At 39.1% G+C, this 72,089-nt stretch overlaps 2 protein-coding genes across 2 annotated transcripts; one reads left to right on the plus strand and one right to left on the minus strand.

The window, feature by feature from the left end:
* Positions 1-13,304: 13,304 nt before the first annotated feature.
* On the plus strand, positions 13,305-14,164 carry LOC100714427 (heterogeneous nuclear ribonucleoprotein D-like). Its single transcript, XM_063260503.1, is given in 2 exon segments — positions 13,305-13,626; positions 13,629-14,164. Coding segments are annotated over 2 exon segments (852 nt in total). The 5' UTR covers positions 13,305-13,310.
* Positions 14,165-19,925: 5,761 nt separating this feature from the next.
* On the minus strand, positions 19,926-25,567 carry LOC101788123 (uncharacterized). The gene is given in 2 exon segments (XM_063260838.1): positions 19,926-24,517; positions 24,602-25,567. Coding segments are annotated over 2 exon segments (5,064 nt in total). The 5' UTR covers positions 25,108-25,567; the 3' UTR covers positions 19,926-19,959.
* Between the last annotated feature and the right edge of the window lie 46,522 nt (positions 25,568-72,089).

Raw genomic sequence — 72,089 nt, forward strand, 5'->3', positions numbered from 1 at the left:
GTATAACTGCATGTAAATTTAAGTGTATAAGATAGACAATGATATTACTGAGTTTTGTTGGATCATTGAACAGAACTGTTTGCAGTCTCGCTGTTTGAATGTCCACCGTATATGCTTTAATCTTGTAACTTGACAAATATTTCTAAGATGACAATATGTAATCCATTAACTAGTGATTTTCTACTGTTTTTTTTTTCTGAAATTCTGTATAACTTGTACCCTTTTTCTTGTAATAATGTCATTCTCTTGAATGGTTTTGTAGTGTCTTGATATGTTTGGTGCTACAGTATATGAAGTTATACTCAAAGATTTCAAGGAAAGAGACACTATGGTAACTATTTTAATGTCAGGATATCTGGTGGTGAAACACTATTTTGCTCAAATGGTTATGTTTTGACCTGCACTGTTCTGTTGTTATGCCCACTTTTATCTCAATCCCCTTTTTTTTAATTATTTACTTTTTTCTTTTTATTTTTTTAATTAAGGGAAAAATAAATTAAAAATAGCAGGATACATTATAGTAACCTACTTTGATTTCCTATTAACTTGATTTGAAATCCTGTATTGCCCTCACCATCTTGTTTTGACTGATTTTCCTCTATTCTGCTTTGCTTGATAGTACCAAGTTCAAAAGTATAGGCATAACTGTGAAGACAATAAGATTCAATATGACGCCCATTCTGGTTGACTATTTTTTTCTTTTAAAATTCTGTAATGTCTCTAATGCTTTGGTTTTATTCTTTACTGTTTAGTTCAATTTTATTATAACTGCCAATTCTTCTTAAAATACCAAGAGGCAGTATGGTAACCATTGTTGATCACCTCATATTTTGTTTTTACATTATCTATTATGTCCATCCTTTTGATTTGACTGACTCTGTTCTGATATGTCACATTTGGTTTTACTCTCTTCAAAAAAAGTAATAAGAACTGTGGAAGTAATAAAACCCAAAATGTATAATTGTCATTGTACAAAAGAAAAGAAAATGCTCTAAATGTTATAACTGCATATATGTTTAAGTGTGTAAGATAGATAACCATAATACTGAGTGTTTTTTGGATCATTGAACAAAACTGTTTGCACTCTCACTGTTTGAATGTCCACTTTATATGCTTCAATTTTGTGACTTGAACAACTATTTGTAAGATGAGAATATGTAATCTATTAACTAGTGATTTCTTACTGTTTTTAAATTTTGTATTACTTGTACCTTTTTCTGTTTTTTTCCTTTTTCTCCTTAAATAAAAAAAAAGAAATTGCCTTGACTGCATATAAAATATGTACTCTAGTTAATGTATATAAGAAGCAAAACTTTCTTTTTAAAATATTTCTTCCTATAACTCAGATATGTATGTGCAACTCTGGGGCCATACACCTGAGTGGCCAACCAACGCATCTAGGCTTTTATTTCTTCTTTTCTAATTTATAACCATTTTATTTTTCTTGCCTTATTGCATTAACCAGGACTCCAAACATGATGTTTAATAAAAGAAGTGAGGGCAGACCTCCTGAATAATGAAAGTGTAATAACGTTGGTTTCTGTTAATGCTCTTTATGAATTTGAAGAAGTTTCTCTTGCTTTCCTAGCTGACTAAGACTTATATCATCAATGTCTGTTGAATTCTGCCAAATGCTTTTTCTGATATGAACATGTAATTTTGACCTTAGTCTGTGGATCTGGTGTGTTGCCATAGTTGAGTTTTTTTTTATTTTATTTAAAAGGAAAAAGAGAAAAAACAAAATGAGACAGTGTAAGGGTACAAGTAATACAGAACTACAAAAAAAACAGTAAGAAATCACCAGTTAATAAGAGTCCACATTATCATCTTAGAGATAGTTTCTCAAGTCACAGGATCAAAGCATACAAAGTGGACATTCAAACAGTGAGACTGCAAACAGTTGTGTTCAATGATCCAACCAAAAACATTAATATTGTCATCTGTCTTAACACACCTAAACACACTTGCAGTTGTACCATTTAGAGCACTTTTTTTCCTCTCTTTTTTACAACAAAATTTACACATTTTGGGTTTTATTACTCTCATAGTTCTTAAAACTTTTTTTGGAAGAGAATAAAACCAAATATGACAAAACAAAGCTGTCAGTCAAAACCAAGGATAAACATAGCACATGATGTAAAAACAGAGTACAAGGTTATCAACAATGGTTACCATAATGCCTCTTGCTTCCTTAAAAAGAATTGCCTACATCATTATGTATTATAATGTTGAACAAAACAGTACTGAACAAGACCAATAAAACCTAAACATTGGGGACTGGGGATTTCCTCAGTGGCATAAGCGCCTGCCTTGCAAGCCTGTGGTCGTGAGTTTTATCCCTGGTACCAGTAAAAATACAAAATACAAAAAAAAAAATAGAGGCAACACCCTTCACATTAGCAACCAAAAAAATGAAAAATTTAGGAATTACTCTCACAAAAGAAGTAAAAGACCTATACAGGGAAAATTATAATACACTGAAAAATGAAATTGAAGATGATCTCAGAAAATGGAAAAACATCCCTTGCTCATGGATAGGAAGAATAAATATCATGAAAATGGCCATTCTCCCAAAACTTTTATACAGATTCAATGCAATCCTGATAAAAATACCATCAACATACCTCATAGAACTTGAGAAATCACTCCTAAAATTCATCTGGAGCGAGAAAAGACCTAGAATAGCAAGGACAGTTCTAAGCAGCAAAGGCAAGGCAAGAGGCATCACAATCCCTGACTCGAAGTTATACTACAAGGCAACTGTAGTAAAATCAACATGGTACTAGAATCAAAAAAGAGCCGAAGATCAGTGGAATAGATTAGAAGATACAACCACAACTACAAACACACTCAACCACCTTATCTTTGATAAAGGGGCCAAACATGTTCACTGGGAGAATGACAGTCTCTTTAATAAATGGTGTTGGAAAAACTGGCTCTTCATATGCCAAAAACTAAAACTATACCCATGCCTATCACCATGTACTAAAATAAAATCTAAATGGATCAAAGATCTTAATATTAAAACAGAAACACTAAATCTATTCGAAGACAAATTGGGTAAAACCCTTGAAGACATAGGAGTAGGTAAAGAATTCATAAACAGGACTCAAACCACATGGGAAATACTTCCCAGCGTCAATAACTGGGATCGCCTCTTATTAAAAAGTTTCTTCAAGTCAAAAGAAATCTCCAACATAGTGAAAAGAAAACCCACAAACTGGGAAAAAAATCTTAGTGAACTGCCCCTCAGACAAAGGACTTCTGTCTAAAACATATAAAGAATTTAAAAAAATCAGACCCCCAAAATTAAAAGGCCCAATCCAAAAATGGGCATCTGAGATGAATAAAAAATTTTCAGATGAAGAAATTCAAACGGCAAATAAATACATGAAAAAATGTTCACCATCACTGGTCATTAGAGAAATGCAAATTAAAACCACACTGAGATTTCGTCTCACTCCTGCAAGAATGGCCAAGATCAAGAAAACTACCAACAACAAATGCTGGAGAGGCTGTTGGGAAAAAGGAACTCTCCTACACTGTTGGTGGGAGTGTAGCATAGTACAATCATTGTGGAGGTCAGTCTGGAGATTTCTCAAAAAGCTGGGACTGGAAGCCCCATTTGACCCAGCTATTCCACTTCTAGGCATATTCCCAGAAGGACTGAAAGCATCATACCACAGTGATATATGTGCATCCATGTTTATAGCAGCACAGTTTGTAATAGCCAGATCTTGGAAACAACCTAAGTGTCCATCAACTGAGGAATGGATAAAAAAGTTGTGGTATTTTTATACAATGGAGTACTACTCAGCTATAAAGAATGATCACATTGAGATATTTATAAATAAATGGACGCAGCTTGAGACCATACTCATAAGTGAAATAAATCAAACTCACATGTATAAGTATTGAATAGTTTCCCTAGTGTAAGAAATGATAAGAATACATAAAATTTTATAGTAAACATGATTCCCAATCATATTGGTTTTAATCCATATAATGTTATCACTCATTAATTGCAATGGTTTTAACCTGGATTGTTCGATTTTAGTATCAGTAATAGTACGAATAGCTATTCTGAAGAAAACAACACATCATAAAAGCTAGTGCTGATTTAATATCATCTTGTTTTGAAATCCCATCAAGCTGTTGTACATCTGTTTCCACTGGTTTTAACATGTGGTATCTTACTATATTTTGCTATATGCGATAGTATAAACAAAATTTTTTATAGGCAGAGAAATAATATAGAAACCATTGCTCATTTTCTGTTAACTGGCTCTAAATACCCTGTAATTTCTTCATTCTCCTGAATAGCTTCAGACTGACTTGATATGCTTGATGCTATAGTATATGAAGTTATACTCCAATAATTCAAGGAAGGAGGCACTATGGGGACTACTATTATGTTAGATTATCTGGGGATGAAACACAATGATGCTTAAATAGTTCAGTTCTGACCTGTGTTGTTCTATTACAATGTCCTTTTTTACCTCAATCCCATCCTTTTTTTAAAGTTAATCTATTTTTTTCTTACATTTTGTTTTCAATTAAGGGAAGACTAAATTTAAAAATAGCAGGACATATTATAGTAACTTTTTTGTTTTCCTATTAACCTGATTTGAACCCCAGTATTGCTCTCCCCATCTTGTTCTGTCTGATTATTCTATATTCTGTTTTGTTTGATAGTATCAAGTTTGCGGGTATAGGCAACCACTTTGAAGGCAATAAGATATACTATGACGCCCATTATGGTTTGACTATTATCTTTTTTTGAAGTCCTGTAAGGTCTCCAGTGTAGGTTTTATTGGTCTTGTTATGTACTGTTTTGATCAATGTTATTATACCTGATGATATAGGCAACTTTTTTAAAAAAAATAGCAAGAGTCACAATGGTAAACATTTTAGATCACCTGATATCCTATTTTTGCATCATGTACTATGCCCATCCTTTTGTTCTAACGGACTCTGTTTTGTTTAGCCACATTAGGTTTTATTCTCTCCAAAAAATAGTAAGAATTGTGGGAGTAAAAAAACCCAAAAAGTGTAATTGTTATTAAAAAGAGAGGAAAGGAAGGTGGTCTAAGGGATATAGCTGCATGTATGTTTGAGTGTGTAGGATGGAAATCCATATTACTGAACTTTTGTTGGATCATTGATCGGCACTGTGTGCAATCTCATTGTATGAATGTTCACTTTACATGCTTTAATTTTATAATTTGGACAACTATCTCAAAGATGACAATATGTAACCTATTAACTGGTGATATCTTACTGTATTTTTTTCCTTGAAATTCTGTATTATTTGTACCCTTTTACTGCTTTGTTTTTTTTAATTTCCTTTCTTTTTTTCTCTTTAAATAATAAAAAATATTAAAAAATAAAATTAAAAAAAAAAACCTAAACATTGTAAACATTACAGGACTTCAAAAGAAGATGATAGTCAAACCAGAATGGGCATCATAGTGAATCTTATTGCCTCCAAGGTAGTTGCCTATACCCTCAAACTTGATACTATCAAACAGTATGGAACAGCGTCTAATCAGTCAAAACAAGATAGTCGGAGTATTACAGGACTTCAAAACAAGTTAATAGGAAATCAAAAAAGTTACTACAATATATCCTGCTAATTTGGTTGAGTTTCAGATGTCAAACCAACTTTGTATATCTGGATAAATTCCTCTGTGGTGTGGCATATTATTTTTCACACATTGTTGGACTTGTTTATGAAATTTTCTTAAGAATTTCTATACCACAGTTCATATTATATAATAATTTCTACTTTTCTTTGGAGTGCATCTGTCCAGTTTGGTATCAGGAAAATATTACCCTCAAAAAATGAGATGGAACATGTTCCTTCTTCTTATTTTTCTATAAGATATTATGCAAAATTTGTGTTGCTTCATTAAATAATTAGTAAAATTCTAACAGCCTTATTTTTGTTAAGAGTTTTCAAGTAACAAATTCAATTTCTTTAGCTATTAAAGTTAGTAATTATTAGTTACCTGATAACATTTGCTGAGTTTTGGTAGACTGTGGTTTTTGAGGAATTGTCAATTTCCTTTAAATTGTTGAATTTGAGGATAAAATAGGAGTTCAAGTACCTCCTACCTTTTAACGGCTTTAGCATTGCTAATGATGTCAATATAGATACTGGTAACTTTTTCTCTACTTTTAATCAGTCTTACTAGAAGTTTTCAATTTCATTTTTTTTAAGAATCAGCTTTTTGCTTCACTAACTTTCTCTAATACTTTCTTATTTTAAATTCCACTGATTTCTGCTATCTTGATATCTGCTATCCACCCTTCTGCTCGCTTGAAACTTATTTTTGTCTTACCTTTCAAATTTCATAAGGTAAAATTTTCAAAAGATTCAGTTAGCATGGACTAGTTTGGCAACTGGTGTGGGTCATGGAGTTTCCAGATACCCAGTCAAACCTTATTTGTTGTGTCTCTGAGTGACGTCTGAATCCAAATCAGTCAGCTGAGGAAAGAAGATTGCCCTCCTCAGGGTGCGTGAACATCACCTAAGCCAAGAGGACTAAATGGGACAAAAAGGCAGGAACACAGAGTCTCTCTCTCTCTCTCTCTCTCTCTCTCTCTCTCTCTCTCTCTCTCTTTTTCTCTGTCTCTGTCTTCTCTCTCTGTCTTCCTCTTTCCCTCTCTCTTTTTGTATTTCTCTCTTTTTCTGTTTCTCTGTTTCTGTTTCTCTGTGTGTGTGTGTTTCTCTGTCTCTTTCTCTGTGTGTATGTTTCTCTGTCTGTTTCTCTATTTCTCTGTTTCTCTTGCTCTCTTTGTGTTTCTCTGTCTCTGTTTCTCTCTCTGTCTCTCTCTCTCTCTAACTTTCTCCCTCTCCCTCTCCCTCCTTCCCTCCCTTACTATTTGAGCAGAAGTGCCCATCTCCTATCATTGTACCAGCACTCACATTGCTGGAAATCCAGTTTCTCAGCCTTTCATATGTGAATTTCAATTTGTGTTTAAGTCTTTGGACTCAGACTCAGACTGGAACTGGCTTCCCTAGGTCCTCAGATCGGAAGTAATAGATCATGAGATTTTCAACCTCCAGAATTGCATGAGAGGGGGTACTTACAATAAACCTTTTTTTAGACACACAGAGCTAGATGGAAAGGCAGGACAGATACCAATATGGATACCACATATTGGTTCTATTTCTAGAGAACTTTAATCCAGTTAGATCATTGATTTGTCATTTTCCCTCGTCTCTGACTCAAGCATTGGAGCCCCCATCACTTCCTTCACTGTGACCCACCAATTTGGTAGGTTGTGCTTTAATGTTTGTTTAATTTTTGTTTTAATATTATGTGTTTTTGAATTTCCTTTGAGATTTCCTGTTTGACTCATGGATTATTGAAAAGCAAGTTATTTAATTTCTAAATGTTCAGAGACTTTCCAGTTGTCTTTTGTCAGTGACTTTTAGTTTCATTCCATTAGAATACCTATTTTAACATGATTTTAATTCTTCAAATTATTGTTTGTGTTATGACCTGGGATATGGTTTATCTTGGGGCATGTTCCATTGTGCTTGAAAAGAATATGTATTATGTTTGTGTGGGATAGCATTTCTGTACAGACTAATTAGATGCATTGTTTGAGGGTGTTGTTCCTCCCTAGTAACCTTCCTAATATCCTGTGTAGCAGTTCTATTAGGGGTTGAGAATATGGTGTTGACATTGCCAATCAAGTGCAATCTGAGTTTTAATCCCCCTCAGGCAATGCTGATGGGCACTAGTGTTTGAGAATCACAGGCCTAGATCAGACTAAATTAAAGTTAATTGAGTTGGATAAAATTTCAACTTTCTATAGACTGTAAATTAGAGTTACTCTATTATAAACTTGATAATATGTTCAGTAACTACAGAAAATTATTCTAAATTAGGAAGGTAAGGCTATAATGGGAGCTGTCACTTCAACTGCTTTCCTGTATGTAACTAAAGTAAACAATCATTTGGTCTACAGCTACCTCTCGTGGAGACAGATTTATTCCAAGCAACATTATACATGGGGGAATGCCTGTAGAGCTTTGGAGTTTCAACAAAAGCCACGGTTTAAATGTAAAGCCCAATTTTAAACTTCAATGGACACCCACTTGATGCCCTACTCTATTGTTTCTGAAACTGGCCCGTGTATTTACATACCTATTCAGTCAATGAATACTGATCATATCCTATGATGGTCCAAGAATTATACCAAGTACTAGAAATAGAGCAGAGGGTAAGACATATAATTCACTACACAAATAATGATAAGCATAACTGTAATAAATATAAGCTTAAAATATGGTAGAGTGCTAATACAACATGTAACAGTAGGCTTAGCCTGATTCCAGGAGATCAGGAAGGGATTTTCTGATAAATTGACAAGGAATCTGAGCCAGACCTTGGCTCAATGATAAGTGTTTGTCTAACAGGAGCACTGGGTTCAATCAACAGCAATGCAAAAAAGAAACAGAAAGAAAGAGGGTGGTGAGGGAGAAGGAAAAGAAGAGGGAGAAGGATAGAGTGAGAGGGAAGAAAGGAGAAGTGAGAGGGAGAAAAAAGTGAGGTCAGATTTGGCCTGATGATTAAGAGTACTGTCATGGTTACTTTTCTCTCCTTGCTGAGACAAAATACCTGACACCCAAAATGAAGGAAGGAAAGGTTTATTTAGCTCACAGTTTTTGTAGGTACAAAAACTGCTGGCTCCAACGTAGGGTGGCACAGCTGAAGGGCAGCCGTTCATGGCAGCCGCAAGTGGCAAGAGTGAAAAGGGCGAAAAAGGAAAAGCGTGCCACCTTCTGTCCCTTATATCGCACGCCGATTACCCACCCCTGGGTGGCTACAACACTCATACCACTAATCCCAGCCTGAGACAACACACCAACCACAAACACTACACTCTGCCACCTTCATGAATGCATGAGGCTTTGGGGGGGATGCTCAAACAACACATGACAAATGCTACAGTTTGGATCTCAAATGTCTCCCCAAAAGCTATATATGCTGAGCCTTGTTCCCCAAGTGGCACTTCGGAGAAGTAGTGGAGCTTCCAAGAAGTGAGGCCTAGTGGGAGATTTCTAATCACTGAGAGAACATCTTTGAAGGGAATTGTGAAACACCGCCACTTCCTGCTCCTCTTTCTTCCACATCCAGCCCTGAGGTGATCGAGCAGTTTCCCCCTGCTATGATGCCCTGCCCCATCAGAGGTCCAAACCAAAGGGGCCAATGGAACATTGGAAGCCCCAAAATGCTGAGCCCAGATAAAAACTTTCCTCTTTCTCAGTTGATATTTCCAGGATTTGTGACAGTAACAGGAAGCTGACCAGTACAGTGAGGTTAAACATAAGGAAACTACATCTGCCAAAAGCTACAAGAAATAGTTACCTTGTAGTGGGAGTGGGAAAAGATGCACCAACAAACACAGCCAGGGAGACGGTGGGCCCAGAAGGAGGTACTTGTTTACCTGCAGCAGTCTCTGTGGAAATCATGGCTTCTGGCCCACTCAAGAGCATCTTGCCAAGTCAGTGAGCCTCAGTACCTGTAGAGTCACAATGAGCTCCATTTACCAGAGCCAGTTCTGTTCTGGGAACAGCACCAGGAACCTTCTGAACATTCACTTCTGTAGTTTCTTGGATCTGTATCAACACAGCTTGGTTTCTACTAGAATGAAGGTCATGAGAGGCAATATACAAAATATAAACCGTAAAATGCTCCATTTCTTATAACCCCTGGGCACTGGGAGAGGAGGAGAAAGTAATTCAGAGATAGGAAAGAAAATTAGCATTTATGGAGTGCTTATTACATGCCAGGCAGTACAGTGAGAGTTTGGCGTATGTTATCTGGGTTTTTACCCTTCTAATCTTCACAATACCCCAGGAAGAGAGCATTGTTTTTCACATTTTAAAACATGGAAAGCAAGATTTGAAAAAGGCAGAGATTTTCCTCAGGGCAAAAGAAAATAAACAATACAAGTCAAGAGCTGAACATGGAATCTTGTATGGATGGAGATCTACATGAAAACCAAGCCGGGCAGATTTATAACTTCCGCTGTTTCCCTGGGATCTGTGCTTCATCCCACAGATACTGGTCTGCTTTTTTCTCTCATTCCCATTGTTTTGTTTTGTTTTTTCTTTTTACTTTTCTCCTCCTGGTCCACTCTCAGGTTCATTCTCATGGTGTCTGTCTCTAAAACTGGTTCTCCTTTTTATATCCACCAAAACTTCTGGAATATTCAAAATCCAAAGCAGGATTTTCTCTGACAAAGCCCTGAAGTCTCTTAGATACGAGTAATGCTGAGAATCACAATGCCACCCACATCCCCCAAAGACAATTCAAAGCCATTACTTTGCCTACTTCCTTTATAACAATGATACAGACGGCATCTTAGACCTGGCAGTCTAAAAGAAACATGTGCAGCTCAGCTACTGACATATTATTCTGTTTCGACATCTTATTGCTGCTGCAGTGTTATGATTTTATCTGGATTCTAATAGGACTTTGGGGGAATGTGAGATCCATAAAAACATATTTATGAAGCTGAAATAAAAGAATTGGGATGGCTATGAAGGGAACAAGGAGGAACAAAACATCAAAGAATGCTGGGAGTTACTGTGGATATTCCACTTCTGGTATCTGGGATGGAATGCAGACAAGAACAATTTCTTTATAAAAATTGAAAAGTTAAAATATAATTTTAGCTAAGGACAAGATTGTATACAGTATTTTTCTTCTTTTTTCTAGTCTAGACAGAAGACATATAAGCTCCAGAAAAAGTGTTTCTAAATTTTAGCGTACACATTTATTTTGACTTTAGATTTTAATGAACTTTAAAAACACAATCCATTATCTTTTGAAGAACAAAGTCTTAAATTTGATCCAGTCAAATATACTAATATTTTAGTTGTTTTGTTTTGTCTTTTTGAGATAGGGTTTCACTATGTAGTGCAGGCTGGCCTTCAACTAACTTTGTAGCCCAAGCTGGCCTCAAACTCACAGAGCCACCTGCTGCAGAGTCCCAAGTGCAAGAATTACAAGCATGTGCCACCATGCCCAGTTACACTTTTTTTTATTCTATGAACTAAATATTTCTCTCCCAAATTTCTAAAAATGTTAAGAACTTTAACATTTGCTCTGTTTAAAATTAAGCTTACAATAAAATAATAATATAGAGAATATATATTTATTAGAGTAATACTTATCACAAGCCTAAAACCATCATTATACTTAAAAATGAAATGTAAGAAATAAATCATGAAAGCTAAAACAAGATGGGAATGTCACTGGGTATGGCAACACACTATTGTAAACCCAGCACTCAGGAGGCTGAGGTAGGAGGATCCTTGCAAGTTCAAGACCAGCCTGGGCTACAAAATGAGCTCAAAGCCAGCCTGAACCACATAGTGAGACCCTGTCTCTAAAAGACAGGGAAAAATAAAAGATGAGAATGTCCATTATCACCATCATTATTCAATGTTTTTCCTGTACATACTGAACCAGGCAACTAAAGAAAGGAAAGATTCATGAAGCACATAAATTATAAAAACACTACAGGGTCTGTACATGATGGTATTGTATGCCAGGAATACCAAGGACAATCAAGGAAAAGGACTTTTTAAAAGGAATAATAAAATTCAGTAAAGTGAATCAATGAAATTCAAATATCTAGAAAATAGCATCTTTTATTAATAAAAACAACAAGAAGTTAGGAAGCCCACAGATTTTCCTATAGAAATACATTTTCATATGCTCAAGATCTACATAGTTAAATATTTTAACTAACATAAGACTTAAAAAATTTGAATATCCCAAAAGCCATATCATGTTCTAGATCTATGACAGAAACACTCTATTTCATAAAGATGATACACCTGCAAGTTTAAAATATTTACAACTCAAGAATTAATCCACTACATTAAAATAATATTAAAAAATACTGTGACAATTTTTAACTAGACAGGCTAATTCTAAAATTTATATGGGAAAGTAATATAGAAAAATAACCAGAATGCCAATAAACTGGAAGATTTAGGAGAAATGGGTAGATTCCTACATATATATGAATTACTAAAATTGAACAAAGTTTTTAAAGTGCTGAATAATCCAATAACAAGCAATGAAATTGAAGCAGTAATAAAAAAAAATACAGCAACTAAGAAAAACCCAAGTCCAAATTGGTTCACTGCTGAATTCGACAAAAACTTCAGGGAAGTTCTAATACCAATACTCCTCAAACTCTTTAGTGAAATCAGAAGTGAAAGAGTGCTCTCAAACTCATTCCTGAAAGCTAGCAATACCCTGATTCCAAAACCAGACAAAGATACAAAGATTCAACCAAAAAAGAGAACTTTGGCAGGGTGTGGTGGGACATGCCTATGATCCCAGAGGCTGAAGAAAGAGGATCCCTACCAGTTGAGTTGAAGCCCAGCCCCTGAACTACATAGTGCAAACCTATTGAGAGACAGAGAGAGAGAGAGAACTTTGGAACCAACTCTTTTAATGAATATAGATGCAAAAATCCTCAAGAAGATAATACAAACAGAATGCAGTGAACATTGGTCACACATCATGACCAAGCAAGCTTCATTCCAAGCAGCCCAAGGATAGAACGATGGTTCAATGCAGGTGCATCAATAAATGTAACATATCACATAAATTGAAGCAAGGAGAAAAATCACATCATCATTATCATCTCGACAGATAAGAAAAGCTTTTGGCAAAATCCAATATCCTGTCATGATTTAAAAAAAAAAACACTCAAGAAAATATGTTATAGATGGATCTCAATCTGATGAAACCCTATGACAAGCCTACCACCAACATCATATTAAATGGGAAGGAAACTGACAGCTTTCCCTCTAAAATCAGGAACAAGACAAGGATATCACCTATCTCCTCTCTTGTTCAACACAGTACTCAAAATATCGGCAAGAGCAATTAGGCAGATGACATGATCCTCTATATAGATCTCAAAAACTTCCACCAAAAGACTGCTAGAATTAATAGCCAAAGTCAGAAATATAACAGGAGACAAAATTAACCCACAAAAATCTATAGTACACCAATAATGAACTCACTGAGAAAAAATTAGTTAAATTATACCATTTGCAATAGCATTAAGAAAAAATACTTAGCAATGAATCTGATCAAGAAATGAAACAACTGTACAGCATTTAAAAATCAAAACACTACCTCTTTCACCAAATTTTTTTGTAATGGGGATTTAAATGGCTCCATACAAGTCTCTGTGGCCGCCAGCACCCCTGTGACCAGACCACGCACCTACTCATCCAGGCCAAGGGATCCGCCACCATGGAAGATACAACCAAGTTTAGCAATACAGAGGAGTTGGCAGAGGGGTCTGAGATCAACGCGAGCAAAAATAACAATAAAATATTTATTGGAGGCTTGAGCTGGGATACAAGCAAGAAAGATCTGACTGCGTATTTGTCTCAATTTGGGAGAGTTGTAGACTGCACAATTAAAACAGATCCAGTCACTGAAAGAGCAAGAGGATTTGTGCTTTTCCAAGATGCTGCTAGAGTTGATAAGGTTTTGGAACTTAAAGAACACAAACTGGATGGCAAATTAATAAATCCCTAAAGGGTCAAAGCTTTAAAGAGGAAAGAACCCCTAAAAAGGTGTTTGTGGCTGAATTGAGCCCCGATACTTTTGAAGAACAAATTAAAGAATATTTTGGAGCCTTTGGAGATATTGAAAACACTGAACTTCCCATGGATACAAAAACAAATGAAAGGAGAGGAGGATTTTGTTTCATCACATACACAGATGAAGATCCAGTCAAGAAACTTGTTAGAAAGCAGATTCCACAAATTGGTTCTGGGAAGTGTGAAATCAAAGTTTCACAACCCAAAGAAGTAAATCAGCAGCAACAGCAACCACAGGAAGGAGAAGGGCGCTGCAGCTGGGGTTCGAGGTGGACCCAAGGATGTAACAACTATTACAATCAAGGATGTGGAAATTACCATAGTGCCTATGGTGGTGATCAGAATCCTAGTGGCTATGGCAGATATGCTTGTGCGGGGTACAAATGCAGGGACTATGGATACAGACAGAGATATGCAGACCACCTTGGTCAGCAGAGCACTCACAGCAAGCTGTCTCGAGGAGGTGGCAGTCACCAAAACAGTTACCAGCCACACTAAAGAGGAAGACATTGGAGAAAACAGGGGATGCTACAGAAATGTTTCAGGACGACACTGAAGATCGGTCTTCTTTTGCTCTAATGATTATTTTGTAAAAGACTTTCCAGTGTACAAGACACAACTGTGTTCAACTTTATATAGCTGCCAATTAGTTTTTGTTTTTACTCTGTCCTTTGCCATGTGTTATGACTCTGTGGATTTGTGTTTATACAATTTCATTTGTAGGATTCCTCATGTTAAACCCCAAATAAAAGCTGCCTTATATGAAAAAATAAATAATAAAAAGACTACCTGGCAAGCGTGAGGTCATGAATCTGATTCCTGGTATCAAAAAAAAAAAAAAAAAAAAGAAAGAAAGAAAGAAAGAAAGAAAATTTTAAAAGATATACCCTCTTCTTGCATAGGCAGAACCAGTATAGTCAAAATGGCCATATTTCTAAAACTGGTGCACAGATTTAATGCTACCTCAATCAAAATACCAACAGCATACCTTACAGATCTGACTAATCCACTGATGAATTCACATATAAGTGTATTATTGGGAGAGAAGACCTGGTTGGAATAAGTAGGTCAGTGGGGTGTGGCCTACAAGGGTATGTACTTATCCCCATCCCATTTCCATCTCCTCCCCATCAGGTTTTTCTGCTCTGTTTCCTACCTACCATGAGCTGAGCAGATTTTCTTTCATTGCCTTTCTGCCATGATGTCTCTGACGTCTGCTAGTTAGCCATGTACTGAAACCTCTGAAACCATGACCCAAAATAAACCTTTTCTCCTTTAAATTGTATACATCAGTTATTTTGTCCCAGTAATGGAGAAAATAGTTAATTCAACTGAGACTGCATTGAATCTATAAATCATGTTGGGCAGAAATGATACCATATCAAGATTAAGTCTTTCAATTCATGAACATAGAATAACTTTCCACATGCTCAGTTTTTCGTTGATTCCTTTTATCATCATTTTTCAGTTTTCCTCATGGGGAATAGATAGATACATAGATAGACAGACAGACAGTTACCTAAGTTGTTCATTTTGGTGCCAATGTAAATAGTACTGTAATGTAAATCTCAATCTACTTGTTGATTGCTGGGATGTAGAAAAGTCATTGGACTTGGCATATTAACTTTGTATTATTAATGCCTTCAATTCTTCTACAATCATGGCATCTGTAAACAATTTTTATTTCTTCCTAATAAAGATATTTTTTATTTTTTTGTCTTGCTGCCTTAGATAGGACTTCCAGGATGATGTAAAAAGTTTTAGGTTCCTATATCATTGAATTCTTCAGTCCTTTAAAAAATTATTTCATGCTATAGATCATACCTGAAACAGATTTTCTTGTGCTCTTTGAAAGGTAAATTTTATTTTGTTTTTTAATATTTATTATTTCAGTTTTTCTTGCACTGAAACTTTATGCATATAGTATGTATAGTATAACATATAGTTTCAAGCTTGTATTTTTTATATAATATCCAGTTTTTACAATGCCATTTTTCACTACCAATATGAAATAATGCCTTTATTAAATAACAAATCATTGAACCTATTTGTACTTCTCTGGCACTTATTTTTTGTGCATTTATGATACCTTTTTAATTGTTTTAATGCCTTACTTTTAATTACATTTTTCCTAGTAATTGCTAGAAAAGTAGACAGAAGATCGGTAAAGATATAGGCTTGAGCAACACTATCAGTCAACTTGACCTTATTAAGATTTATGGACCATATCTCCAAAGCCCTCAGAATAGACACTCTTTAATATACATAAGAATACTCACTGAACAGACTACATGTTGGGCCATAAAACAAAAGGTAATAAATTTCAAAGGAAATTACACTGAAAACATTCTCGGGCCACAACTATATTAAATTAGAAATCATAAACAAAAAGGCATATGGAAAAGTCCTCAAATATTTGGATATTAAACAACATGCTTATAAATCAATAATGGGCCAAAGAGGAAATTAGAAAATACTTTTAAGTGAATACAAATGAAAACACAACATATAAAAATTTGTGATATGTAACATAGAGGAAGAATTACAACCTTAGATGCTCACAGTTTAGAAATAAAGCAGAAAATCCTGAAATTTGATTCTGCCTTAAGAAAAAAAAAAGAGCAAATTAAGTCCAAAGTAAGTGAAAGGAAGGACTTAATATAGGCAAAATTAGAAATTATTCAAAAGAAAAAAATGAAACAATAGCATTTACCTGGAACAAATCAACAAACATCGATAAGCTTCTAGCTAAATTAGTCAAGAAAATGAGAAAATAAAAACAATATCATAAAGTAAATATTCTATAAACATTGAACATTGAACTACTGCAAGAAACGTATGTCAACAAATTCAACTCAGATGAGGTAGAACAAATTTCCTAAATGATGCAAAGTGTCAGTGCTAAAGTAATAAAAAGGGGGAATCCATACATCAAAATTTAGAAATTTTGCAAAGAAATTTTACAGGGATTATATTCATTAAAGTAATTCGTAATTTAAGATCTTCCCACAAGGAAATCTCTAGGCCTAGATTTCTTCAATGACTAATCTTACCAAATAGTTAAGGAAAAAATAATACCAATCTTATATAAACTTTCCAAGAAATAGAAGATGAGTAAGCACTTTCAAACATATTTTATAAGGACACCATGACTCTGATTCTAAAACTAGATATAGATTTTGTAAGTAAGAAATATGTGGACCAGTATCCTTCATGACCATAGATGCAATCCTTAGCAAAATATTAGCAAATCAAATCTAGTGATTTATAAGGATAGTATATCATAATCAAAGAGAGTTGTCCTTCTGCTAGCAGATAAATTTAGCCTTTAAGATTTTACCAACATAATTTTTAAAACTTTCCAAACTAGCAATAAGTGGGAAATTCTACAAGCTAATAAAGAAGACCTATGCAAACCCATTGCTAGCATCATACATAATGGTGAAAGACAGTAATTCCTCCCTAAGATCAGAGTTCAGGTACAGGCGTCACTCTCATGGTTGTATCTTTACAAGTCAAGAAAAACAGGGAAATAAAAGGCACACAGTTAGAAAGGAAGAAGTAAAATTGCCTATCTCTAGAAAACATTATATTCATATAAAATTCTAATATTGTATTTTTAAAGCTTATAAGTGATTCTAGCAATGTCACAGTTACAAGATAAATATACAAACATAAATTGTATTTGTACATACTAGGCAAAGGACAGTTACCAAAAACTACCATTTACAATGGCACCAAGACTACGACATACTTAGGGTTAAATCTCTCAGAACACTGCTGAGAGAATTTAAAGGGTAAACAAATGCAAAGACACCGTGGTCATGTTAGGGCCAACGCCGCAGGGAAAGAGACCCCAAGGACTCAGCTCTTGGTGAGGAAAAGAAAGTTTATTTCCATGCGCATGGGGTCCCTCAGGCAAACGTGTGCGGAGGGGCCCCGAGGGGAATTTGTGTAGGGTTTTTAAAGGTACACGCAGGAGGCAAGTAAGTTTACAGAAGCAAATCGCATTGGTTAATTTTGAGCGGCGCAGGACCTGGCTAATGCTGATTTGAGGGTCTGGGGCTGAGTAACCATGGAGACCGAGGGTCTTGGGTTGACCTTAGAGTGCCAGGTGTTCCCTGGTCCTGTTTATACAGTACATTCTTTTGCTTATCTCTATCTTTACAGAGAACAGAACATCTAGTGGTTAATGACTAGCAGAGACATTCCTTTTGGCCCTGCTCTGACTATCTCCTGGGAAAGGTTTAGGGAGTGAAGCATTCTTTACTGCTCTGTTCTGATAGCTCTGGGAAGTTAGGGAGTCAACCCTTTCATTCCCTGCTCTGGGGAGTTAGAGAGTTAACCCTTTTATTCCCCGCTCTGGGGAGTTAGAGAGTTAACCCTTTCATTCCCCGCTCTGGGGAGGGGGTTGTAGCAGGGGGGGTCGACTCTCACATTCCCCCCTTTTATTTCTCCAATGACTTTTAATCCTAAAGGTCCTGTATAGGTAAGGGGTCATATTGTTGACGTAGCACCATAACTTTTACCTGAGAGATCTGGGCCCTCACAAATTGGGTTACTCGGTTAATGAGGCAAGGGGCTATAGCCATGACTATAATGAATCCGGCCAGGGGTCCCAGTAAAGGGAGAACATAGGGCAGGATTGATTCCCAGAAGGAAAACATTTTGGCTTCATTTGAAGGGGGCTCTCGAGATTTGATTCTCTCTCTCAACTTTTCCATTGCGTCCTTTACAATCCCAGTATGATCGGTGTAGAAACAACATTCTTCTCTAAGTGCGGCGCAGAGACCGCCTTCTTTTAAAAATAGTAGATCTAAGCCTCTCCTGTTCTGTAACACTACTTCAGATAGAGACGAGAGAGATTGTTGTAACGCAGTTATAGAAGTTTCTAAGGCCTGTAAATCTTGGTTTACTACTGCAAGAAGTTGTTGGCGAGATTGATGCCCAGTAATGAGGGCTGCTGTGCCAGTTCCTATTCCCCCCGCCACACCTATCCCCAATAGGACTGCTAGGGTCAGGGAGACAGGTTCTCGTTTATATCGACCTCTCATGAGGGGGAGCATGTTAGGGGGGAGATATTTAATGCGTGGCATAAGGTCTATAAGGATGCAGGAGCTATCCCCTGCCAGGAGTACGTTTGTGGAGACACAAGGGGTGAGCCCTGTAGTACATAACCAGAATGTCCCAGTAGGAGGGATGAGGTATTGGTTCCTGGGGAAGGAGCGGGTATGTGTGAGGCAACGATGGCGTAGGTTTGTAGGCCAATTATCAAGTGTCCCTATACAGGTTCCTCGGCTAGCGAGGTCAGGTAAAGGTAGGGTGTGGAACACATGATCCCAGTCGCACTGATCGGGATTAGGAGTCAGCATATAGGAGTCATTTAGAGCAGTCCCCTCATAATATGGAGGGTTAGCATTTAGACATAACCAACAAGCTTGGGCTAGGTCTGGATGGGTAAGATTGAGGGCTTTATGAGCCCCAAGTATAAGACTGAGGAGGGAGTTCACGGTTGGGGGGACGAGTCCCGACTCAGGGGGATTAGTTAAATACCCGGAGGGGATGTGAGGTGAGACTATGGGCACTTGGCTTTGGGTAGTCACAGGCATGGGGGATGAGGGCCCCCTAGCTGTTGTTGGAGAAGGTGTGGACAGCAGTGGCTCTGTCTTTAGTTTCTTTTTAATTAAAATGAGCCCTCCTGTGTCTGGTCCACTCATATAGTATCTAAATCCCCAGATTCTTCCTGTCGTCCAAGATTGGTCCTCGGGGGTGAGGACCTCGAGTTGTAAATGTCGGCAATTACCTGGTCCTCCGTCATAGGAGTGGAGGCTCCTCTTTGACAGTGGCAAAGGGCCTTTATGTTGACCTCCCCCTGTTGCTGACAAGCTAAGGTGCCGGTCCTTTATTGAGGGGTCCATGCTGTGGCCATCGTTTCACATCCCCAGTAGGCACAATAGTATTCGCCTGGGGAATTGCAATAACTCCTTCCTTCCACAGACGCGGGACATAGATATATTTCCGGGGGGTGGTCAACGTTAGGGTTAAGTGGAACAATATCACAGGAATAGAAACTAAAGGTTGGATGGCCTGAACCTGTCCACTTATCAACCTCTTTTGGGCTGTCCCATCGGCTTAATGTCCAGACCCAAGGGCGGTGGGGGTTCGCTATTGTAGGGGTGACTAACACTAACATTAACATGAGCAATTTCATTATAGCCCAGGGGGTTACAACCTGGGGTTTTTGTCGGGTTATCTCATAGTAATACATAAGGGGGGGGTGTACAGAAACAGCATTAAAGAGTCTTTCGGCTCAGCTTAAGTTTTAAGGGGTTATCAGACCGCTTGAGTTCCCAGGAGCCGTCCTCTGGCGCTGAAGCAGGCTTTAGATGTGACGCGTGTACCCAAGAGGCGACTCCGTCAACCTTTACCGCTGTAGGAGTAGTCAATAGGACCTGGTATGGTCTTTTCCAGCGAGGCTGTAGAGTCTCTTGTTGGTGGCGCCGGACGAACACAAAGTCTCCCACCTGGTACGGATGTGGCGCGGGGAACTCACTGGGAGCATAGGCCGAGGCTAGCTGCGTCCACACGTCCCTCTGTAGATTGTCAAGGGCGATGAGCCTGTCAGACAGGGAGGTTGGCAACAAGGCAGCATGCTCAGTTAGGGGAGTGAGATCTCGAATGGGGGGTGGAGTGCCAAAAAGGATTTCGAAGGGAGTAAGGTTAGGGGGTTTGGTAGACGGGGTGTTTCGCGCGCGAAAAAGGGCATACGGCAGGAGCATCGTCCAATCTTTTAAGCCAGTCTCATGAGCCAATTTAGTGAGGGTCTCCTTAATAGTTCTATTCATTCTTTCTACCTGCCCTGAACTTTGGGGTCTATAAGCACAATGCAATTTCCAATCAATCCCCAATATGTTGGCCAGTCCCTGACTTACCTTAGCCACAAACGCCGGTCCATTATCAGACCCTATTACCTTTGGCAATCCGAACCGGGGAAATATTTCTTCCATCAATTTTTTAGTTACCACGGCAGCGGTTTCCTTTTTGGTAGGAAAAGCCTCAGTCCATCCAGAAAAGGTGTCTACAAAAACTAGCAGATATTTTAGTCCACATCGGGCAGGCTTAACTTCTGTAAAGTCCACTTCCCAGTATTGTCCAGGTCTGGTGCCGCGTAGCCTTTTGCCGGGGGCCAACTTGGCAGGGTAGGCATTGGTCAATTGACATGCCTCACAATTAGCCACCACCCGATTGGCGACCTGACGTATGGCAGTGGGGGATACCCCTGGGAAGTCTTGGCGTTGGGCCAGTAGGCTTAGCTTTTTAGCTCCCAAATGAGTGAGCCGGTGGGCCTGTTGTATGTAAGCAGTCAAATCAGGTGTTTCAGGGGTTTGGTTAATCTGAGCTTTCTCCTTTTGAGGAGAATCTTTGACATCAGTCACCAACATCTGTGAGTCTCCCATGGCTGCAGATTTTGCTGCCTGATCGGCCAGGTTGTTTCCCCTTGTGACGGGATCAGTCCCTTTCTGGTGACTGTTACAGTGTATTATCGCCACCTTCTGGGGCAACATAACTGCAGCGAGCAACTGGAGGATTTCCTGTTTGTGTTTTATTTCTTTTCCTGCGGAGGTCAGAAGCCCCCGCTGGCGGTATATGGCCCCGTGGATGTGGGCCGTTGCAAAAGCATATCGGCTATCCGTGTAAATGTTCGCTCGCTTTCCTTTAGCGAGCTCCAGAGCCTTAGTCAAAGCAATCAGTTCGGCCTTTTGGGCCGAGGACCCGTCCTCTAGTCTGGCTGTCCATATAATATTGGAATAATCAGTCACAGCCGCCCCCGCATACCGCTTACCTTGAATCAAAAAGCTACTCCCGTCAGTGAAGTAGGTCACCTCTGCATTGGGTAAGGGGCAATCCAATAAGTCCGGTCGTACTCCGGCCTCTTCTGCCAAGACGTCCTGGCAGGTATGGAGGACGGGTTCCGAAGCTTCTTCCGGCAGCAGAGTCGCTGGGTTGAGAGTCACCGGGGGTCCAAAAGTTATCTTGTCCTTGTTGAGCAAGAGGCTCTGATAATGAGTAACTCTGGCATTTGAGAGCCACCTGTCTGGAGGCTGGCGGATGATGCTTTCTAGCGTGTGCGGGGCAATGATTGTTATTTTCTGTCCCAAAGTCAATTTGTCAGCGTCTTTAATGAGCAAGGCAGCTGCTGCGATGGCCTTTAGGCAGGGTGGCCACCCGCTTGCCACAGTGTCCAATCTTTTTGAGAGGTAAGCCACCGGACGCCTCCATGGCCCAAAGGCCTGGGTCAGCACTCCTCTCGCTATTCCTTTTTTTTCTTCCATGAAGAGAGTAAAGGGCTTATCCACATTAGGAAGAGCCAGGGCCGGAGCGGACAGGAGAGCCCGCTTGATGGCATCAAAGGCCTGCTGGTGATCTTTTTTCCAGATAAAGGGAGATCCCCCCTTCAGTAACGGATATAGGGGAGCTGCCAAAGTGGCGAATCCGGGGATCCATAACCGGCAAAACCCCGCAGTGCCCAGGAACTCTCGTAATTGTTTTTGACTCTTTGGAGGGGGAATCTGGACCACAGTCTGTTTTCTGGCCTCAGTGAGCCACCTTTTTCCCCCTTTTAAGGAGTAGCCCAGAAAAATTACCTCTCGCTTACAAATTTGAGCCTTTTTTGCTGATGCCCTATACCCCAGGATAGCCAACTCACGTAAAAGGTCCTGAGTTCCGCTTGTGCAGTCACCCTCAGAGTCCGCAGCCAGCAGCAAGTCATCTACATATTGAAGAAGGGTGAGGCTTGGGTGTTGAGCCCGAAAGGGGGCTAAATCCTTATGTAGGGCTTCATCAAAGATGGTTGGGCTGTTTTTGAAGCCCTGTGGGAGGCACGTCCAGGTTAGTTGTCCGGCGGACCCAGTCTCAGGGTCCGTCCATTCAAATGCAAATAAGGGCTGGCTATCTTTGTGTAAAGGCAAACAGAAAAAGGCATCCTTTAAATCTAGAACAGTATACCAAGTTCTTGACGGATTTAACTCGCTGAGGAGATTATAGGGATTGGGTACGGTGGGGTGAATGTCTTCTACCCTGCTATTGACCTCCCTTAGGTCCTGTACCGGTCTGTAGTCATTCGTCCCGGGCTTTTTGACCGGGAGTAACGGAGTATTCCATGCAGACCGACAAGGAGTTAATACCCCTTGGTCTAAAAGTCTCTGTATGTGCACCTTAATCCCTAGGTGAGCTTCTCTATTAATGGGATATTGCTTGACCCGAATAGGGGAGGCAGTGGTTTTTAAAGTAACCACTACAGGCGGTTGCTGGCTTGCCGGCCCAAGTCCAGCCGTCTCGGCCCAGGATTCTTTAAAATCAGTTAGCCAGGCTGGGGCGATAGGCTGGGGATCCTGGTGGTCGTAGAGCCTATATTCATCTTCCAGTTTTAGAGATAACACCGTAACCATAGGTTGCCCAACCTTTGGGTTACGGAATGTTACTTGAGGTCCTTGGGGCTCAAAGGAAATCTTTGCCCCCAGTTTGGTTAATAAGTCCCGTCCCAGGAGGGGAGCAGGACATTCGGGAATAACCAGAAAGGAGTGTTTTACTTTTCCCTTGCCTAAGTCAACTGTGCGCTCAGTGGTCCACGAGCGATATTTGCTCCCGTTAGCCCCTTGAACTAATGATTTCTTAGTTGAAAGGGCCCCTAAGGGGGCTTGTAAGGCCGAATAAACAGCTCCCGTATCGACCTCGAATTCCACGGGAGTCCCCTCCACTTTAAATATTACCCTGAGCTCGGGGAGGGGATCCGAGCCCCGAAGTCCCTAGTCTTCTTCATCTAGGGCGAGCATGGGGGCTCGGGATCGCTGTGAGGACTGCCTTTCTCGTTCTTCTTTGGCCCGTTTCTTTTTTAACTTTTCACAGTCTTTGATCAGGTGTCCTTTTTCCTTACAATATGCACATTGGTCAGGGTCTAATGGAGGGCGAGTGGGCTTTCCCTTTCCTGGCTCAGGTTTTCCCTGAATAACTGTGGCCAACATCTTAGTTAATTCCTTGTTTCGTCTTTTGTCCCTAGCTAATTCTTTCTCTTCCTCTGTCTCCCGCTTATAGTAGACTTTTTCAGCTTCCTTAACAAGATCCCTCAGAGTCAGGTCTTGGAGACCATCTAGCCTTTGGAGCTTACGTCTTATATCAGGGGCCGATTGTCCTATAAAGGCCATAGCTATCGAGCCTTGTCGGCCTTCCTCCTCAGGGTTAAAAGGCGTATATCGCCGGTAAGCTTCCATCAGGCGTTCTAGAAAAACTGAGGGAGTCTCAGCAGGTCCTTGGGTAACTTCTCTTACCTTGGCCAGATTAGTGGGGCGCCTTGCGGCCGCCCGGAGACCTGCCATTAGAGTCTGGCGATAGATAGAAAGATGCTGCCTACCAGCAGGTGAGTTGGGGTCCCAGTTGGGGCGCTTTAAGGGGAAGAAGTCATCGATCCGGTCTGGTCTCTGGGTGGGTCTGCCATCCTCTCCGGGAACAGCTTTCCGGGCTTCCAGGAGGATGCGGTCTCTTTCCTCGGTGGTGAACAAGACCCCTAGGAGCTGTTGACAGTCGTCCCATGTGGGTTGGTGGGAGAACATAACAGAATCCATTAGACCTGTTAGCTTAGAAGGATCATCAGAAAAAGGAGGGTTATTGTTTTTCCAGTTATAGAGATCTGAGGTAGAAAAAGGCCAGTACTGTAAAGCGGGCATCTGCCCTCCATCTGTCCCATCGTCTATCATGGGCCCATAGGGACGGAGAGGGAGGGTAATGACTGGATCCTCAGGCCGTAGCTTGCTCCGAGTGTTCTGGGCTGGGCCCGTGGGCCCCGGAGGAGTGGGCTCGGGGCAAGCCATCGCAGGGAGTGGGGGATATAGAGGGGACGTGGGTATCGGAGGAGGAGAGGAATTTAGCTCAGGTGAAGAGGGGGCTGACGGAGAAGCAGCACTCGATTCGGACGAGGAGGCTGGAGGAGAGAGTGGGTACGGAGGAGGTTGAGTCAGCTGGGAAGGGGGAGGCTGGTCATAGTCGAGTAAGGGTAGATCAGGCTGAGACTCGGGCAGGACCGGAGCCGAAGTGGGAGGTCCTTTCAGAGCTAAAAGCTTTGGTACAGATGAGTCAGAAGGGGGAAGAAAGGATTTTACCCCTAATGGGGGTTCCTCCCTGAGGTCCTGCCATACCAGGATGTAAGCGACCTGATCAGGGTGCCCCCTTTGTCCGGGGCGGAAGATGACGTCCTTAACTGCTAGAATGAGGGGCAGATGAAAAGTCCCCTCTGGTGGCCATCCCACAGAGAAAGTAGGCCACTCAGTCGAGCAGAAATCCTGCCACTTACTCTTCTTGACCTGCAAGGAGAGATCGTGAGCCCTCTTCCGCACCTCCGACCAATGGTCGAGGGTGAGGGACAATGGGGATGAGGTCGACTGTCCCATGATGTTCTATTGTCACAGGGCGGTTAACGCAAGCGCGGTACAACAAATAACCAAGCACAGCACCCACGACACACAAAACAATCAGGCCGGCCACCTCATTCACATGCATACGCATCAGTTTCACTCCAAATGAGACACCTTACAGGGTGTCTCCAGATTGGCCCGGGCGGACCACAGACTGGGAATCGAAATCCCCCAGATGAGTCACCTCAAAGGGTGTCTCCAAATTGGCCCAGACGGACCACAGATTGGGAATCGAAATTCCCCAAATCGATAGGGAGGCCCTATCGCAGACGGTGAACCACGGAAACCGTGTGGGGCGTCCCCCAGTCACCAGGGAACAGAGTACGAAACAGATAACAAAAATTGCCCCTAGATCGGAGCCGTATGGCTCGGGGCGTAAACACCGGTGGTATGAAAAGCGACCAGTCGTACTCACCCGTAGAGCCGTTGGGGTCACCTCCCGTGAGACGTGCCAATCTCGCTGGGGCCTCCACGATGTTAGGGCCAACGCCGCAGGGAAAGAGACCCCAAGGACTCAGCTCTTGGTGAGGAAAAGAAAGTTTATTTCCATGCGCATGGGGTCCCTCAGGCAAACGTGTGCGGAGGGGCCCCGAGGGGAATTTGTGTAGGGTTTTTAAAGGTACACGCAGGAGGCAAGTAAGTTTACAGAAGCAAATCGCATTGGTTAATTTTGAGCGGCGCAGGACCTGGCTAATGCTGATTTGAGGGTCTGGGGCTGAGTAACCATGGAGACCGAGGGTCTTGGGTTGACCTTAGAGTGCCAGGTGTTCCCTGGTCCTGTTTATACAGTACATTCTTTTGCTTATCTCTATCTTTACAGAGAACAGAACATCTAGTGGTTAATGACTAGCAGAGACATTCCTTTTGGCCCTGCTCTGACTATCTCCTGGGAAAGGTTTAGGGAGTGAAGCATTCTTTACTGCTCTGTTCTGATAGCTCTGGGAAGTTAGGGAGTCAACCCTTTCATTCCCTGCTCTGGGGAGTTAGAGAGTTAACCCTTTTATTCCCCGCTCTGGGGAGTTAGAGAGTTAACCCTTTCATTCCCCGCTCTGGGGAGGGGGTTGTAGCAGGGGGGGTCGACTCTCACAGTCATAGGCTGGAGGACTCAGTATTTTCTGACAGCAATCAAGAAAAACGTTGTTAGTCAGGCTAGTGGCAGAGCTCAGTACTCGAGCACATGCCCAGCATGCATGAAGCCTAGGAAGGGACAGAGGGAAGGAGGGAAGGAGGAAAGGAGCGAGAGAGAAAGCAGGGAGAGAGGGAAGGAGGGAGGAGGAAGGAAGGGAAGGGAAGGGAAGGGAAGGGAAGGGAAGGGAAGGGAAGGGAAGGGAAGGGAAGGAAGGGAAGGGAAGGAGGAAAGACAAAGAAAGGAGTAAGCAAGCTAATAAACATGCAAGTCTATGTGGACACACATTTTCCCGTAATGCTGAGTCCTTTGCTCGTACATTTATCACAATCTGTGCTTTATCTTTCTATTTTTTTCTAAAATAACTCCTTAAAGGAGGAAATTTTGGCCAGGTGTGGGCCACTGGGGCATGATGGTACATGCCTGTAATCCCAACATTCAAGAGGCTGAGGCAGAAAGATCATGTGTTTAAAGCCAGCCTGGGCTACACAAACGAATTCAAGACCAGCGTGTACTACATGCGAGATCCTGTCTGAAAAAAAAAAAAATAGGAGGGGGGAATTTTGAAATTTCTATGACATAAAATAAATCTGATTTTTTAAAATTACACTAGAATACTATAGATATATTTTTTCAGTGCTGGGACTCAAACCCAATGCCTCATGCATCTATTCTAACTCTGAATTACATGCCCAAGCTTTAGAATACTATTTTCACCAATCAGACTTACAATGAAAAAAGTTTAATAAAGCTATGTAGTTGGAGGTGTAGGAAAACAATCCTTTACAGATATTGCTTGTGAAAGTATAGATTTATAGCAATCTCTGTGGAAAGTATTTGGCAAAAGCTATTGAATTTACAAACATATATGTTTTGACCTAGTGATTTCATTTCCAAGTATTTAACTCACAAATATTACTACACATATGTTATATGACCTATGTACAGTGCTATTCATTGTGGCTTCATTTGTAAGCATAAAATACTGGAAACAATCTTAAAGTCTGTCAGTAAGAGACTGAGAAAAAATTAAGAAATACATACTAGAGCACATTGCATCATTTAAAAATAATATATTTAGAAAGATGTTCAAGGTATACTGTTACAGCAAAAAAGAAAATAAGTTGTGTGACAGTTTGCATATTGTGTATGTGTGTGTGTTTTTAAAAAAGATCTGGTTTTTAAAATATACATCAAAATTTTGAGGTTATACAAGAAAATGCTACAGAGATTATAAATCAATTGAGGTAGACCAAGCACAAAGCAGGGTTTTACTTTTCATTTTGTATCTATTTGGGAGGAAAAACTGGTTCCATTAGTTGATGGGGCTAAAACCAAGAAGCAAAAACAGAAGAGTAACTGTAATTTCTGTTCTGCTTATTCAGGTGGGTTACGAGTTGGAGCAAAAAGCACCATGCAAGAAAGACATCAGTACAGAGATACCCGTAAACGCAGGGACTTGGTTTTTGCTCTAACTGAAGACACTAAACCTAAAAGCAGCAGCAAGGGTGGTTACTAAGAACAGGGCAGATGCGGCCCTGGCTCTCTGCAGGCCTGCCAAGGACCACAGACAGAGAACTCACTTCCCCGGCAGAGTTCTCTGAGACCTGTGACAGGGCTACATTCTCCCAAACCATCAACTGTTTTAGCCTCAATGATCGCCACAGTTTGGATATTGAACGACTTCCAAAGGTCCATGTAAGAGGGCCTGGTTCCATCTCCTAGAGTGATGCTATTGGGAGATGGCACCTAGTGGGAACTCCTTGAGTCTTTGGATGCAGTCTCAAAAGAAACTGAAGGATCCTGGCCTGTTTCTCTTGCACTCTTTTGCTTACTGGCCATGAGATGTGTCATTTGCCCTGGCCTGGGCTCCATGCCATTATCGACCACCTCCTTCACTCCAATTATGGACTAAAAAGGAACTCTAAAATCTACAAGTCCAAATTAACCCTTTCTCTTTATGAGTTAATGATCTCAGGTATTTTGTTATGGTGATGGGAAACTAACACACTCATCACGCTTAAGAATTCAAACTAACAATTGTGAATTTCCACTTAAGAAAGTTTAACAAGGGATCTACTAGTTTTTTTAACCAAATCCTACCAAGGTCCTACTGTCACCTAGCAGAAGACTAAGAAGTCATTGCCAAATGCCCTGAATAGTAAGGCAGTTTCCAGCTTCCCGGTGTTTCAGAAAGTGCTTCTCTCCCACTCTTAGAACAGAACAGATAGGCTAAGAGTGAAAAGAAACTGAAAATGAGAAGTATAAAATGTCTGCACACCTCTGCTCATTTTCCTTATCGGCTTGAAAACACCATTTCCAAATATGTAGCTTCTTTGGTTTATGTTTTAACTTTTAAGTATATCTTATTTGAGACTCTACCAATCATTCAGGTTTCCCCAGGATGTTCTCCATTTAGCACTGAAAATCCTGCATCCTGGGAAACCCAAGACTCCAGTCAGAACAGCGATCATCCCGTTTGCCCCTGAATTTCATTGCACTGTAAATTCAAATCCGACTCCAAGACACTTCTGCTCCTTTCATTTTGCTTTATTTCTTTTTTTACTTTTTTTTAAATTGATACCAGGGATTAAACTCATGACCGTCTGCTTGCTTTTCACAGGTTTAGTAACCAGTTCCTGGTTACTAAACACGCATTTTTTAAAAGTCAAACTGCAAAATCAAATATAAATGGGAAATTCATACATGATCACACATAGAATGCACATCATTGCTTTTCTGTGAGTTTAAGAATATCGACAGAAGACATCAAGAAGACAACAATTCGGAATTCTCTAAAAGGAAAAAGGAACTAGGAAGGAGGAAAAGGAAAGGAAAGAAGGAAAAGAGAGAAAACGCAAGGTAGCTATACTATTAGATGGAAAGGAGAGTTCACGCTAACATCGATTGGAAAATCTATGTCCATACCTTGTACTCTGAGTAATTATTTTGAAGATGACAACATACAATGTATTGACTACTGTTATTCTCCTATTATTTTGTTATGAAGTTCTGTTTTACTTTTTTTCAATAAATTTTTTAAAGAGACCACAATATTTACAAGGTCAAAAATGGTCAGTGAGTCCCCGACTTATGGACATTTGAGTTCTGAGCTTTCCCAGATGTGAACGGTTTACAAACGGTTTACAAACGTCACTAGTGGGGAACAAACCAACCATAGACCAGCTTCACCATAGCCGGCCGCAGGGAAGCGAGAGGACCGCCAGGAGCGCGGAGCACTGCGCGCTGTTCTTGTGTCCGGCCCGGTGAGATTCACTTTGTCAGATTTAGGAACTCAGAACAGATCTGCGTTGAGTCCTGAAAATATGCTTGTGTTTACCTCTCTGGCACACTAGATGGCAGACCTGAGCGCTACATCCTTCTCTCCTGCCTTCTCAAGATTCTGAATTGAGTTAGACTTTTCTCAGTTCAAAGTCATAAATCAGAAATGTCCTTAGAGTGACCTATGGATGTAAATTACCAGAATTTATCATCTGCTGTTACATATGTGGGATCTTTCCTGATGTCCTGCCTCAGAGAGTCATTTATTAAGTGTGTTCAAAAGAACTTTTTCCTTTGAGGCCCCACAATGTGGTCACTGCAGTGGAAAACCTGTTTCCCATGCTTCACGACACACCACTCTCTGGGCAAGGGATGAAGATAAAGAACACTTTGAGAAGCAAAAGGAAAGAGCTGGGTAATGCATTCCATGTCTTAACCTGTGTAACAGCCTCTCAAATGCATATGCAAATTTAGAGGTTAAAAAAAACACATTTCAGAAGTCCCTGCCTCTCTTGATCTTCTAAGTCATCAACCCTGAGTAATACCAGTCCAGACGTATCTGTCCTGGGAACAGAGGGTTATGTCTTTCCATCTGTCCTGTGGAATCCCAGTTCCCACACTTCAGTGATACCAGAGTGAGAAAGACAAAGCGCAGACAGCGTCTTCCTTTCTAGTCTCTAAGTGATCTTGCACAACATCAGACTGCTTGTAGGTAAAAAAGAACTTTAAGTTTGCTAAGAAATACCCGGTCACTAAGTGCCGTCTTTCAAATCTCTGCCCCTACTCCCTTCTGCGATCCATGGTGGCTTCTTGAAAGGGGGTTCTTCCAGGAGATCTTGGGGTGCTCCCCAGTTCTTGCTGGCCTCAGAGATAAGAGTGTATATTCTGCACCAGGTGGGGCTCGCCCCTGGAACATCCACAGCTGGCATCCATTCTCTCCCCATCCCTTCAGGCCCTGTAGGCCTCCCTGCTGGTTTAACAACACAGGCTTTGGCTTTTAGAGCAGCTGAACCCAGTCAAAGCTTTGATTGCTGTCCAAATGGTCCACCCGGAGCCTTTAGTTTCAGGGCTACCTTTCCCTCACTGCAGGCACCTGCAGCCTTCCTCACCCTTTGGAAGTCAGGGGGACAGGACCCCCACGGTGCCTTTTACCGCATATTGGAGATAGAGGAGTCTCCGGGAACTGAAACTCAGGTCTTCTTCTGCCCCACCAAGTCACACCCTAAATTTGACCAGCATGGGCTGCAGCTGTGCCTGGAAGGCCAAATAGGTAGAAGGCAAGAACTTCTCTACACTCGGCTTTAATACTTAGTACTAATAATTAGTACTCGCACACAGGAAGAAAAACTGGAATATATATTTCCATTTTTTAAATTTTATTTTGAAGGTAGTAAAAATACAACAAAACAACACAGAACAAAGCCAATGAAGACAATGCAGTGAGATTGGCAAAGAACTCCACAGCAGGATACCGGAATAACAGTAACAGGTACTATGGTATATCTCCTGATCTTCACAATAGTTGTCCAGTCACTTAGGTATAGTGAAATCAAACCAAAAACAAAACATTATAAAACCATTTGAAAGAGAGTATTAAACAGAGCAAAACAAACATAACAAAACAGTGAAAACAACCTTTGCCTTCTAACAGAAGATAGAAGGAAATCCCCCATATTTGCTATATTGCATATGGTCATCTTCCCAAGCTGCTGGGGGAGGGAGTTTGATTCTCAGCCAGCGCACCAGTAGGTTCACAGGAACCGCAGGTTCTCCTCCTGGCCTGCGCTGGGGGTGCTTACCAAGAGGGCAGGCAAATAAGCTGCCTAAACCCCACCATGGCCAGATCTTGAGAGCGCTGGTTCTCCTCTTAGCCCACACCAGGGGCACTTACCCCATATTTCCATTTTGGTTGGACTGAATTATCGACCCAAAATATAAATAAAATCAAGTTAGTCGCCAAATCCCCTTAGATAATAAAGGACAACACAGGGGTTGAAGAATATTAAAGCAGCTACAATTGGCAGCAAACACAAAATGACTGTAAGAGAAAGTCACTGATGGCAAAATCATCACCTCCACATGGCAGAACCCACTTTGGTAGAAAGCATGAGAGAAGGTATATTGTTAATAACAGTTAATAGAAAGTTGCTTCAGCTGTAAGTTTTACAATCAAAACCTCCAAGTCGAAAAGGACTTATCATTCCTGTTTTCCCCCCATGTGACAGTTGCTATCCTTGCTCCATTAAGTAGACAGGCCAATGTGGCAATCTGCTGGGTGAGGTGGTATTAACCTCTCTGACATTATTTTTACTTACCCAGGGGCTCTTGTTTCTTCAGTTAATGTGGATTTACTCTTAATATTTCCAGGCTTCCAAAAGACATGATTATAGGTGCCATCCAACCCTTGAGTACAATTAGACTCCACTACAAAGCTCTAGAAAATCAATGTCCGTCCCAAAGATATATAAGATTAAAGTTTAAAAATAGATCTATCTGGAGGATATAAGTATAGTTTCCATCTAGGTATTACCAAAGCAATACCATTTTTAAATGATCTAAGCATTTGGGGGCCCACTTTTTCAGGGTTTCGGTTTCATAAAAGCCACTGTGGTTTAATTGTTATGACATCTTTAATCATCGCTTTACAAACCTTGAATGTCTCACAGGGCTTCTTGGAGCCACAAAGTGGAAAACAGAACAGGGAATAGCAGTGGTCGCTCATAATTCATTACACTCATGATTGTTCAAGAAGCCTGGCCAGAATGCCTTGCAAGGTAAAATAGGGGGTGCCATTCCCTACAGTCTGCGGTTTTTCAGAGGAAGATTCAAGTCTGGTTGGAACATTTCCCCTGGGCAGCCTAAGGCTCTCCTACAGTGCTTCAGAGACCTTGTCAGAACCCAGAGGGACCAGTATATGGGTAACTGGCTTACAGTGATTCTGAAAGAGGGCCTTGCTATTGCAAAAGTCTTTCTCTGAAGCCTTGAATCACAGCAGAGAGATAAACAAGCCAGTGTGAACCAACACCAACGCCGTATATTTTGAGCCCCTTAAAGATCATTTGGGCTATAAAGGCATTTAAAATAGGCTACATGTAAAATACCCTAATTGAGTTTATTTTAGACATAAGGATAATAACTAGAATACCAGAGGCACACACACACACACAAGGCAGTTCTTCTCAGGCCTGACCACACATTTGAATGAATGGGGAATTTTTAAAAAATAACTAAATAAAATCAGGGAACCCAACTCAAAAGGTTCTAATTTAATTGATCTGGAATGGGGCCCATAAATTGGTGCTTTTTAAATTTCTCTGGTGATTCTAATGTGCAGTGGAGACTGACAATCACTGTATTACAAATATGCACAAAGATCACATACAGCCAGAAGGCAGAGATGCAGAGATCCTTCCCACAGGAGCCAGTGAAGTAGAAGTTGTTTACTTGTAAAAATTAATGAAAGCCATTGTATCTCTGTGTCTACAATTATATTACCATTTGCTTTGATAGCAGTATTTCTATAAGCATTACTAGAAGGATTATTTAAACTGGAAATTCCAGGTTTTCCCATCTAGTTCTATTCAGTAAGTCTATAGGCCACCTAGGAATCTTAGGAATCCCTGAAGGCAATAAGCATGCCAGGGACTTAGAAAGTTTGGTAACCCCTACTCTAGAATCTAAATTGTTAGAGCAACCTCTTAACTCCCATTTTAGAATCTCACCCAGCTTCAGTCCACTATGTATATCATTTCTAGAACAATCTTCCAAGTTTCTTTAACCACTATTCCACTCTCTATTGGCTGGCAGGTTCTTCAGTCATTTAATTAACTGGTATCTTTTTGGTCGAATTCCCTTTTCCACTGAAAGCATGGGAACTGGGTGCAAGCATTGAGGAGGCTCAGTATGGTCTAGAGATCACAGAACATGGGGGAAATGACAATCCAGTAACAGCATGAATAGTAAGGAGATGGAGCTATATTTGGAGGCAGAAGAGAAATGCAACTAAAAAGCCTGTTTGAAGCATGCTGAGCCCCAAGGCCTATTTGTGCACCTGTTGGGAAGACGGGATAAGAACAAGAACAATGTTCGCATGCTTACATGCTAAGCCCTGTACACACATGAGCTCATTTAGTTAACCTGCATTCTCCGTGAGGTCTATTCTACAGTTGTCCTGGTTGACACAGGGAAGACATAGATATTCAGCCAATTAATAGAAAATTGTTAAGTAATACAGAGCAAAGATGCAAGCCCAGGGCCGGCAGGCTTAAAGCCACCACACAATACTGCCTCCCACTCACAGCAAACAGAAGGACAGGTTCAGGAAAGATGCTCACTCCCTCTCAAGCACACCCACTTGCAGGTGAGGCACCAGTGACCTCGAGAGACTCGAGGCAAGAGTCTAGCAGCTCAGGGATGCTTCCAGGTACCAGCTCATCCTTCCTTAACCTGTTTGTTGAGAAGTTTTGTTCTCCTGAGCTTGTTCTTTAAAATTGATAAACAAAAATATGTGATTGGATGCAGTTTACAGAAAAAATGACTTTATTCTCCAGTGTGAGATGTCTGTTAAAATCATCTTCACCAGCAAACTATAGCAAGATTATTGGTACCTAATGTAGGCTCTGTTCTGCTTTACACCGGTTTCTCACCACACTTCTGAAGAATAATGCCGTTGCACTAGGTGTGTTCAAAGGGTTGGGGAGTTAGCTCAGCAGTGCAAGCCTTACCTGGCAAGTGCAAGGTCATGAGTTCGATCCCCGGTACAAAAAAAAAAAAAAAAAAAAAAAAAAAGCGGTTCAAGGGATATAATAATAACAACAGCAGCGGCAGCAGCACCAATAATAAGGCAACCAAAAACCAAACTGGTTTCTCTATTCTTATGATGTATACAAAAGGTAGGAAATCCTTTAAGAAATAAGACTATGGAAAACGAATGGGCTTGGAGCCTGTCTTGTTGCTGAGACAAAATACCTGACACCAAACATGAAAGAAGGAAAGATTTATCTCTTACAATTTTGGAGGTTTCAGTCCATACTCAGCTGGCTCCAAGTGGCTGGGTGGCACGGCAGCTGCCATTCATGGCTAGCTGCAAATGGCAAGGCACAAACCCACAAGACGGAGAGACACACCTTCTTCCCGCCATTACATGGTATGCTGGCTCCACGCCTAGGCAGATGTAGCACTCACACCACCAATCGGAGCTCTAGACAACTAATCACTCACAAACACTAGTTTTGCTCAAGTCCATAATTCATGATGTTTGGGGGCCACTGGCATAAATGATGGGAGCCCAAAGGATGAAGGTCTTCCTCATTGTGAGCCATGTGGCCTGGATTAACTACTTCCTCTCTCTAAACGGTGAGCCTTAATCTTTAAAGTAAGAATAACATTACCTAAAACAGATCAACAAGCTATGACCACCTGCCAAATCCAGCCCTCTAGACTGTTCTTTAAAACCTACCCTTCAGAGAAGAAAATCTTTGCATTTTTTAAAGTTTATAAAAAGGAAAAAGAATATCCGGCAGATATCACATGTGGCCTGCAAAACCTAAAATAGTTATTATCTGGCTCTTTATAGAAAAAAAATTGCCAGTTCTTGACCTAACACCAAAAACTGTTTAGTTCATCATAAAAAAAAAAAAAATCCAAGATGAAATGCAGAATCTATATTTCAAAGTAGAGTCTTGGAGCCAAACTTAAGGGTACACATCTGTAGTCCCAGCCACTCAGGAGGCTAAGGCAGGAGGATCACTGAGCCTAGGAATTTAGAGCCAGCCTGACCAACATAGCGAGGTCCCATCTCTTAAAATAAAGGGACTAGGCTATCTCACTAGATCCCAAGCAAGCTCTCACCACTTGAAACTCAAGTTTGTGCTTTAGCAAAATTGCAAATGCTCAGAATATCTCTAAAATGAGAAATACTTCAAAGCAAACATTCCTGTGAAAAGCAAAGATCTACTCCATCTTGAAGCACCTGAAATACATATGATGCAGTGTAAAGGTTTTAAAACCGAGGACATGGAATTCACTGCCCTCTAAAATGTCACACAGAAGCATAAACAATAGAATAAGTGAACCCTGGCTCTGTTCTGGAGAGAAGGTGAAGGATACGATGAGAGGAGTCTTCCTTTGACCTTAGCTTTACCACTGCTGTCCTCCTGAGGAAGCAGACAGCTCTTCCCCAAGAGCTCTTGAAAGCCACAAAGAACACACATTCTCTCTCTCTCTCTCTCTCTCTCTCTCTCTCTCTCTCTCTCTGTCTCTGTGTGTGTGTAATTTCAGAATTAGAGAAAAATTATTTACAGTAATGTAAAAAGTATGAAACCAATGCCACGCTACATAAGGAGGTAACTACATTATGAAAGTTTGAAAGCCCCTTCATCATTAACCTGGAGTTAGTTAAGTGGGTCAGCCAGAATTCCAGAGCAGCCAGAATTGCTTGATCCCCCACTTCAACCCCAACCCAACCCAACCCAGCCCCTTCCCTGTTTCTGGTTAAGGAATTTGTCCCAGTCACAGGAAAATGTGACTTCCATCCAAAATCTAGGAGGAAGAAAACAAAAACAACTCTGCTATAAAACAGAAAGGAAAGTGAGTCTGACAGATTTATACCTTTCTGCATTTCCTGTCGCTGCTCTCTGGGGCTGGCTTTCAAAAGCAACACTTTGTTCCATGAGAAGAACCTCTGTAGCATAGCAGGCGCTCTCTGAGAAAGATCTGCCTGTCCCTTCTCATTTTTTGGATTTTTTTTTTCAATTCTGGAGCCAAAACAAGCTCCAGGTGTCCTTTATGTCCAACACTAATATGTAATATTTTCTTTCCTTTGTTTTTCTAGGACTTTACAAAAGAAAGAGAAGATGTTAGTTGTCAAAGTCCCAAGGATAGACACAAACTCAAGCAAAGTCCCAGGGGTTCTAGTTTTTGAAAAACTAGAACCATTCTCATTTGTGTGTCTGTTTAAAAATGTATGTTTTGTAAGTACATGTAAGTGATACCCCAAAGACAAATTTAGGAGATTGGAGATAGGCATGCCTGTGAGTGCAGACTGCAGCTAAGAATAAAATGATTCCGTGGGGGCAGAGGAGTGGACTAATGTATATTACATGTCAAAGTGTCTGCCAATTGCATATGTTCTTATAAAGAATTAATGTTTCACTCACATTCAATACAGTTGACTTGCACTAGCTGAAACAGACCTAGATAGCTATTTATTATCTGAATAGCTTTAACACAGCACTTTCCACCTTGCAGCTCAAGTTATTGAGTCTCACATGTGGTATTCATTAATAGAAACCCTGAGAATAATTGTCTAGATTTTAGGCATAAATTTTTGCATTAAAAATAAAAGATTTCGCCTCAGACTCAAATTCTACCACCAACACAATGGAAACAAAACCAGTTTTCTTTCCCTTTGGCCTAAAACATACATTTCGTTGGCTTTTAAAAGAGTAATTATATTCAGGAAAATCATAGTTTTTTGGCAGACAAATTTTCATTGATTTTAAGATATTCTCTATGGAAAATAATTTTTTACTTTAAAGAGAAAAAACAATGATACAAAATTTCAAAACAAGATAATAGGAAAGCAACAATGATTAGCACATTGCCTATTGTTATCTTCAAAGTAGATGCTCATATTACAAGATATAGGCATGAAAAAATGATCAAACAGTATAGGCACAGACCTTTCTTTCCAATGAACTAAGAGAAACTAGTAATGTAACAATCTTAACTGTCATATATATACATTTTTTTCTTTTTCCTTCCTTGTTTTCACCTTTCCCTCATTCTAGTGGAAAGTAATTTAGGGGAAAAAAATCAATCCCTCTTAAAAGAATTGGAGATAATAATTTCTATATTCAAAGATTCATCCCTTTCTACTTTCTTCCTCTTTCTCAGTTCTTTATCTTATTCTCTTATTTGAGAATTATAATTATATATACAGGAAAACTAACAATTTATAAAATGACTTGCTAAATTTCACTAATTAGAAAATAGTATTTGATCTTTTTCTATATAACTTAAAGTACAAGTTATATTCTATTTTCATTGTTTTATTCTTTAAAAGCAATGAAATTATAATATGAAGGATCTAAGAAAAATTTTGAGATACTATATTTTTGAGAATGAGATGTAGGGGACAATTTTTTTTTTTTTGCATGCTTTTATTTTGTTTGTTTGTTTTTACTAGGTTTTACCTCCAAAATGGAAAGATTTGGATTCTGAGTTTTTTAAGAGTCATCAGACATTGAATTGTTTATTTAAAATTTTACACCATCAGCTCTACAATAACCTAACAATTATGAAACATGAATACATATAAAATGAGCTGCAATTTCAAATCATGCACATTTGTGTCACTAAAATAAGTATATATATATATATATATATATATATATATATATATAATCTGTATTGACAAGCTGAAGATGTAGCTCAGTGGTGAAGTACTTGCCTCGTATACACAAGGCTCTAGGTTCAATCATCAGCACCATACAAAAATAAGAATTATAAAAATAAAGAGTACATTGCTTATCTTTCTTTCATTTTTTAAAATTTATGTACCAGTAGTTACATGCAAAAGAATGAAGTTGAACCCTTATTTCATACCATGTGCCAAGATGAACTCAAATTTTATCTAAATCCTAGGCAACTTTAGGTAAAACCTAAAGTTGCAAAGCTCTTAGAAGAAAACATAGGGAAATCGTCATGATACTAGATTTAGCAATGATTTCTTGAATATGACACCAAAAGCACAGAAAACAAAAGGAAAAATATAAAAATTGAATAATGTCAAAATTTAAAATTTCTGTGCACCAGGGACATATAATCAACGTAGTGAAAAAGCAAGCCACACAATGGGAGAGAATACTTGGAAAGCACATGTGAAATACATGATTAATATCCAGAATATATTTTTTAAAATCTTACAACTCTAGCCAGTTGAAGTGGTGCACATCTCTAACCCCAGCACACTGGGAGGCTGAGGCAAAAGGATTACAATTTTCTGTCCAGCTAAGCAATATAACAATTTAATGGGGCCCTGTCTCAATTTCAAAAAAGCTGCAGATGTAGCTCAGAGCAAAGGCTCTAGTTTCAATGCTCAGTATATACATACATAGAGAGAATACCTATTATAATAATGCATAACAGCAAGGGAAATAGCAAGTGTTAGCAAAAATATGGAGAAATTGGAACCCTCATATATTGCTGATAGGAATGTAAAATAGTACAGCAGCTTGGAAAATAGCATAGTGATTTTTCAAAAATGTAAACATAAAATTATTATACAATCCAGCAATTCTGCTTCTGCACGTGTATCCAAAAGAATAGAAAGCCTAGAGTCAGCTGCTCAAAGTAAGAATCCCAAGTGGATTTATAGAACTTTTGGATCTCACACTACTAAAGAAAATAAGTCACAGGGGATTTAATGAACCAACACAGAGTTTTTATTTTAACAGGGCCTGTGCTACAGCACCAAAAGGTCAGTACTCTGGGGGCAACTCTTCTAAACTGGCCCTAGAAGTGGCTGGAGTATTGTCTTAGCTACTTTTCACTGTCATTGCTGAGACAAAATACCCAACACCTAACATGAAAGAAGGAAAGGTTTATTTCTTACAGTTCTTGAAAGTTTCAGTCCATACTCAGTTGGCTCCAAGGCATCATGGCATGGTGGGTCAGTCATTCATGGCTGGCTGCCAATAGCAAGGTGCACACTGGCAAGAGAGATATAGGCACCTTCTTTCTGCTGATACGTCGTATGCTGGCTCCACCCCTGAGTAGGTGAAACACTGACATCACCAATCCAAGCACTAGACAAAGAACCAATCACAAATGTTAGATTTGGTCACGTCCATAATTGCATGAGGCCACTGACATAAACCATGACAAGTATGTTGCTTACATAGCAGCTGCAGGCCTGTGATTGGTCCAATATTGGTTTATGATTGGTTGCAGGGCTTCAGGACAGCCTCAGTTGTCATGGCAGTGATCCAGTGAGGAAGCAGAGTTGAAACTAGAGAATGTTCTGGAAGGTAAGCTGTGGGAATTGGGGATTTTACAAGGGACCCAGATCCCTCTCTTCCTGATCATATCCACACAGAGTGTCCCCTGTCTTCTCCAAAAAAGGTACCTGCAGCTTCTGAAGTAATTGGGGGAGAGGGACACCAAGCTGATAATCAAGTACACCCATGCTGCAGAGGAACAGAGGACAGTGGCCACTAAATAGCCAAGGAAGACACCAAAGCAAGTTGCACCAGTCAATTAGGGTACAGGGAAGCAAAGGGAAGCAGAGGTCATGATTGCCACCAACCAAACCACAATCCCTCCAACTGCCCAGGTGGTGCTGGGTGATGGGGAGAGGCAGGAGCTTCCAACCCTTCTCAAAGTGGTGCTCCAAGACTTTCAACACCATCACTGGTATGCTGTGCTACTCTTCTGTACTGGAGTCTCACACCCTAGAGGCGACTATTTCAACCTTTCTAGATGTAGCTTCTGAGGTTGTTAATTGGATGCAACAACTTGTGTGCACTATAGGGTACCCAGAGTTTAGTCAAATGTGATTTGTGTGGGTTCTTCAGGATGAGATTAACAGTGTAATTGGAAGACTGAATAAAGCAGACTTCCTGCCCTAACATGAAAGGGCTTCAGCCAGTCCATGGAAGATCTGAAGAGAACAGGCCAGCTTGGCAAGAGGGAACTGTTCTGCCTGGTTCAACCTTGGTAAGAGATCACCACCTTCGCTGACTTGATGAAGTAGGCAGCTGTACAGAAGAAGCCCATGTGGCAGAGGAAGGCGGGCTCCAGCTGACAGCCAGCAAAAAAGGTGGGGCCATAAAATCCCAAGGAAACGACTTCTGCCAATGCCTTAAATGTACCTGCAATCTGATCTTTCTCGAGTCAAGTCTCTGATGACAGCACAGCGTCATGCAGAACTTGGACTGAAGCCTTCAGAGACACTAAAGCACAGAGCTTTTGCTAAGCTTTGCCTAAGCTCCCATCACAGAGAAACCAAGGTAAAAATGTACCAGGGCTTAGGTCATTAGACATCTGGTAATGTGTTATGCAGCAGTGGGAAACAAGTATAATGGATGGTTTCCTCAATATTATTTTCCAAATTTTTTATTAAAAGTTTAAATTTGTAGGGCCTGGGAATGTGGCTCAGGAGCAGGGCACTTTCCTAGCAAGTGTGAGGCCTTAGGTGGGATCTCTAAACACTGCAAAAAGATAAACATCAAGTTTAAACTTTTATTACCCACTTAATCTCCAATCATTAAAAAAAGTCAATACTATTCAGTTCCAAGGGATGGAGGAAAGACAGAGAAAGAGTTACGAATCACAACATTGGGGAACAAATTCTGAGACAGACCACTGGACAATTTCATTGTGTGAACACCTCAAACTGTACTGTACTACTTTACACAGACCAGAGTGGCCTCAGTCTGTCACTCAGTGTAGCTTCTTGATACAATCAAGAGACCTGGTAAACATGGGAAGAATGAAACACATTTTCTTATAGTAAAAATCTTTATTAGTAAAAAGAATATACTATAAAATAACAAAAGGGGAAAAGTGTACAGTGGTAAAGTGTACAGTGACATTGTCATTTATGATCATTATCAAGTGTGATATACTATGTATCATTATCAGTGTTATACTTTTTATGACTGGCAATGTGACAGCTTTGTTCACATGAGCATCACTATGGACATCATTAATGCATTGCACACTAAAACTTTAAAACTCTATATCGAAAATTTTTTTCAGCTCTATTATAACCTTATGAGACCACTGTCATCAATATAGTCCATTACTGACCAGAATTTCATTAAGCAGACTGTGAGTATAATAAATAACCAAAAAATGACCACAGTATTTCTCTTATCCCTTATCCATACTTTTTGCGACATAATTTTATAAAATAGTTCCATGGAGATATAGAACTGTTTCCCCCACCCTTGACTCTGATCTGGTCTTCTGATCCACTTTGACTACCAGAATATGTTTTTTTTTTAAATGATGGCAAGCCAGTTAGAGACCAGGCATCAAGATAGTTTTCAAGCTTCTACTGATTTTCTTGGGATCCTATCTTTGCCTAAACACATAAGCCTGTTGTAGGATGAGACCACAAAGACCAGAGTTAAGTCAGCCTTTTGCACTAACCAGAACCCAGAAATGTGAGAAAACTCAGCCACCATCAACATCATGTACCCAACCTTGTAGATTGCTGCAGATGCTTAAGCAAAGGTGTTCTGTGGAAAGGCCACTGAGGACCAGCACATCTGCGAGCTAAATAAATGTTTGCTGTTTTAAGACACTACATTATAGGATTGTTTACTTTATACTCATAACTACATATAACATAGTTCTTCATACAAATTTTCAATCAGACCTTTTGTTACCATCCACTTTCACTCTTCCATAACATATTGCCTCTAGTTGCTGGGAATTTGTGTAGAATTAGTCATTTTTCTTCCTGTTGACTTTCATCTTTGTATGCCATTAGGTTTTGTCTTCCTGTGCTCTACTACATAAATCAGCTACAGGATCCCATCTTCCAAAGCTTCACTGCTAATTTTCATTCATTGGCACAGTCTCTGCTGCTGGTTTTTTTTTTTTTTTTTTCCTTTGACATTCTTTTTCCCTTTGTGGCCATTCTAGTGGGATTTTAGGCAAGAATGGACATAAGCATGTGTGTCATTGAGACCATAGCTTCCATAGAATACTCAGTTGCAAAAGCAAAATGTATTTCTGCTTCAAAAATAATGCCATTTTATAAAAGAAATAAGATTTATTTACTCACCTCTGTGTACCACGTTTTTTATTCATGTATTTTTGATCTGTCAATGGCAACTCACACACACACACCTCCTCACAGTGTATCACCCTTATCTTGCTATTTTATTGCATTAGTTATCAGGGTTTCTTCACTAGGGTTCCAGAAATTCCTAGGACTCTGTAATGTGTTGCTAGAAATATGCCAGAGACGTAAGTGAAAAATATAAACTTTGCTTTGTGAAGTCTGCATAGCATGTAATTCTCTCACAGTAACAGTAACAATGAGCAGGCAGCCTTGTTAGGAGCTTTGTTACAAGTCTTTCCACCCCATGTGGCAGTAGAGTATGGCCACTTCATTTGAGTTGGTTCTCGCTTAGTTTTGAAGTGAAATGTAAGAGATCACTGATCTTCACTTAACACAGAATTTCACAGAGCGGGGCTTCTTCCAAACTACACACAATAACCCCTTACACATACCAAGCAACCCAGGACCAGAAAACAAACCCCTACTAGTACCCCTACTAGTACCACAGAGAGTCAGGAGGAAATTTTCATTCTAAAGAAGGAATGTTTTGGGGCTGGGGATTTAGCTCAGCGGCATAAGCGCCTGCGTTCCAAGCAGGCAGTCGTGAGTTCAATCCCTGGTACCGATAAAAACGAAAAAGACCAAAAAAAAAAAAAGAAGGAATGTTTTCCACCATGACTCAGCTTCGCCCTTGGCAGTTTGCAGTTCTCAAGGGTGTTGAAAGGGTTGTGTGGATACAGGTCAACCATGTTGGGTGTCTCCCTGGCCTGGGCTCCTGGTTTGATTGTTGTGACCTTCTGTTTTCTATGTTATTAGTCTTTTTTTATCAACATGATTGGTGGCCAATATTGCAACTCAAGAAGATGCCTGAGAGAAGTAAAAAGAGGCTTCTAGACTTAGTCATAAGGTCGGTTCTCACCAGGCTAGCAGTAAGTATTGTCTTCTGAGTCATTTTATTGCCTGATTGCAACAAGTGAAAGATGAAAGAAAGAAAGAAAGAAAGAAAGAAAGAAAGAAAGAAAGAAAGAAAAGAAAGAAGGGGAAGGGGAGGGGAAGAAGGGAAAGAAGGGGTTGGGAGGGGAAGGGAGTAAAAGGGAAGGGAAGAAGGACACAGTGAAAAGCTAGGCAGAAATCACCTCATTTCAGCTGAAAATGAAATCTGTGTGCTTGTTTCAACATGGAACTATTTGCACAGCAAAAAAGCAAATATAATCTTCACACATTTTTTATAAGTATCACATTTAAAGGGTGTATATCATTTACCTTTGCTTTTAAAAATAATGCTTTGTGCATACATAAGCTTATGAAAGAAAAATATACATAATGATTTTATAACCACGTATGTCATAATAATTTTGTAACTATGTTTAAGCCTGATTATGTCAAGCAGTAAACAAACGTTTCTTCAAATTCTTGATTAAAACTGTCTTAGGCTTATTTAATCATATTGCTTTGGGTTGTGGTATTAGTACTCATAGTATTCAACAGCATCAATAACTTCTCGTGTTGAAAACATTAATTTAAATTAATTTACAACTTGTATTTAAATTAAATCTTCAGAGCTTACCTTTAGGAAATTAAATTCCATATCTGGCTTAAGATACTTATTTAACAGAAATTTATTATACTTGTCTCATGAGTTTTAAAAAATTATGAAAGGGAAAGAAATTTGTTTTTAACTGCCTATATTTTATAAGAAAGTTAGGCCAAAAAAATCAGTCTTTTAGATAGGGATAACTACTCTTGTGCATGTCATATTTTGTCTCATAAAAATGTATGCTAAGATATTTAGGTGATTTCAGACCAAATAATGACTTTCTATGTCATTATCACCCCTGAAATCTGTGACCATGTTACTGTATATAGCAATGGGGATTTCATAGATTGATTAAATTTAAAGTTTTGCAGCCAATAAATACATGAAAAATGTTCAGCATCGCTGGTCATTCGAGAAATGCAAATTAAAACAACTTTGAGATTTCATCTCACCCCAGAAAGAATGGCTGTCATCAAGAAATCAGCCAATAACAAATGCTGGAGAGGCCATGGGTGGAGTGTTGCAGGACTGTAATCTGGTACTATTATGGAAATTAGGATGAAAATTCCTCGAAAACTAAAAACAGGAATTCTGTTTGACCCATGATTCCCCTCCTAGGGTATCTTCCCAAAAATTGAAACATACCATAGTGATATATGCATTCCTATGTTTACAGCAGCACAATTCCTAACAGCTAGCACTTAGAAGCAGCCTCTATATTCATCAACAGATGAATGGATAAAGAAAATGTAGTATGAGTGCACAGCGGAGTATTACTTTGCCATAAAAGAAGATAAACACAAGTCATTTGTAGGAAAATGGATGCACCTTGAGACTGTATAGTATTACAGTCTGTAATACTGTATAGTATTATAGTCTGTAATACTATACAGTATTACAGTGTATAGTATTACACTGTATAGTATTACAGTGACATAATCAGACACACAGGCTTAAATATCACATGGCTTCTCTTACATGAGAAACCCAACATATAAATAAAGTGCAAAATAAAAGACAGACAATAGGAAAAAAGAAAGAGAAAAGTTACTGTAACCCAATGTAGACAATGTATCTAAAAGTATGTGTCTTGATTTAGTATAATTGTCTTATGTGTTTTATATGTTTTTTGGACTGTTAGTCGGGCTGTTACTCTGTATTTATGATAACTAATGTAATAAGGTCTTGTAAAATAAGTAAATGAATCTGACCTTTGCAAAACAAAATTTAAGAGGAGTGAAAGAAAAATAAAAAAGAATTGAGACATGTTATATACATGCACCAGTTCTCCACAATGAATGAAATCATTCTGTACTGCAAATGTACTAATACAAATAAAATGTTTTTTAAAAATAAAATAGATTTAAGGTTTTCTAGTTTGTTTGTTGTGGTACTGGAGATTGGACTCTGAGTCTTTGCATTTAATTACATCTCTAGCCACCTCCCCCTTTATTATTTTATTTTGAGACAAGGTCTTACTAAATTGCCCAGGATGGGCTCAAATTTGAAATCCCTTTGCCTCGGCCTCCCAGAGTGTTAGGATTACAGGTATGCACCACCAAGCCCAGTTTAGGGTCTTAAAGTATGGAGACTAGGTTATCTGAATGGGCCTAGTGTAATCACAAGTATCTCTATGCATGGGAAGGCTGGCAGGAGAGAGGGAAGGAGATGGTGGTTGAGCTCTGAATATGTAAAGCTGCCAGCTTTGTCTATGGAGCAAGGGGCCACTAGACGCTGGTAAAGGCAAGGAAATGAATTCATCTCTAGAACTTTCAGCAAGCATGCAGCAGTGCTCCCAGGACAATCTAAAAATAATGTGCTGTTTTAAGTTTGTGTTCACTTGATACAACAGCAATAGGAAACAATTGCATAGACCTATTTTGATAGTTAAAATATATGTGTACAATCAAATGGGTAATTTTTCTTGAAAATAGAAAAGAAAACCTAAGTTTCCTCTGCCTATAACCACTGGCTCACTTGGTGGATATACACACCTGATGGGGAGGGGAGCAAATGAAAGAAGGGGGCCAGGGTTATAACTCAGAGGCGCAAGTGCCTGCCCAGCAACTGTAAGGTCCTGAGTTCAATTCCTGATTAAAAAAAAAAAAGAAGGAGGAGGAAGAGATAATAGATTCCACAAAATAAATGGATCCCCAGGAAAACAAGATCATTCTTGGCTTTTTATATCTCCAAATTATGGACCTGTTAAAGCATCATGAGCAGGGGCTGGGGGTTTAGCTCAGCGGCATAAGCACCTGCCTTGCAAGCAGGCAGTCATGAGTTCAATCCCCGGTACCGATGAAAAAGGAAAAACACACACACACACACACACACACACACACACACACACACACACAAGCATCATGAGCAACAGAGTGGCAGTTTGATACATCATAGGTTGCAAGCATGAATGAATGAGTAATGACCATGGCTTCTCAAACAGAACTCAGGCCACCGACCTTAAGGAAAGTGTGACACAAAGCCTTGGAGTGACAGCATCTGTCTCCAGGAACAAAAGCTTGACTGCAGAGGCCACCGCCTGGGAGGCCTGCAGCTCCCAGCTCCCACAGAGGTTTTCAGCTGGCTTTATCTTAGCTCCTGCCCTGCCTTAGCACTTTGGTGCTGACTCTTTGGGTGGTGCCTTCCTTCCGTGCTGTTCCTCCATTTCACTCACTGCCTTGGTCTTTGATGATCTACCCTAGCTCAGTGCAATCTGTGGCCTCTAACTCTGCTCCAAGAGCCCAGCTTCCTTCAGTTCTGCAGTGTCCAGTTCTACAGCTCAAGCCCTCTGGTCTCTCTGTGAGAGCTGTTTTCCATTCTGAAGCTGCATTCTTGAGTTAGTGACTGTATCTGCCACAAGTCAGACCTGGATTGTGTCCCACACACCCACAACTAGAGGCTGGTCCTGTTTGATGCTATTGGGAGATGAGCAATCCTTGAAAAGGTGGGTGCTAGGGGGAAGTTTTAGATCACTGGGGGTGTACTCCTTAAGGGGTTTGGGGGACCCATATTTATTCTGCCTCTTTTCCGCATCCCAGCCGTGGAGTGAACAGTTCACTCTACCATATACTGCCTGTCATGATGGGCTGCCTTGCTACAGGCCACAGAACAATACAGCCAACCAATCAGAGGCTGAAAACTCCAAAACTGTGAACCAAAACACACTTTTCCTCTTTTCAAGTTGATTAACACAGGTATTTTGTTTTAGTAATGGAAAAGTGATGCCTTAGTCTCTTTTTTTCTCATTGCTGAGACAAAATATCCAACAATAATAAAAGAGGAAACATTTGTTGAGCTCACAGCTTGCAGAGATTTCAGTCCATAATCAGATGGCTCCAAGGCAGAGTGGCACATGGCAGAGGGGCAACAGTTCATGGCAGCAGAAGACAGCAAAAGCAACAAGGGAGAGAGACAGTGTCTTTCTGCCCATTTCATCGTATCCACGTTACTAGGATTAGGGCAGTACCAAACCAATCATGGACTGACTTAGTAATCACACAACCTTAATACTGGCATCACACTCTAGATTCAGCTACCTCTGAAAAAGCCCTATGACCACATGAAGTTTCTGGAGGATATCTAGACACAAACTATAACTGTTGACTACCGTAATCCCTCACAGGCCAAATCCAATGCACTGTCTCTTTTTGTCTATAAAGTTTTGTTGGAACTCAGCTATATTCATTTATTTACATATTAACTATGGCTGCTTCAAAATTGCAACTTCTGAAACTTTTTTTTTTTTTTTTTTTGGTACTGGGAGTCAAACTCAGGACCTTGTGCTTGCCAGGCAGGCACTGTGCTGTTGAACTATATTAATAGCCCCAAACTGCAACTTTCGAGCTGAGTAGTTATGAGGGATAGTTTGTAGGCTGCAAAATTTTAAATATTTACTATGCTTACTTTAAAGAAAAAATTTCTGCCTTTTTCTGTGTGCCTCCAAAACTGTTAGAAGAGGGTTTAAAAAAAAAAAAAATATATATATATATATATATATATATATATATATATATATATCTTCCATTGCATCTTCCCAAACAAACTGTTCCAACTGGAATCAAAAGTGAAAATTATTCTTTTTTCTAGATTTGCAATACAGAGACATTTTTTGTTTAACTGTGTTTCTTACCATTATCCAACCTAATTCATGCCTTGGGATATTACTAATTTATACAAGGCACAATAGCTTACAGATTCAAAAAAAATAAAGAAAGGAAATACTGTGCAAAGAGAAAATACTGCCTTAGTACAGAAAATGCACATTTTAAGTTGCCTAATCAGGCAACATTAATTTTATTTTTATATTAGGTAAAAGACTTCATTTGAAGAACTTCTGAACAAATTTTTTCAGAAATACTAAAATTCCAGCTGTTCTTATCATGATGTCTACTCAATAATTTCAAAGAGAATTCTGTGTCTAAAATGCATTCCTGCACTCAGTTTTAATTTTGAGGCAAGGTCTCACTGAACTTCTAAGTAATCCAGGCTGGATTCAAACTCACAATCTTCCTGCCTCAGCCTCCCATAGGGCACATACAAGTGTGTGCCACCTTGCCTGGCTAATCATTGATTCTTAAACCTATATACAATGACATTGAATCAGACAAAAATCCTAAATCTGCTCTCTTCTCTAAGAAAATTCCTTGTGCTTCAATCAGCATTATTTATTTTTGATTAATGGATTATCAATTACTTATAGATTATCCAAATTTTACAGTTCTAGTGGGATTTGTAGCCTCACATTACTTTGGCAGTTTTAAAAATTACCTAACGAATATTGCCACATAAAGAAATGTCTGAGTGTCAAGTCTAGATTCATAAAATACGAATTACCAGAGTGTATTTCTGTGCCTGGCAGAAGGTGGCACTAGAGTCATGCTGGCAAAACTACTGCCAGCTGTGGCATCCGTGTTTAATTAGCCGGCTTTCCCGCAGCTTGCTAGACTAGGAATCATAACATAGGCAGATTGTAGGCTTTAATAGATATTTATCAGAGTCAGCACATCAAACTTCTTAGAATCATCCTCCAGAACTTTCGAAATACAAATATTTACTGAAGCTCTGCTATATGCAAGGCCCTCCCTCTATATATTAGGGATACTCAGTAAATAACGCTAATATGAAAATGCTTCATCTTCTAATTTGAAAGGCAGATATTAAACAAGTCGGAGGCAGTTCCCTGCTCGGGACCTGCTGTGAGTGTCAAAACAGAGGCATCAGTGTGTATGAACTGGCATGTTAAAGAAACCCCGTCCCGGTGTGGCGGCGAGGTAAGAGGTCACCTCTGACTGGCACTTCCTAGCATGTCATTCTTTCTAGGCTCTATTTCTCTTCTACTCTTAAACACCTCAGTAATTAATTGCATTATCAAAGTCCTGTCCCACGTGCCATTCGCTCAGTGAGTGCTGTGTCACCATCTTTAAGAACTCTCCAGAGCAACAGCTCTCTCACTCTGGGCAGGACCACCCTGGCGGGCAATTTAGAACTTTGTGGAGGTGTTTTTGTGGGTTTCACAATGATTTGGAGGGTATTTCTGGTGTTAATGGAGATGGTGAAAAGCTAGGAATCCCAGCGGTCTAGCCAGGCTACACCCATCCCACCTAGGAAAAGCCACTCCTACCCTCGTCCTTCCACGTCCCACTGGCATGTCTCACACATGCAGCCTGCTTATGATCAGCTCTTGTTTTATGTGTAAACAGAGACTTTTGTGTGTTTTTTGTGCAAACTGAATCTTCTAAACATTCATCAAGTGTGTCAATAAAAAAACTGGATATTGTTTGATTTAAAATTTGACCAAAAATTGTCAATCACTTTGGAACAATTCTTTCACCCAATATTTGAGGCACAGATACGACACAATCGAACCATTCTGCTTTCACAGCTGACATATTTTCACCAGTGTTTTACAGATGGCTGAAAGCTTTGGACCATTTCATGTTCCGTTTTCGTGTAATCAAGGTGAGACATTTACATGTGGAAATACATAATATCTCACTAAAAATCACTTTCCTTGAACTTTGCCACCATAGGAAAGCCAGGGAAATTTCGTTTGAAATTATATTTGTGGGAAAGTTCTGAGAATTTAATTTCAGAGCAGTAAAACAGACATTATATAATATCTGTTTTCAAAAGGGCATTGTGATGGTGGGGAACCATCACACGGGGAGGGGGAGCAAACGAGGAGACATCAAACCTGGGTTAGCACCTGTCCTCACATATTAACAGTGTGACCCCAACCAGTTCTCAACTCCTGTCTTCAGTCTTCACCTTTGCCAGGGACACTGCAGCACTCTTCTCATGGGAAGTCCATTTTTGTGCAGGTTAACTGAGATAATGTTCAAAGATGTACAGCACAATACAATGAACACATAAGGAGTCATTAATTTTACTATTTTTCCAGTGAAAGCAGCAACTGATATGTAAATGTTTAGATATTATTAATATTTAATTATATCCCCCAACTGAATATTATATTCCCCAACTGAATTCATTGTTTTCATTCACAAGGAAAATTCCTTAGCAAGACTAGGTAATTTTTGCAAACTACTATTAACAACAGCTGATACAAGTATTATACAAGTATTATATTATATAATATTTAATTATATTAATAATATCTAATAATATTGTTAATAACATCTATTATTGTCATTAGATATTATTTTCCTGATTAGGTAAGGTATCTGTCTTCTGCATGTTCAATGCTATAGTTGAGTGTATATGATATATGTACCTGCAAAAAAGGGTTTTAAATGTTGCTTCAGTGTTTAATACTTTACAATCCAAGAGATCTGTCTTCCACTCTCTGAGCCCCATTACACACTGCCTCCTCCTCTTAGTTTACATTGTTGCTGCATTACCCTGAATCAGAGAGAATAAGAAAATATCCTCTGCAACTTAACCTGATAAACAGGAGTCAAGGTCTTATATTGGAGAAGTGAACGGTCTTGACCCCTTTTTTTCCATAACCTCCAACCACATTTGCAGAACCAGGTAGGTCATCATCCAAGTAAAAATTGTGTCCTAAACCAGGTTGAGAAGAAAATTGCTATTATCCTTGAATAAACTATTAAGCATGTTTATGATTCTGAGTTATTTATTCAACAAATATTTACTTGGCATTTACTTTGAACAAGAGAGCTAGTGTGAATAATGAACTATGGAATTATAAATTACCATTCACTGATTCATTCTTTCAACAAATATACATTATCGTGATAGGCTCTGGGCCAGATGCTAGGAACACAAATATGAATAAGACATGGTCAGTGCCACAAGACTCTGAAGCCATGTGAAATAAGCAGCAGAATTTAAAAAATAAACACCACAATTTATCTCAGGGAAAGTTTGTAAGGTGGAATGTAAGCTAATTACTGAGTGTCCACTGTAACTAGGATACTATAGTATGATCATGTCACCTATAAATAAATATCCATTTTTGTTTAATCATTATATTCCCCAACTGAATTCATTTTTTTCATTCACAAGGAAAATTCCTTAGCAAGACTAGGTAATTTTTGCAAACTACTATTAACAACAGCTGATATAAGTATTAATGCATTAAATTTCATTAATCTCCATAAAAAATCCTATTATTGCTCATATTCTATAACATGGAAACAAAGGTGAGGGAGATTAAGTAAATGTTACAGTTTCACTCAAGGAGCCCTGGGATAAGCATACTGCCCCAGCCATCTGCTCCCACAGCTGCTCTCAGCCCCTCCGGGACAGTTATCTAGGAAGGACAACCCCAGCCTGACTCAGACCTCGTGTTCTCTGTCCTTTTGCATCTGGCTTTCTCTAGCTTCTGTGCATGTCTGGTGACCATGGATGAGACTTTTGAACTTTTAATGACCCGTGATTGAAAAAGAATTACATGAGTGGAACTGGTTGGAATGGTGTGACTTAGGCAATGCTCCTGCAATGGGAAATGCTAGATATGCATCTAAGAATTGCAGAAGTAAAGTGAATTTAAGAACTAAAATCCCACACTTGGGAGAGTCTCATAGATGTGAGTGGGGGGCCTGAGCCTTTTCTTTCCTGGGGTGTTTACCAATTCTGGATGAGGCCAGAGATGGAAATTTGGGGATTGGCCAGGGAGAGACTATGTGAGGAGACAGAGATAGTATACACTGAGGCACCATGGTTTGAATGGCAAAACCAGAAACTTTGGAGCGCTCAAATATGCAAAAACGTGACTGCACAGGACTCCGTTCATTCTGAAGTTGCATGAGACAAGAATCTAAAAATCTAAGTGTAATATCTCTGAGAAACTGAGATGACTTTGTATTGGTCTCCAAGTGCTCAGGATAAAAGAACTTGTAAGCTCTAAATTACAGCCATGGAGGCCACCCTAGGCAAAGCAGCAAGCAGAGGTAGATTGAGTCTTACCAAACCATGACCCAGCAGCACCAAACTTAAACGTGGAGAAGTGAAATAAATAGGACCCCTTAATAACTTTCAGCTAAAGATTATAGCCTATACCTATAAAAATGTAGACTCCAAAAATGAACTATCTACCAAAAAAAACTGTCTTTGCTAAGCCTCCTACCTCAAGCTATAGTTCCTGAACATAAAATATGAGCAATCAGGAGTGTGCAATAAACTATCATAACAACTATTCCATTTCATAACGTTCTTTAAAATGCCAGCATTTGATGCAGGTCAGTTAGTTCTTTCTGCAGATCTGATGTTTGCTCTGTTTGAATAGGAAACAGAGACAGATCTTTCACAAATGGGAAGGGGGCCAAGAGATGAGGGGAGAGACAAGAAAGGAAGGGAAGAGAGTGTAAAAGGAATTGAGTTGTTATGTTCATGCACCAACTGCCTGTGATGAATGTAATCCTGCACTACAAACACAGACTAATAAAACTGAAATTAAAAAAGAGATTTCTGAGCATATGTGTGACATAACTTAGTGATTTACTGAAAATGCTTATTAGAGAAGGAGTCCCTTTCATTGGCTAACCCTTCGAGGCTGTATGCCTTCATTTGTTCTTAGACAATGAGTAAAAACTTAAATCTTACACCTAACAGGAACTCCACCAACTCGGAAGCTACCTTGAAGTTGAGGGCATTTCTTCCTAATTTGGAGCCAGTTAGGTTCAGACTCCAGACACAGGGAAAATGTAGCTCAGGACTATCAGTCTTCTTTGTTCAAAACAGATGACTCTGTAAGTATTTGCCTAGTTAAAAATAACAGCATTCCTTCCCCCAGCCATCAGCTGAACAGTCTAGCCTTCTTGTATTTTTTTAACCCAGTCAGGGGAATAAAGGTCAAAAGGCTATGTACTCTGAATTAAATTTTTTTCACAGTAGGTTATGCCAAAAAGAATTTGTCTACCTTTGATGTTTTTCAAAAGATTCTCCTTACTTCTTACTGGGAAAAATGTAACACATTTACCTTACATGGCTACAATCGCTATCCCTTTCAGCAGTTTTTCATTTATCAGAAATTTAAAATTCCCAATAATTTTAATAACAATCTTGCTTGAATAATTCCATCTTACAATGGCTACCTGCTAATTGCAATTTGTTGTGCTGTCTGATTTTTATAATTCTCTCCTAAAATAGAGACATCATTTGACTCAGAAACTTGTGAGATGCTCAGGCTGTTTTTAATTTTCTCATGCCTACTTTCCCTTTCATCTCAGTAATTTCAAATAAATACAATTGGCACTTAGGATAATGCATTGGCAGAATATCCCAAATTCTTCTTCCCTCTCTCCATTAATCTATGTCCCCTACCAGCACCAAGAAATGAAATAGCCCCCCAAAAAAGATTACATGAACTTATGAATGTCAAAGCTTTTCTTTGAAAATTCAAATATAATTTACTGCTTTTATAAAAGAGTTACAGTGAAAGGATAGTTAATAATATGATTTTGACTACTACAGCATGGTAGATGTGAAGGAATATTTATATTCCAGCTGAGAAGGTTTCAGATTCATGAAGAAGCCTGCATGTGGTGTCTATTTTAACAGTTCATTAGATATTCCGAGTTGGTAAATGTTAAGCTTATCCAACAGTACTTTACAGATTCTTCTGGGAAAGAAGGTATGCTGTTATCCTATCCGCAGCCCTGGGAGTTCCTATCACACTTCCCATCTTAATGCCCAAGAGATGAAATAGAAAAACAGCCCTGGATGAAATATGTCAGTGTGGTTCCTGATCCCACAGATAAAGATCATGTGGTTGGAACTGCATGTAAATAATCAGCACCGTTGATTGTGATCTTGACAATTTTGCCCAGCTTGGGTCCTGCCTACCTCGAGATCATCTTTCTCCCCCGGGTGATCCACGATAGCCACAAAGGGCAATGGAAGGCTATAAACTTGGTCAAAGACGCATGGAGCCATGGGGTGCTTTGAGGGTCACTGAAGGGCAAGTATGCTTTGAGCACTGTTTGTAACCCCTCCTTTGTGATCACTGGTGGTGAACTGGGGCGTACTTCCTCTAATGATTCCCCTAAGGAAGGTTTTTTTCCCTAATGTTGGTGCCCTTGACCTTCAGATCAGACAATGAAATTAGAATGTTTAATAGCAGCAACCCTAGGAACATTTATGCTGCTCTGAATACCCAAAACACAGCAGCCTTTGTGTAATACGTGAGCTAATTCTGCTAATGTAGAATTTTTAAATTTACTTAGTCACTCAATAAACTTTTAATTAGGCTGTAGAGGTGAAATGACCCTCAATGCAAGCAAGAAAACAAGTCTTTCAACTTTCAATACAACATTAAGCTTGCCTAGGATATTTTAATATATAAACCATGTGAATATTCTCTTAAACAATGTCAGATATTAACTACAAACTAGTCTGCAGATTTTGTCAAGAAGACAGTTGGAGAGAGGTGATATTTCAACAAGATTGTTCATCTATTCATCTCTTTTAAAGAACTCTGGACTGTTTATCAAAATGGATTTCCTAAAAGCTACTTGACTCAGAGCACTAAGACCTATCTTCACTAAATTTATATTTTCCTCATATGCAGTTAGCAATTACTGAAAGTTGGTGAAAAACATTCCTGCAACCTGATATGGTAGAAAGAGAAACTGAAGGTATTAGAATTTAGAAGGAATCCAGAGACATTGGTTTCAGGCTTTGCAGTGTATCATCGTAGCTGGTTGAGAGCATCTTTAAAACTTTGTGTCTTACATTAGTGGTGGAACAAAATGCCTAAGTTCAGTAAAGAGTAAAGTAAATGAGATAACACAGATCTGACACAAAGCAGACACTTAACTGGGCTAAATCTACAAGTTAAATGAAATCTGTGGCTATTACGTTATTCACAGTCCTTCAAATGAAAAAGGAACATAGCTCACAGGTAGGACACTTGAGTGTCCTGGGTTTGATCCCAGCCTTGCAAAAAACAACAAAACTTTTAAAAAGAAGAAAGGAGAAAAAAAAAGAAAAATTTTTTTTCAGAATCATTTTATTTCCTTTTAAAAGAATGATCCAACTTAGACGTCAGCTACTAATTGTATTGGCTTTTAAAAAAAAAAAATTACCTAGAAAGTATCCCCTCCCAATATAGTCTTTTAAATGCTCTATTTCTTCTTTAATCACACAATCATGGCTTTGAAGACTCAGGAAGCATTCAGTTAGCTTGTTCCTAGAGTTTTATAAGTTCTCTTTCCTCGCAAAGTGTCTGCTAGATTTTATCAAAGTCCACAAACCAACATTAGGCTCCATACCTCTGAAAAAAATGGTCATTAATCTATATTGGATTCCTGGGAAGCAATAACAAAGTACCATAAACTGAGTGGCTTAAAACAACAGAAATTTATTTTTTCACAGTTCTACAGACTAGAAGCCTGAGGTCATTGTGCCGCAGGGCTGTGCTTCCACTGAGAGTGTGGGTAGAACCTTTCCTTGCTTCTTCCTGGCTTCTGGTGGGACCATCAATTATCAGCATTCCTTAGCTTGTCACTGCATCCCCCTAGTCTCTGTCACTGTCATCTCATGGCATTTTCCTCCTCTTATGAAGACACTTGTCATATTGGATTGAGTTGCACCTAAATGACCTCATCTTAACTTGGTTCCATCTACAACAATCTTATTTTGAAATAAAATCTTGATTGCCTGAAGTTAGAGTTTAACAAATCTTTTTTAGGGATCACAGTTCAACTTATAACTTCCTACTAATAAGAGAAATCTGAGCCCAAGTAGTAATTGCTTCCAAATGTCTCCTAATATATCCTTGATTATCCTGGGTGACCTTAATTCCTATGCACTTCTCTATAGGGTCACAAGATATTTCTCTTCTTCTCTTCATGGCTAGATGGTCCACCCAACTTTTAGATTCTCTGTCCTCCTGGTTTCACTAGGTACTCTCCTCTCTCAACATCTCTCTCCTCTTTTTAATTCCTTTGCTTTGCTCTGCAAATATATTTGAGCTTTCTCTACCTATTAACATTTAAAAACCTTTATTTTTTTACTCTATTTTCCACTTTGAATCTACCTTTTGCTGCTTGTCAGTCAAGGAAGGAAATAAACAATTCCTAGAACAAAATGAGTTGTCCTCTTTCTCATTGGGGCCCAAATTTGTGAAAAATAGATGAAACCAAAACTTATAGAACTTGCTGTCTCTGCATTTCTACCTCATGTGTTTATTCTACAAGATAACATAGACTAAAAGGCACTGTCTGTCTGTCTTAGTTACTTTTCTCCTGTTGCTGAGACAAAACACCTTATATCTAAAATTAAGATTTATGCAACTCACAGTTTGTAGAGTCTTCAGTCCATGTCACCTGGCTCCAAGGCAGAGGGGCACATGGCAAAGGGACAACAGTTCATAGTGACTGGAATGGCAGAAGACAGAAAAAGCAGCAAGAGCAAAAAAAAAAAAAAGGGCGGGGGGGGGGGATAGGCCTGTTTCTGTCCCTTTTATCTTAGTCAGACTGCTGGTATTAGGGTAGTGCCAATCTAATCAGTGGAATGACCCAGCAATCACTCAGCCTTAATCCCAGCATTACACTATGAATCTATCACAATTCATCTGCCTCAAAAAAAGCCCCACCTAAAAGTACATGAGGCTTTGGGGGTCATCTAGACACAAACCATAACACTATATCTTGTTTCAGGGCCCAAGCAGTGAATCAGACAGTTATAGCTTCTGATTTCAGAAGAGAAAATATGCTAAATAATACCTTCACTTCTTAAAAGGAGCTATAAGAGTGCATAATAAGGAGACCAGAATAGATCAGGAAATCAGAGGTTTTACTGAAGCAGTTGCAGAGACTGATGTGGAAAAAATTCAGAGGAATTCACTACATGAAAAGAGATAGAGGAAAAGATTACAAACTAGGGGATTAATTCACAAGTCAGAAAGACTTGATATAGAAAGAAATGTTGTGTTTTCAAGATCCTGGAAAAGGACTTGTGTTACTTTATTGTAGAGACATGGGAGTACAGTGATTTTAAAAAATGATGTTAGTGGACACACAATGAAAAAATCATGAATGTCTTATGTGCCCCATTGAGAATCTCTACTTCAAAGCAAAGGGAAAGGGACTTTAATCATGGATGTGGCCCAATCACTTTCAAAAGGATCACACTGGCCATAGGGAAAGAATAAATTGGATATTGAGTGATCTCAATACACAAGTAGAGCAACTAAACAAAAAATTTCAAAAGAAAAATCAGAACTGAACCACGCTTTGAATGAATGGACTTACTAGCTATCTAGAGGGTATCCTACCCTCCTGCAGCAAAATACATTCTTCTCAATAGTACACAGAACTTTTTCCAAAATAGGTCATTCACTAGTCCATAAATTCTACTTAAATAAAAATAAAAGAATCAAAATAATCTCATCTATGCTATCATCTCACAGCAGAATAAACTGGAAATCAGTCACAAAAGAAGCCACAGAAATTTTATGAAGATCAGGCTGCTGAACACTTTATTAAGTGTTCAAGGAAGAAATTAAATAATCCCTAGAAAAAAAACCAATAAAGGCAGCACTACATACCAGAGCCTACGGGACACAAGGAAACCAGCCCTTAGAAGGAAATTTATTGCTGTGAATGATCACATGAGGGCAACAGAACAAGCTCAAATAAATAAACTAATAATGCAACTCAAGAGATTAGAAAAACAAGAATAGTCAAAACTCAAACCTAATATAAAGAAGAAAACCATAAAGACCACAGCAGACAAGCATGAGTTCCTGAGTTTGATTCTTTATTCAAAAAAAAATATTCATGGCAGAAACTGATACTAAAAAAAATAAAACAAAGAATCAAAGAGCTGCTACTTTGAAAGAATGAACAAAATAAACTCTTAAGCAAACTTACCAAAATAAGGACAGCAAAGAACCATATGAGTGCCGCTAGAAATGAAAATGGCAAAATCACAATGGACACAACTGAAATCCAAAAAAGATCATTAGTAACTACTACCAAGAATTTTACTCCAACAAACTTGAGACTGTAGAAAAAATGGACAGATTCCTAGATACATATGAACTAATGAAACTGAACCTATAAGACATTAAAAACTCTGAACAATTCAGTAGTAGACAGTGAAATTGAGGGAATAATTTAAGAAGATAACCCTACCAACTAGAAAAACCTCAGGACCTGATGTGTTTGACATTGAATTCTATAAGAACTTCATGGAGAATGTAAAACAAATACTTTAATGAAACTAAAAGGAAAGTAGTACAAGTAGCACTTACAAAGTCATTTCTAAAAGCTAGCGTAACCCTTGCCTCCAAATCACACAATTATCCAATAAAAAAGAAAACTATACACCGATCCCTTTTTTTAAAGAGATTAAGACAAAAGAAGACATAGCAAAGCAGATCAGATCAGAACAATGCAAGCAACACAGCATTTTACCACAAGACAACCCATAATTAACAGTAACTACCATAATGTCTCTTTCTTTGAAATAGTTGAGCAGAACTTCATATACGATAATATCAAACATAAAAAACAATATAAAACCATTCAAAAGAATGAAAGTATTACGGGGCATTCAGAACCAAATAACAGAGAATGAACAATGGCTACTATATTATCTCAGCTTCCATAGAAAATTTGTTTATACTATCACACATAATAAAATCCAATAAGATATAATATGATAGAACCAATGGAAACAGAAGAACAAAAGCAATAGTAGGACTTCAGAGTAAGATGATATTAAATCAGCACTGGCTATCACAATGTCTTGTTTTCTTCAAAATAGCTGTTCATAGCATGACAGATAATAAAATCAAACAATCCCTGGATTGTTTGCAATGAATGCAAACATTATAAGGATTCAAAGCAATGCAATGGGGAATCATGACTACCATAAACTCTTATGTACTCTTACCATTTTATTACACTAGGGAGACTATATGGTGTTTATACATATGAGCTTGATCTATTTCGCTTATGAGTATGGTCTCAAGCTGCCTCCATTTATTTATAAATATCTCAATGTGATCATTCTTTATAGCTGAGTAGTACTCCATTGTATAAAAATACCACAGCTTTTTTTATCCATTCCTCAGTTGATGGACACCTAGGTTGTTTCCAAAATCTATTACAAATTGTGCTGCTGTGGCTGGGGATTTAGCTCAGTGGCATAAGCGCCTGCCTTGCAAGCAGGCAGTCGTGAGTTCAATCCCTGGTACCAATAAAAAGGAAAAAGACAAAAAAAAAATTGTGCTGCTATAAACATGGATGCACATATATCATTGAGGTATGATGTTTTCAGTTCTTCTGGGAATATGCCTAGAAGTGGAATAGCTGGGTTGAATGGGACTTCCAATCCCAGCATTTTGAGGAGTCTCCAGACTGATCTCCACAATGGTTGCACTAGTCACCAACAGTACAGGAGAGTTCTTTTTTCCCCACAGCATCTCCAGCATTTATGGTTGGTAGTTTTCTCGATATTGGCCATTCTTTCTGGAGGGAGATGGAATCTCAGTGTAGTTTTAATTTGCATTTCTCTAATGACCCATGATGATGAACATTTTTTTCATTTATTTATTTGCCATTTGTATTTCTTCATCTGAGAACTGTATATTCATTTCAGATGCCCATTTTTGGATTGGGTCTTTGAATTTAGAGATTCTGGTTTTTTTTTAATTCTTTATATGTTTCGGAAAGAAGTCCTTTGTCTGAGGGACAGTTTGCTAAGATGTTTTTCCCAGTTTATGGGTTTATTTTCACTATGCTGGAGATTTCTTTTGACAAGCAGAAACTTCTTAATAAGATGTGATCTCAATTGTTAATTCTGGGAAGTATTTCCCGTGCGGTTTAATTCCTGTTCATGAATTCTCTACCTACCCCTATGTCTTCAAGATTTTTACCTAATTTGTCTTCCAACAGATTCAGTGTTTCTGTTTTAATATTAAGATCTTTGATCCATTTAGATTGTATTTAGTATATGATGATAGGCACGGGTCTCGTTTTAATTTTTGGCATGTGGAGAGCCCCTTTTCCTATCTTTACCTCTTTTATTTCTCTCTTTTGTCTAATTACTCTGGCTAGTATTTCCAGTACTCTGTTGAATAGGAGCAGTGATGAGGGACATCCTTGTCTCGTTCCTGCATTCAGTCTTTGGCCATTTAATATGATGCTGGCTGTTGGTTTGGCATAGATGGCCTTTATCATATTGAGGTAAAGACCATCTATTCCAATTTTCTGTAAGGTTCTTATCATGAATGAATGTTGGACCTTATCAAAAGCTTTTTCTGCATCTATAGAAATGATCGTGTGATTTTCACTTTTGGCTTTATTGATATGGTGGATTACACTGATTCATTTACGTATGTTGAACCATCCCTGCATGCCTGGGATGAATCCTACTTGGTTGTGGTGTATAATCTTCTTGATGATTTGCTGCATCCTGTTTGCCAATATTTTATTGAGGATTTTTGCATCTGTGTTCATTAGGGACATGGCCTATAGTTCTCTTTTTTAGTTGGGCCTTTCTCAGGCTTTAGTACTAGAGTAATATTTGCTTCCAGGAATGACTTAGGAATAATTGCTTCCCTTTCAATTTCATTGAAGAGTTCAAGGAGTGTTGGCATCAAGTCTTTGTATTTCTTGTAGAATTCTGTAGTAAATCTAGGTGGGCCTGGACTCTTCTTTGTAGGTAAGGACTTAATTACATTTTCAGTTTCATTAATAGAAATTGGGTTATTCAGCGGTTTTACATCTTCTTGAGCCAGCCTGGGTAGTTCATATGTTTCTAGTAATCTGTCCATTTCTTCTGTGTTATTGAACCTATGAGAGTAGAGGTTTTTTAAATAGGTGTTGATGATCTTCTGTATTTCCACAGAGTCTGTAGTGATTTCACCTTTTTCATTCCTTATTGCAAGAATTTGAGCTTTTTCTTTCCTTTTTTAAATAATATTGACTAGGGGCTTATCAATTTTATTTATTCTTTCAAAGAACCAACTCTCATTCATTGATTCTTTGGATTGTTTTCTGAGTCTCTACTGCATTAATTTCTGCTCTGATTTTTATAATTTCCTCCCTTCTTTTGGCTTTAAGGCTTGACTTACTCTTTTTCTAGATGTTTGAGGTGTAGCATCAGATTGTTTATTTGTATTTGTTCTTTTTTCCTGATGTGGGAACTCAGTGCAATAAATTTTCCTCTGAGGACGGCTTTCATTGCATCCCACAGATTCCAGTAAGTTGTATTTGTATTTTTGGTTGCTTGTAGGTATTGTTCAATTTCTTCTTTAATTTTCCCTGTGACCCACTGATTTCTCAAGACTGTATCATTTAATTTCCATGTGTTTGTGGAGTTTTTGCAGTTTCTTTTATCATTGATTTCTAGTTTCATGGCACTATGATCTGATAACATGCATGGGATAATTTCAACTTGCATTTTTTTAAATACGTTTTATGAGCTAGTATATGGTCTATTTTAGAGAATGTCCCATGTGCTGCTGAGAAAAATGTATATTCTGATGTCGTTGGATGAAACACTCTGTATATATCTATCAAGTCCATTTGTTCACAGGTGTGATTCAATTCTGTTATTTCTTTGCTGATTTTCTGTCTGGTTGATCTGTCCCTTGGTGTCAATGGTGTGTTAAGGTCTCCTGTTATAATTGTGTTATTTCTAATTTGATTTTTCATTTCTATTAATACTTGCTTTGTATAACTGGGTGCTCTGGAATTTGGTGCAGATATATTTAAGATAGTTATCTTTTCCTTTTGAAATTTTCCCCTAACCAGTATGTAGTGATCTTCTTTATTTCTTAGGATCATTATTGGTTTGAAATTCACATTGTGTGCTTTTTTTTTTTTTTTTTTTTTTTTTTTTTGGTTTCTGTTGCATGAAGTATTGTTTTCCATTCTTTGCTTTCAGTCTGTGAGTTTCCTTTTGGGTTAGATGGGTTTCTTGCAGACCGCATATTATTGGATGTTGTTTCTTGACCCATTCTGCCAGTCTGTTTCATTTAATTGGTGAATTAAGACCATTTACCCTTAATGGTTATAACTGTTATAAAATGGTTTGTTGTTGACATGTCATCTTTCTGCTGTTGCATCTTGATCTTTCCATTCTGTTTAATTGCCTACCTTGCTTAGTGGTTTTTTTTCCTATGTGTATCTAGACTGTCTTTCAGTATTCTTTGCAGGGTTGGCTTGGTGATCATGAAGTTCTTCAGCTCTTCTTTGTCATGGAAGTATCTTATTTCTCCATCCATTTTGAAGGACAGTTTTTCAGAGTACATCAGTTTAGATTGAAAATCATTTTCCTTTAGGATGTTTGAGAAATTTTCAGCTGTTACCTCTGTAAATAGCCTCAGTATCACTTGTATTGTCCCCTTCTTTTTCATTTATCCCTATCAATCTTATGTTGTTTTTCTTTGCATCATCTTGTAGCTGTTGAATTATTATTTCCTAATTCCTTGTTATTTTTAAAAGATCTTTCCTTTCCTGTTCACTAGCTGCAATCTTGTCTTTGAAGTCTGAAATTCTATCTTCACTTTTATTGAGTCAGTTTTGACAACTTTCAGTGGAATTTTTGATTTCTTGTTTATCTCTTTGACTCTGCTTCATGTATTCTGTTTGTTTCTTAAATTATTCATCCAGGGATTTTATCTTTTTGTTTTGTTCTTCTAATTTTTTAACTGTGTCTTCTTTAGATGTGTTCAGCATCTCTTTCATTACTTTTATCTTTTCTTCTTTTACCTGGGAGATTATTTCTAGCTTGAATTCCTTTGAAGCTTCCTGGAGTTGCTTCTTTATTTCAGTTGCTATTATTTCAGGTATTTCGGGTGTATGGCATATGTTTTCTTCTATGTACATGGCTCCTAGGCTTTCTTGAAATGGGCTGGAGGTTTGAGACTGCATTTTGGTCTTTCGTTTTGTCATTTTCCAATATTTCCGTGTTTCAAGTGTTGTTCCAAGGCTTCCCTTGGGTGTGTTGGAAATCATCTCCTATGCCCTGTGCTCCTGGGACTGAATGGAGGTTGCTGAGCGTGGTCAAGTCAGGCCCTCAGGCCCTCCTGTACCACTTCCAGTGTTCCCAGAAGCGGGCCGGCACCTAACCACTGCGGATGATGGTCTAAATCTCTACCTGGGCAAGGACCGATATCCTGGAACTCACTTCACGTGCTCTTAACTCCCCTGATTGAAGAAGGTCGCTAGGCATAATCGAGTTGGGCCACAAAACCTCCCAAGGCTAGTCTAGTGTGGCTGGAAGCTGGGCAAGTCCTTGACCACTGGGAGCGATGATCTTAAAGTCTCGTGGGCTCAGGATGGCACGCAGGACTAAGCCAGCAGCTGAGTTTTCCTGGATTGAAATAAGGTCACTGGGCATGGCCCAGCCAGGCCTGGAAACTGCCGAGCCCAGCCTAGTGTGGCTGGGAGCTGGGCAGGTCCTTGACCACTGGAAGTGATGATCTTAAAGTCTCTGGGGGCTCAGGATGGCATGCAAGACTTACCCTAGTGGGCAGCTGAGTTTCCACGGATTGAAAAGTATACACGGATCTCTTCAAAAAATAGTCTCCAAAATTGGCAATCGAGCCAGGCATGGTGGCTCACACCTATAATCCCAGTACTTGGGAGACTGAGGCAGGAGGATCCTTGCGAGTTCAAGACCAGCCTGGGCTCCAAAGTGAGCTCAAAGCCTGCCTGAACTGCATAGAGACCCTGTCTCAAAAAAAGACAAAAAAAATTTGGCAATCAAATGCAACAAATCAGCATGGCCAAGTAGATTTTAGCCCAGAAATTCAAGGATTACTAAAATATGCATAGCAATGAATAGAATACACTATATACAGTAAAGCAAAGACAAAAATCATGTGATCATTTCAGTAGAGACAGAAAAGGCCTTTGACAAAACCTGACATCCATTCATGATGAAGAAAATAGATGTAGAAGGACCTTATCCAATCTGATAAAGGATGTTCATGACAAACCAATTGCCAACATCACAATAAATGGGGACAAGCTGGAATCATTATCTCTAAGATCAGGAACAAGACGAAGAATTTCTTCAATATAGTAGTTTTTAAAATAGTAGCTAGAGCAATCAGGCAAAATAAGTAAATAAAGTAGATAATTATGAGAAAGGAAGAACTCAAATTATTATTTGCAGATTATGTGATCCTTTACAAAGAGCCAAGTAAGTCCACCAAAAGACTCCTAGAATTATTAACCAAATTCAGCAATGTAGCAGGATACAAAATTAACACACAAAAATCAGTGACATTCCTAGTACTGATAATGAACCTATGGAGGAAGAAATTAGAGAAACAACACCATTCACAACAGCATCAAAAAATTAAATACTTAATAATTAACCTGAATAAGAGAGTGAAAGACCTCAACAATGAAAACTACAGTACTCTTTACATCCTGTTCCTGGATGTGAAGAACCAATATTGTCAAAATGGCTCCACTTTCGAAACTCATACAAAACTTTAACACAATCCTAATCAAAATGCCAATAGCATTCCTTGAAGAATTAGAGAAAACATTCCTAAGATGCTTACGAATTGAGAGGACACCCAGAACAACAAAAACAATCCTGGGTTGTTGGAGGTACTACAGTCCATTACAAAGTTGTGTTACAAAGCTACAATGACAAAAACAGTATAGTACTGGCAAAAAAAAAAAAAAAAAAAAAAACAGAGATGCGGATCATTGGAACAGAAGAGAGGGTACAGAAACAGCCTCAGGGACATTCAGTCACCTAATCTTTGACAAAGGGGCCAAATACCTAGGCTAGAGGAAAGGTAGTGCTGACTGATCGCCCACATGGAGAAGATGGAATCTAGACCTGTATCTTTCACCATATATTAAACTAAATATCAAAGTGAATCAAAGATCTCAATATCTTAGAAACACTTAACCTGATGGAAGATAAAGTAGGTAAAACTCTTGAAGTGCTAGGAATATGCAAGGACTTTTTGATTTTTTTTTTTTTTTTTTTTGTATCAGGGATTGAACTCACAACCTTGTACGTGCTGGGAAGATACTTACGCCACTGACCTAAATCCCTGGCCCAGCAAGGACTTTCTGAACAGAATCCCAATTGCACAAGAAATAATATCAAGAATCAATAAATGATATTGTATCAAGTTAAGAAATGGCTACACATCAAAGGAAACAACCAACAGAGTGAAGAGAAAACTTACAGAACAGGAGCAATTCTTTCCAGCTACACTTAAGACAAAGGACTAATATCTAGTATACATTAAATTTTTTTTTAAAAAACAAGGCACTTCCAAAATAAAAGACTGAATCAAAAACCGAGCAACTGAAATGAATAGGCACTTCTTCAAAGTACAAGTGGCTAATAAAGACAAAAAAATAATCAACATCACTGGCTACAAAGAAACAGAAATGAAAACAATACTGAAATTTCATCTTACTTTAGAAAAACAATTAGCATCAAGAAATTAAATAATAATAAATGCTGATAAAGCAGGAGAGAAAAAAAAAGCCCTGCTACATTGTTGGTGGAAACATAAACTAATACAACCACTATGGAAATCAGATAGAGATTCCTCAGAAAACTAAAATATAGAAATTTCATTCTACTCAGCTATTTCCTCTCTATGTGTCTTCCCAAAAGACTTAAATACATCATATTATACTGCAACACGCGTATATGTATGTTTGTAGCAAATTCCACAATAGTTAAATCTTAGAAGTAACCTATTTGTCTGTCAACCAGTGACTGGATTAAGAAAATGTGATATTTATACACAATAGTATACTACTATGCTATAAAGGAGGATTTGATTCACTCATAAAAAATGTAGGAAACATGAGACCATAATATAAAATAAAATAAATTAGACACACAAGCTTAAATATCACATGGCTTATTTAATACGAGAAGCCCAAGTATAAACAAATTAAAGAGCAAAATAAAAGACAAATAATAGGAAATAGGCAGATAGGTCTTGTGTTTGTTTGCTTTGTTTCGTTGTTGCTTGTGTTTTTTGAGACAAGGTCTCACCATGTAGTAAAGGCCAGCTGTGAACAAGCTTATGTAGCCCAGGATGCCCTCAAATTCACAGTGACTCCCCTGCCTCAGCCTCCCAAGTGCTGGGATTATGTACATGCTGCCACGTGGTTTTGCAAATGTGAAGGGAACCAAGAGATGGAGGGAAGTGGCAGGAAGGGAGGCTAAGGGGAGGTAAAAAGAACTAACACATGTTTGAATATGTATCAACTCCTCACTATGAATTAGCTATTATGAATTTCAAACATGAACAATAAAGATTAGATTTAAAGAGGGATGAATTGGGTGAGAGCAAACAGATGAGAAAGGACAGTTAAGGTAACAAGACAGGAGTGCAGCAAAGACTCTTAGAATAACTAATTGTATTATAGGAATGGCAGGCAAACAGTTCCTGAGCATGCTGAAGACACACTACAGAGACAGAATCAGGATGATTAGTAGTGGATTGGCTAACTGGGGAGCAGGATAAAGACATGCCTAACCCTAACCTCCAGGACGCTGGCTCATTAGCTGGACAGACAGCATCACTGCTAAGAAAGAACACACTGATTTCAGTGGTACAGGGTCAGAGTCAGGGAAATGATGAGTTCACACCAGGATGTGTTGACTTTGAGGAAGCCAGGAAAGCCCAAATACACATGCGTAAGTAGGCAGCCTCAATGTTAGTAAAACTGCTCAATATTGTCAGTAACCAGCCCACTGCTAATTGTAATAAACCATTTAAATTTTCGGCTATTCAAATTCTGTGGCATTGGATACTGTTAGCCATTCTTTCCTTGAAGCAAGAGCTTTTTATCTTTGATTTCTCCTTAGAATTCTGCCTATTCCTTCTCTGACTTGTCTTCCTTGTTCTAACCTTAGGATTTGAATTTCAAATAGAACCTTCAACAAATAATTCTCAAATATCCAATCCAATATCCCTCAAGACAGACTATAAAATTCCTCTATCTGAACTGTCTGTGGTTAGCTCAGATTCAAGAAGGACAACCCAAAAGAAGGTCTACCCCACCAGACTCATCTTTCCACTGCTGGGAAAAAATGCACAACATACACAATTTAAAAGAAAGAAAGGTTATTTGGGCTCATGGTTTCAGAGGGTTCAGTCAGCCATAGGCTAGAAGGGTCTGCTAGAGGACAGTTGCCCACTATGCTGGCCAGGAAGCAAAGAGAGAAAGAGTTAGAGAGAAAAGAATTAAAGAGAGAGGAGGGCAGGGGGCAGGCTATAACCTCAAAGGCCACTCCAGTGATGTGTGTTCTCCAATCAGGCCAGCAATACATCCAGCCATGAACTCATTAAGGAACTGTCCACCAATCACTTTGCTAGGCTCCACCTCTGAACATAGTTGAAATGGGGATAAGCCCACTACATATAAGTCTCTGGAGGACACCTCATATTTAAACTGTAATATTCACCAATCATTTTCTCTCCCAGTGTCTCCATGCTTCCAAATGCTCATTATCATTTACTAGAATCACAAGACAAACAAGGAAGATGAGGAATCATGGGCTCTGTCTCATCACAAAATTCAGACTGTTTCTCAGTCCTTCTGATCCATCCCAGGAAGCCCCTCTTCCCACACCCTCATCACTAGATCTAACACCTCTCTTATGAACAGTGGCAATCCTTGTCTAATGCAGGGCTGTCAAACTTTTTCTGTAAAAGTCCAGTTAGCAAACAATTGAGGCATTAAGAGCATTACCTGTGGCAACTATTCTGCTCTATCACTGTAGAGCAAAAGGAGCAATAAACAAACATAAATGAAAATTCATTGCAGTGATCCAAAAAGACTTCATTATATGGACACTGCAACTTAAGTTCCATAGTATTTTCTATTCTGTATCATTTTTTTCTTTTTAACTCATCTCTCCTCTACTTAGAAATGTAAAATTTTCTGTCTTGTCCTGTTGCATTTTTACTACTTTCAAAATAAGATGAAATGTAAAACTGTGCTTAACTTACAGGCTACACTGAAACAGATAGCAGGTAAGGATAATCCTGCAGGTTAGAGCTCAGAACCTTTGGTCTAACTTATCCCTCTTTTTCTAAGTGGCAGCCAGAGAGCCAATTTGAGCCTGTGCACATGATTCCCCTTCTGGAAAGCCTCCTAGGACTCCTTCCCAAACACCCTGGCTAGGCTGAAACACAAGTGTCTTCCACCAGGTGGCCCCAAACTTATTTTCTAAATTCCTATCTTACTAATGTTCTCAAACAAAATGGTCCTATGCTCCAGACAGACTAAATTTCTAGCTGTTTCCTGAGTCCTTTGGGTTCAGACATGTCTATCCTTTTGCATCAGCTCCAAGATAATCTACATAAGCCCCAAGTTAATATAGTTATTTTCCACTCTTTTTGGTAGCTAATGATAGCCCCAGGAAACATATGAAATAGGTGATAATAAACCCACAACCCTGCTACTTAGCCCTCATGAAAGTCTCACACTGTATTTTTCTGCAATAGACCCTTTTAGGAAGCTGACATAAAACAGTAAAATGACGTCTTAATTGAATTTCTGTGTAGTTCGAGTTTTTTGTCTACAGAACTTTATTTGAAGGATTCCCTTGAGGCAAGTAAGACAACATTTTGGGATGGGAATCAGCTAACCATATACTCAGATTCTGAAAAGTACCAAAAAGTAGAGAAGCCATTAGACCCAAACTGATTAGTGAACATACGAGGGATGCCATTCTTCAGAGTTGAAATTAAGAGACTTTGCTAACTGTCCATGCCCCATTCACGCAAGGCAGTGACGTCTCTCAAATGTACCCATCAATCCACATAAACTGAATACTTCTTAACATACCACTGAATACCCATTTCTAATTTCCTTTATACCAATTAACTAGCTACTAATTTCACCAGTGAAATTTTGGTTTTTTCTCTTTAAAATAAAATTCAAATTTAAAAAAATAGTAGTGTGATGCCTTTGAGGTGTGCATAATCCAATCAGGTTCACGCATGACCTTCTGCTTTTTTTTTTTTTTTTTTTTTTTGCTTAGAAAAACCTATTTACTAATCTATTTAGGACCCAGTTTAAAAATTGCCTATTATTTTAACAAATGTCCACCAATTCACTGGCATTTTTTTGATGGTATCATTTAATCATTTCACAGACACAGAAACTGAGGTTATGTGGTTGGCTCAAGTAAGGTGACGATGCTAGCATTCAAACCTGTAAGGACAGTTGTGCTGGTGTATAAGGACATGTGTGTGAGTAAACTTACAGGAACATGCTGCACAAAGAAAGACCTGATATGTTTAATAGAAGACCTAATTCAACAACCTGTCCTGCCCTTTGTATGACTATCTGCTCAGGGATGACTGGACTGAGACTGAATATAGAGAATTGCTATTATAAAAATTTTGAGATTCTGACTTTAAGATATATAGTTTAATTACACTGGTTTGAGATAAAACTAGCTATAATTTATCTTTTTAATTAGGTAGATATCAAGCTCCAATAAAATCTTTCCTCTGCAATAGTCAAAGATGCCTTATGTCCAGTAGCCTGACATGAAACAAATGCTCAAAAAAAGACTTACTGATAAATGCATCAGATTGGTTTTCCATTCATTTCAAAGTCTGACTCTGTTCCAAGCTCCCAGACACATCTTCTAACCAGTGTCCTTATAGAAACAGCTTCTTGACGTAGATTTGATGTACAGCCAGATTAACACAGAGATGCCCTTCTAGAATTCACTTAGTCAACTGTTATTGGACTGTGATAAGCATGGAGGGACAGTGTAATTTTCCCACACAAGGCATTTTTAAGAGCAGATAACTCACTCTTATGGTTACTTAAATTCCTTCGGCTTTTCAGGTACTCCCTTTAACATCCAGCGTAAGACAGAGACGGTCTGTGCATCTACAATCATATTTAGTGGCCTGGAAGAGTGAATCAGGGAAGTTACAAAACATCAGGATTTTCAGCCAGCATAGCAAAGCACAGTCCAAGTTCCCCTTTGGCAAAAGGACTGACCATCAGCATTTAAGGTGACTCTCCTCAGGTCACGAACAAGGACACATGCAGTCAACAAAGACCCAAGAGCTCCTTACACAATGACCTAATGTAGGTGTGGGATTATCCTTCATACCAGGATCGCCAAAGAGACCTGTGCTCAATGCAAAATGAGAAGCACAAATGTAAAAGCAACCATGCAACTTCTTGACCTTGCTGAGAGTAGCAAGGATTTCTCTATTTGGTCTTATGCTCTGACGATGACACTGGTTTTGATTAGCAAGCAGATGAGAACCCAGTACTCCTCATATTTTGTGCCTTAGCACTGCTCCAACTCTGCAGAGAGCAGCAAAAATAAGAAACAGGTTTGTGCTCATCGTGACACATCGTCTGTGACTCAGAAACTGATAATTCATCAAGATCACAGACCTTACCCTATTGGAGCCAAACGCCACGAAGGCTGTTTGTAGAGTGTGAGACAAAAATGACACTTTTTGAAGCAGAAGAGGGGGTAAATTTTAGAAACTAAATAATCCCACACCCTGGAGTTATTTGGAAGGTTTTTGTTTTATTTGTTTTTGAAAGAATACTATTAAGGGCTGAGGATGAAGCTCAATGATAAAGTGCTTACTGTCATGTGTGAGACTCTGCATCTGATCCCAAGGGAAGAAAAGAAGAGAGGGAGGTAGGAAAGGTATTAGTTACCTTTCTTATTGCTGAGACAAAATGCCCAACACCCAAAGTTAAAGGAGTAAATGTTTATTTAGTTCACAGTTTATGGAGGTTTCAGTTTATAGTTGCCTAGCTACAAGGCAAGCTGGCAACGCAGAGTACCTGTAGTTCATGGTCAGCAGAAGGCAGTAAAATAGTGAAAAAGAAAGCAAGCAAGCAGCAAGTGACACACAGTGACAGCAGCAGCCTTCTTTCTGTCCCTTGTATTTTATCCAGGCTACCTGCCCTAGCGCTCACACCCTTAATACTAACGTCACACCATGAATCAATCCCAGCCTCACACACTGTAGATTCAGCCTCCTCCAAAAAGATCCACCTATGACCACATGACACTCTGGGAGGACATCTAGACACAGGCTATGACAGGGAGGAAGGGAGGAAAGAAAGAGAAGGAAAGGACAGAACTGAGTTTATGTGTTCTGTCGTGAGTAAGGGGAAAGCTAAGGTTGTTTTATCAGTTGAGAAATATATGTTCACATGCTGATGGTCTTTTATGCCACAGTTGATTTTTCGGTGCCTCAGTTTATTTATAAAAACTGGGCCAATAATAGTACTACAACTTAGTCCATTGTAAGAAGTAAATTAACTGATATATGAAAATGCTTGCAAGATTTCCTGGCACAGGTCAGGTATTTAACTCAGTGGCATAAGTTTCTGCCTGGTAAGCATGAGATTGTGAGTTCAATCCCTGGTACAAAAAAAAAAAAAAGAAAGAAAGAAAGAAAAAGATTTCCTGGTACGTAGTAATAATATACAATTATTTGATGTTTTCTGATTTTAAGTGAAATGAAGGAATGATTGTTTCACAAAAACAATTTTACTGAATCCCCTAGGTCTTGAGATAAACTGTATTTAAGTTTCGCATTCTTTGGGCATATACTTCATGTAATTTATGATAGTCTCAAAACTAGAATGTGTAGGAAAATAATGCAGAGATTCCCTAAACCAGTTTTACAATTCCATCTGTGGAATTCAAATCTTTGAAGAATGACTGATGGTTTTATGACAACTGTGCCTCCAATTATCTCCTAAGGTGATTTCCATAGTTCTGGTCTACATAATTTAAGTGAGGCAGGAGTAGTA

This window comes from Cavia porcellus, unplaced genomic scaffold, assembly GCF_034190915.1.
Source record: "Cavia porcellus strain 051 isolate PalLab524CR breed Dunkin Hartley unplaced genomic scaffold, mCavPor4.1 scaffold_14, whole genome shotgun sequence".
NCBI lineage: Eukaryota > Metazoa > Chordata > Mammalia > Rodentia > Caviidae > Cavia > Cavia porcellus.